Genomic DNA, 71,118 nt, shown 5'->3' with positions numbered 1-71,118 from the left:
CTCGGCGGAGGACGGTGGGGACTTGGCACCCAGACCTTCGGAGGATAATAGGTTTCTTCAAACTCGGTAGGGATGGACGACGGACGATTCGCTTAGAGCTGATGGTGGTGGTGGTCTTGCATGCCATCCCTGACCTGTTGCGCGTCTTCCCTGGCTGTCTGCCGACCTTGGAGCCACTGGAGCGTTGGCTGCTGCTGGCCACCCGGGTTCTCTTGGCATCTGTGCAACCTGTGACCAAGCAAGGGCTGGAAGACTGGGCGATCGCCTTCCTCTTCCTGGGGGCTGAGATGCGGACTCCCGAGGGCCTCTCTGTCAGCCTTGGGGCGGCTGGCAAGCAGCAGGCCGATCCCCTCTGCGCAGGGAAGTAGGACGCCTCCGTCACCATCTTGAGATACGCTGGGGGCACCGCCGGACCCCTGTTCTGGGGCTCCGCCTGGATGTCCACAAATGCGGAGGCCTGGTTGTGCATCTGGGGCACCCGGAGCCCGAAGCTCTGGGCAGGCTGATGAGAGGGCAGGGGGAATTCTGGAGCCTCGAGGGCCGCCTCCTCGGCCACCTTCTTAGCTTCTGGGTATCCAGGTGGGAACCAGCAGGGAGCTGTGGCTCGCAACATCTTGCTGCCTTCGGGAGCACCGACCTGACTCTGCTCCGCTCCCAACTGGCGGCTTCTTGCCTCCAGGGCCGCCTCCTCGGCCACCTTCTTAGCTTCTGGGTATCCAGGTGGGAACCAGCAGGGAGCTGTGGCTCGCAACATCTTGCTGCCTTCGGGAGCACCGGCCTGGCTCTGCTCCGCTCCCAACTGGCGGCTTCTTGCCTCCAGGGCCGCCTCCTCGGCCACCTTCTTAGCTTCTGGGTATCCAGGTGGGAACCAGCAGGGAGCTGTGGCTCGCAACATCTTGCTGCCTTCGGGAGCACCGGCCTGGCTCTGCTCCTCTCCCAACTGGCGGCTTCAATGAGTGCCGCCCCCGCCACCCGTCGCCTTTATAGACGCACAGGGCAGAGTGGGTGGGACTTCTCCTTGATAGGTTGCTGCTTCCATCCAATCACACTGAGCCTCATCTTCCACCAGACTCCAGCTTGGGAATGCCTCAAGGGGTGCACTAATGGAATCAACTGGAACTCCTGGTTGCTAACCTTGGAGCTAGGTTGCTTTTCCTGAGTTAATTAACTGTCCCTGCAGGGCAGTCCTATCATGGCTACTGGAATTGGGCCACCTAGGATTCATTTCAGCGTCAGGGAGTTTGGTCAACTTGCTTGGGCCCACACAGCACCCCATGGAGCCAGGACTGGGCCAGCAGTCTGCTGCATGCTGCAGGGCAGGATCTCTCTGGGGTTGCGTTTCCCTGCTCTGTGCACTCCTCCGCTGAGGGCAAATTGAGGACAGGAAGTGGACCGCACCCACTTCTCTCCCACGACTTGGGCAATTTTCAACACAGGGTTTCTTCAAAAGGTTCATAGAAAATGCACATGGTGAAGAAACTATGCATGGGTTTCCACTGGTTTGCACTCAAATGAACTTGTCCGAACTTCTTATAACCTTTCTGAACTAGATCTAGTTTGAGGCACTGAGAAGGATGAGACATCCACTGAAAAGGACTCCTATCAGAGCAACATGAATTCCACGAAAATTGCAGCAAGAGCAAACATCAAATTTCTGGTGAAGCTTGGGTGGAAGAATGAAGAAATCATTGATGTTTTAACAAAAGCTCCTAAGGACACTACCCCAAAGAAATGAACTCTTTACGAATGTATAGCTTGTTTCAAGAAGAGGTGAGAAGATGTGGGAGATGAATCCTGCAGTGGCTGTGAAAACCACTGTGCCCAGATCAGCTGCAGTTACGACGAGAGCTATCAGTGGAAATTTTAAACAGGAGGGATCACGATCCTGACGCATCCCTCTGACAAATTGTAACCGGAAGTTGGAACATGGCTTTACCAATATGACCTCGAATGCAAAGCATCATCAAAGCGACGGCTACCGAGAGGTGGCAGTGGTCCAGTCAAAGGAAAAGGAGGCCAGTCAGGAGCCAACATCATGGCATCAGTGTTTTGGGACACTCAAGGCATTTTGCTTGTTGACTTTCTGAAGGGCCAAACATCTGCTTATTAGGAGAGTGTTCCGAGAAGCTTAGAGAAAGCTTTGGTAGAAACATGCTGGGAAAGTCTCACTAGATCCCTGTTCACCACCTCAGTGCTCTGCTCATTCCTCTCATCAAACAAGGGCAATTTTGTCAGTTTCAATGGGCAGTCCTTAGGAATGCACCTTACGGGCTGCTTTCATGCCTTCTAAATTCTTTTTGTTTCCTAATTATAAAAAGTCATCTTGCTTGGAAAGATGAGAGAAAGTCTCCTTGCCATGCTTGGACAGATGAGAGATGAGATCCTCCTCTTCTCTCCCAGGACAGAATGGTCAGACTTGAGTTTCCTTTCTCCTCACTCTTCTCCTCCTTGAGGGAGGTGCTGTGCCAGACAGACCTGCTCCCGTGTCTAGACACGGGTAGACTCGTTGAAGATCCTCACAGGCAATCCTCCTTGGGGTCAAAGGGGAAGGATTTATTTCTTCAGGGCTCAGTAGTCCTCATCCTTACGCGCACCTTCACCAGCCCAGGGCGGGGTAGCGGAGGGTGAAAGGGCGTGGCTCACAGCCCGTTTCTTCCGCTCGGGCGTCTCCTGGGAGGAACCCTTGTCCAGTGAGCGGGTCTTCGTCTCCACCAAATTCCCTAGGGGGACACTTCTGGCAGCCCTTCTTGTTCAGCAGCTTACGGGGGTCAGGTGGACCTCTGCTAGTCACCAGCCTGAAGCCCTTACTCCATTTCAGCTATTTTTGCAGTTGCCTAGGTGACTTTTGAACCACATTACCCAGAACAGCCAACGGAGGAGGGGTGAGAAGAGTGGCCGTCTGGGTTTGCCGCATAGTGCTGCCTTAGAGGAGTGGTGCAGTCTTCGGTTGTGTGATACTTCACCTGGCTGATTTCTGGGAATGCCTCCACAAATTCGCTAAATTCAGTAGCTTTTGCCTTCCAAGATTCACCTGGTTGGTGTGTTGCACCCATTCACTAGTCATTTACATTAGGTATATCTCTTAATGCTATCCCTCCCCCTCCCCACGCCCATGACAGGCCCCGGTGTGTGATGTTCCCCTTTCTGTGTCCAAGCGTTCTCATACTTCAATTCCCACCTATGAATGAGAACATGCGGTGTTTGGTTTTTTTGTCCTTGCTATGGTATGCTAAGAATGATGGTTTCCAGCTTCATCCGTGTCCCTCCAAAGGGCATGAACTCATGATTTTTCATGGCTGCATAGTATTCCATGGTGTATTTGTGCCACATTTTCTTAATCCAGTCTATCATTGATGGACATCTGGGTTGGTTCCAAGTCTTTGCTACTGTGAATGGTGCCGCAATAAACATACGTCTGCGTGTGTCCTTTTAGCAGCATGATTTCTAATCCTATGGGTATATATACCCAGTAATGGGATGGCTGGGTCAAAAGGTATTTCTATTTCGAGATCCTTGAGGATTCACCACAGTATCTTCCACTACCGTTGAACTAGTTTACAGTCCCACCAACAGTGTAAAAGTGTTCCTATTTGTCCACTACCTCTCCAGCACCTGTTGTTTCCTGACGTTTTAATGATCGCTCTTCTACCTGGTGTGAGATGATATCTCATTGCGGATTTGATTTGCATTTCTCTGATGGCCAGTGTTGATGAGCATTTTTTCATGTGTCTGTTGGCTGCATAAATGTCTTCTTTTCAGAAGTGTCTCTTTATATCCTTCCCCCACTTGTTGATGGGCTTGTTTGGTTTCTCTTGTAACTCTGTTTGAGTTCTTAGTAGATTCTGGATATTAGCCCTTTGTCAGATGAGTAGATTGCAAAAATTTTCTCCCTTTCTGCAGGATGCCTGTTCACTCTCATGGGAGTTTCTTTAGCTATGCAGAACGTCTTTAGTGTAATTAGATGCTGTTTGTCAATGTTGGCTTTCGTTGCCATTGCTTTTGGCGTTTTAGACATGAGGTCCTTGCCCATGCCTGTGTCCTCAATGGCATTGGCTGGGTTTTCTCCTAGGGTTTGTATGGTTTAAGATCTAACATTTAAGCCTTTCATCTGTCTTGAATTAATTTTTGTACAAGGTGTAAGGAAGGGATCCGATTTCAGCTTTCGACATATGGCTAGCCTGTTTTCCCAGCACCATTTTTTAAATAGGGAATCCTTTCCCCATTTCTTGTTTTTCTCAGGTTGGTCAAAGATCAGATGGTTGTAGATGTGTCGTATTATTTCTGAGGGCTCTATTCTGTTCCATTGGTCTACGGTAACCAAAACGGCAACCGATAGCATGCTCTTTGGTTACTGTAGCCTTCTACTGTAGCTTGAAGTCGGACAGCTTTTTGCCTCCATCGTTGTTCTTTTGGCTTAGGAATATGTTGTCAGCGGGGGCCGTTTTGTGGTTCCATATGAGCTTTAAAGCAGTTTTTTCCAGTTCTGTGAAGAAAGTCATTGGTAGTTTGATGGGGATGGCATTGAATCTGTAATTTACCTTGGGCAGTATGGCCATTTTCACGATATTGATTCTTCCAATCCGTGATGGTGGAATATTCTTCCATTTGTTTGTCTCCTCTTTTAGTTCGTGGAGCAATGCTTGGTAGTTCTCCTTGAAGAGGTCCTTCACATCCCTTGTTAGTTGGATTCCTAGGCATTTTATTCTCTTTGAAGCAATTGTGAATGGGAGCTCACTCATGATTTGGCTCTCTGTTTGTCTCTTATTGGTGTATAAGAATGCTTGTGATTTTTGCACCTCGATTTTGTATCCTGAGACTTTGCTGAAGTTGCTTATCAGCTTAAGGAGATTTTGGGCTGAGACGATGGGGTTTTCTAAATATTCAATCATGTCATCTGCACACAGGGACAATTGGACTTCCTCTTTTCCTAATTGATTTCTCTTTATTTCTTTCTCCTGCCTGATTGCCCTGGGCAGAAGTTCCAACACTATGTTGAATAGGAGTGGTGAGAGAGGGCATCCCTGTCTTGTGGCAGTTTGCAAAGGGAATGCTTCCACTTTTTGCCCATTCAGTATGATATTGGCTGTGGGTTTGCCCTAAATAGCCCTTATTATTTTGGGAGATGTCCCATCAATACCTAATTTATTGAGAGTTGTTGGCATGAAGGGCTGTTGAATTTTGTCAAAGGCCTTTTCTGCATCTGTTGAGATAATCACGCAGTTTCTGTCTTTGGTTCTGATTATATGCTGGATTATGTTTATTGTTTTGCATATGATGGACAAGCCTTGCATGTCAGGGATGAAGCCCACTGCATCATGATGGATAAGCCCTTTGATGTGCTGCTGGATTCGTTTTTCCGGTATTTTATGGAGGATATTCCCATCGATGTTCCTCAGGGACATAGGCCTAAAATTCTCTTTTTGGGTTGTGTTTCTCTCAGGCTTTGGGATCAGGATGATGCCGGCCTCATGAAATGAGTGAGGGAGGATTCCCTCTTTTTCTGTTGATTGGAATAGTTTCAGAAGGCATGGTACCAGCTCCTCCTTGTCCTTCTGGTAGAATTCGGCTGTGAATCCGTCTGGTCCTGGAGTTTTATTGCTTGATAAGCTGTTAATTATTGCCTCAATTTCAGAGCCTGTTAGTGGTCTACTCAGGCATTCAACTTCTTCCTGGTTTACTCGGGGAGGTTGTATGCGTCCAGGAATTTATCCATTTCTTCTAGGTTTTCTAGTTCATTAGCTTAGAGGTGCTGATAGTATTGTCTGATGGTAGTTTGTATTTCTGTGGGATCGGTGGTGATATCCCCTTTATCATTTTTTACTGCATCTGTTTGATTCTTCTTTCTTTTCTTGTTTCTTAGTCTTGCTAGTGCTCTATCAATTTTGTTGATCACTGCAAAAAACCCGCTCCTGGATTCATTGATTTGTTGAAGGGTTTATTGTGTCTCTATCTCCACCAGTTCTGCTCGGATCTTAGTTATTTCTTGCCTTCTGCTAGTTTTTGAATGTGTTTGCTCTTGCTTCTCTCATTCTTTTAATGGTGATGTTAGGGTATGCATTTTTGATTTTTCCTGCTTTCTCTCGTGGGCAATTAGTGCTATAAATTTCCCTCTACACACTGCTTTAAATGTGACCCAGAGATTCTGGTATGTTGTGCCTTTGTTTTCATTGGTTTCAGAGAATATCTTTCTTTCTGCCTTCATTTCCTTAAGTACCCAGTACTCATTCAGGAGCAGGTTGTCCGGTTTCCATGCAGTTGAGCGGTTTTGAGTGAGTTTCTTTATCCTGAGGTCTACTTTGATTGCAATGTGGTCTGAAAGACCGTTTGTAGTAATTTCTGTTATTTTACATTTACTGAGGAGTGCTTTCCTTCCAACTATGTGGTCAATGTGGAAATAAGTGTGATGTGGTGCTGAGAAGCATGTATATTCTGTCGATTTCGGGTGGAGCGTTCTGTAGATGTCTCCTAGGTCCGCTTGGTGCAGAGCTGAGTTCAATTCCTGGATATCCTTTTTAGATTTCTCTCTCGTTGTTCTGTCTAATGTTTACAGAGGGCTGTTAAAGTTTCCCATTATTATGATGTGGGAGTCTAAGTCTCTTTTGATCACACTTTAAAGATCAAAAGGTAGAAGCGCAAAGACATTATCTGTGCAATATTAGAAACCTAGTAAGTGGTGGAATTTGGCCTTGAACCCAGATATCTAACTCCAGAGCCTAAGTGCTTCACCCACCTCACTGTGGTGCCTCTCGAGAAAAACAGGTAAGCACACATTCATAAAGCTGGTGGGCCGGGGGGCTGGCCTTGTACTCAGAGGCCATGGAAGTCCCACGTGGGGTGGCTAGTGGTGTAAGGACAGAGGTCTCGGATGGGCAGAGGGATGTGGACAGGCGCGAGGGGGCGCGGCAGGGACTCGGGGGACTGGGAGTGGCGGCTCGGTGCTGCGGGAGGCGATTAGTGGAAGGACAGAGGTCTGGGAAGGGCAGAGGGATGGGGACAGGCCCGAGGGTCCGCGGCAGGGATTCCGGGGGACTGGGAGTGGCCGGTTGGGGTTACTCTTGGCTTTTTGCCCTCTCCTGCCGTCGACTGCTCCGGTTTCTTTGGCCTTGCGGCGAGGTGGACAGGGTGAGCTCTCGGGACTGATGGCGGTTGTGGAAGGGGCCTGGGGCCAAGGACAGGCCAGGGCGGCGGGAGAGGCGGACCGGTGGCGTGGCTGGATCTGGGCACGCTGTCGGACCTTCCACATCACCAGCTGCAGGCAGGCGTTTGCGTCCTCGCTGGAGTTGTGGCCGTCCTGGCTGTCCTGGATGATCTGTCCCAGGTAGTCGACCGCGAGATTCCTGAGGGAACGCTTGTAGGGGAAACCCAGGTAGTGCGGGAAGAGCACGGCCGTGTCCAGCACGGTGCTGTGGATGAGCTTCAGGGCCAGCAGATCGCTCTCCAGGCTGTGCCCGATGAGGATGGTTTGGGCGCTGAAAAAGCTCAGCAGGATGGCTTGCACTTGGGGCAAGGTGATGCTCGTCTTGGCGACGTCGGCCTCGGTGACTCCGGAAAACCTGGTGTTGTAGTCCACGATCTCGTTGTCGGGCTTGACGAAGGTGTCGTACACCACTCGCATGTCGGCGTCCACCACGGTGACGCGGGTCAGCTCTAGGCCATGCGTGGTGTAGCACATCTCACAGTCCAAGGCGTAGATTCCTGGATAAGCGTCTCTGGACAACTCTTTCTTGAAGGTCTCCACGAAGCCATCGAGGCTGTCCTTGCGGCCGTCCCGCACGTGCTGCTTTGCCACCTGGCAGCCCACAGAGCCAGGAGCAGCTGCACAGCAGGTGTACTGGCTAACCCGGCCTCCAGCCACCTGGCTCCAGCGGACCCGCCCCCAGTGATAATAACACAACTGGTCGCGTACACAGCGGCCCGAGGAGGACACCAGGTACTCGGTGCCACAACGGCAGCAGACCCTGCAGGAGGAGTCGCCGGGCCCCTTCCCCTGGCCAGTGAAGAGGACGGCGCCTCCGGGCCGCTCGGGGTGCGGGAAGGGGTAGCCGTTCTCCTTGAGCTGGTCCTGGCTGAGCAGGAACTCCTGGAGGCGGCTGTACAGGGCGGCCCTGCTGAGGCCCGGCATGGAGCTGGGGGTCAGGCCCTTCAGTCTCTTGAGGGTGTTCAGGACCACGTTCAGGTACCTGTTCTTGTTGGGGCTGCAGTCGTAGGCCACCTTCTCCTCGTTCAGCGCCTTCTCCACGGCCTCCTGCTTGGAGGCGCAGAACTTGAGACACTCTTCGGTGAACAGTTGGAGATAGCCTCGGCGGAGGACGGTGGGGACTTGGCACCCAGACCTTCGGAGGATAAGAGGTTTCTTCAAACTCGGTAGGGATGGACGACGGACGATTCGCTTAGAGCTGATGGTGGTGGTGGTCTTGCATGCCATCCCTGACCTGTTGCGCGTCTTCCCTGGCTGTCTGCCGACCTTGGAGCCACTAGAGCCTTGGCTGCTGCTGGCCACCCAGGTTCTCTTGGGATCTGTGCAACCTGTGACCAAGCAAGGGCTGGAAGAGTGGGCGATCGTCTTCCTCTTCCTGGGGGCTGAGATGCGGACTCCCGAGGGCCTCTCTGTCAGCCTTGGGGCGGCTGGCAAGCAGCAGGCCGATCCCCTCTGCGCAGGGAAGTAGGACGCCTCCGTCACCATCTTGAGACACGCTGGGGGCACCGCCGGACCCATGTTCTGGGGCTCCGCCTGGATGTCCACAAATGCGGAGGCCTGGTTGTGCATCTGGGGCACCCGGAGCCCGAAGCTCTGGGCAGGCTGATGAGAGGGCAGGGGGAATTCTGGAGCCTCGAGGGCCGCCTCCTCGGCCACCTTCTTAGCTTCTGGGTATCCAGGTGGGAACCAGCAGGGAGCTGTGGCTCGCAACATCTTGCTGCCTTCGGGAGCACCGACCTGGCTCTGCTCCGCTCCCAACTGGCGGCTTCTTGCCTCCAGGGCCGCCTCCTCGGCCACCTTCTTAGCTTCTGGGTATCCAGGTGGGAACCAGCAGGGAGCTGTGGCTCGCAACATCTTGCTGCCTTCGGGAGCACCGGCCTGGCTCTGCTCCGCTCCCAACTGGCGGCTTCTTGCCTCCAGGGACGCCTCCTCGGCCACCTTCTTAGCTTCTGGGTATCCAGGTGGGAACCAGCAGGGAGCTGTGGCTCGCAACATCTTGCTGCCTTCGGGAGCACCGGCCTGGCTCTGCTCCTCTCCCAACTGGCGGCTTCAATGAGTGCCGCGGCCGCCACCCGTCGCCTTTATAGACGCACAGGGCAGAGTGGGTGGGACTTCTCCTTGATAGGTTGCTGCTTCCATCCAATCACACTGAGCCTCATCTTCCACCAGACTCCAGCTTGGGAATGCCTCAAGGTGTGCACTAATGGAATCAACTGGAACTCCTGGTTGCTAACCTTGGAGCTAGGTTGCTTTTCCTGAGTTAATTAACTGTCCCTGCAGGGCAGTCCTATCATGGCTACTGGAATTGGGCCACCTAGGATTCATTTCAGCGTCAGGGAGTTTGGTCAACTTGCTTGGGCCCACACAGCACCCCATGGAGCCAGGACTGGGCCAGCAGTCTGCTGCATGCTGCAGGGCAGGATCTCTCTGGGGTTGCGTTTCCCTTCTCTGTGCACTCCTCCGCTGAGGGCAAATTGAGGACAGGAAGTGGACAGCACCCACTTCTCTCCCACGACTTGGGCAATTTTCAACACAGGGTTTCTTCAAAAGGTTCATAGAAAATGCACATGGTGAAGAAACTATGCATGGGTTTCCACTGGTTTGCACTCAAATGAACTTGTCCGAACTTCTTATAACCTTTCTGAACTAGATCTAGTTTGAGGCACTGAGAAGGATGAGACATCCACTGAAAAGGACTCCTATCAGAGCAACATGAATTCCACGAAAATTGCAGCAAGAGCAAACATCAAATTTCTGGTGAAGCTTGGGTGGAAGAATGAAGAAATCATTGATGTTTTAACAAAAGCTCCTAAGGACACTACCCCAAAGAAATGAACTCTTTACGAATGTATAGCTTGTTTCAAGAAGAGGTGAGAAGATGTGGGAGATGAATCCTGCAGTGGCTGTGAAAACCACTGTGCCCAGATCAGCTGCAGTTACGACGAGAGCTATCAGTGGAAATTTTAAACAGGAGGGATCACGATCCTGACGCATCCCTCTGACAAATTGTAACCGGAAGTTGGAACATGGCTTTACCAATATGACCTCGAATGCAAAGCATCATCAAAGCGACGGCTACCGAGAGGTGGCAGTGGTCCAGTCAAAGGAAAAGGAGGCCAGTCAGGAGCCAACATCATGGCATCAGTGTTTTGGGACACTCAAGGCATTTTGCTTGTTGACTTTCTGAAGGGCCAAACATCTGCTTATTAGGAGAGTGTTCCGAGAAGCTTAGAGAAAGCTTTGGTAGAAACATGCTGGGAAAGTCTCACTAGATCCCTGTTCACCACCTCAGTGCTCTGCTCATTCCTCTCATCAAACAAGGGCAATTTTGTCAGTTTCAATGGGCAGTCCTTAGGAATGCACCTTACGGGCTGCTTTCATGCCTTCTAAATTCTTTTTGTTTCCTAATTATAAAAAGTCATCTTGCTTGGAAAGATGAGAGAAAGTCTCCTTGCCATGCTTGGACAGATGAGAGATGAGATCCTCCTCTTCTCTCCCAGGACAGAATGGTCAGACTTGAGTTTCCTTTCTCCTCACTCTTCTCCTCCTTGAGGGAGGTGCTGTGCCGGACAGACCTGCTCCCGTGTCTAGACACGGGTAGACTCGTTGAAGATCCTCACAGGCAATCCTCCTTGGGGTCAAAGGGGAAGGATTTATTTCTTCAGGGCTCAGTAGTCCTCATCCTTACGCGCACCTTCACCAGCCCAGGGCGGGGTAGCGGAGGGTGAAAGGGCGTGGCTCACAGCCCGTTTCTTCCGCTCGGGCGTCTCCTGGGAGGAACCCTTGTCCAGTGAGCGGGTCTTCGTCTCCACCAAATTCCCTAGGGGGACACTTCTGGCAGCCCTTCTTGTTCAGCAGCTTACGGGGGTCAGGTGGACCTCTGCTAGTCACCAGCCTGAAGCCCTTACTCCATTTCAGCTATTTTTGCAGTTGCCTAGGTGACTTTTGAACCACATTACCCAGAACAGCCAACGGAGGAGGGGTGAGAAGAGTGGCCGTCTGGGTTTGCCGCATAGTGCTGCCTTAGAGGAGTGGTGCAGTCTTCGGTTGTGTGATACTTCACCTGGCTGATTTCTGGGAATGCCTCCACAAATTCGCTAAATTCAGTAGCTTTTGCCTTCCAAGATTCACCTGGTTGGTGTGTTGCACCCATTCACTAGTCATTTACATTAGGTATATCTCTTAATGCTATCCCTCCCCCTCCCCACGCCCATGACAGGCCCCGGTGTGTGATGTTCCCCTTTCTGTGTCCAAGCGTTCTCATACTTCAATTCCCACCTATGAATGAGAACATGCGGTGTTTGGTTTTTTTGTCCTTGCTATAGTTTGCTAAGAATGATGGTTTCCAGCTTCATCCGTGTCCCTCCAGAGGGCATGAACTCATGCTTTTTCATGGCTGCATAGTATTCCATGGTGTATTTGTGCCACATTTTCTTAATCCAGTCTATCATTGATGGACATCTGGGTTGGTTCCAAGTCTTTGCTACTGTGAATGGTGCCGCAATAAACATACGTCTGCGTGTGTCCTTTTAGCAGCATGATTTCTAATCCTATGGGTATATATACCCAGTAATGGGATGGCTGGGTCAAAAGGTATTTCTATTTCGAGATCCTTGAGGATTCACCACACTATCTTCCACTACCGTTGAACTAGTTTACAGTCCCACCAACAGTGTAAAAGTGTTCCTATTTGTCCACTACCTCTCCAGCACCTGTTGTTTCCTGACGTTTTAATGATCGCTCTTCTACCTGGTGTGAGATGATATCTCATTGCGGATTTGATTTGCATTTCTCTGATGGCCAGTGTTGATGAGCATTTTTTCATGTGTCTGTTGGCTGCATAAATGTCTTCTTTTCAGAAGTGTCTCTTTATATCCTTCCCCCACTTGTTGATGGGCTTGTTTGGTTTCTCTTGTAACTCTGTTTGAGTTCTTAGTAGATTCTGGATATTAGCCCTTTGTCAGATGAGTAGATTGCAAAAATTTTCTCCCTTTCTGCAGGATGCCTGTTCACTCTCATGGGAGTTTCTTTAGCTGTGCAGAACGTCTTTAGTGTAATTAGATGCTGTTTGTCAATGTCGGCTTTCGTTGCCATTGCTTTTGGCGTTTTAGACATGAGGTCCTTGCCCATGCCTGTGTCCTCAATGGTATTGGCTGGGTTTTCTCCTAGGGTTTGTATGGTTTAAGATCTAACATTTAAGTCTTTCATCTGTCTTGAATTAATTTTTGTACAAGGTGTAAGGAAGGGATCCGATTTCAGCTTTCGACATATGGCTAGCCTGTTTTCCCAGCACCATTTTTTAAATAGGGAATCCTTTCCCCATTTCTTGTTTTTGTCAGGTTTGTCAAAGATCAGATGGTTGTAGATGTGTCGTATTATTTCTGAGGGCTCTATTCTGTTCCATTGGTCTACGGTAACCAAAACGGCAACCGATAGCATGCTCTTTGGTTACTGTAGCCTTCTACTGTAGCTTGAAGTCGGACAGCTTGATGCCTCCATCGTTGTTCTTTTGGCTTAGGAATATGTTGTCAGCGGGGGCCGTTTTGTGGTTCCATATGAGCTTTAAAGCAGTTTTTTCCAGTTCTGTGAAGAAAGTCATTGGTAGTTTGATGGGGATGGCATTGAATCTGTAATTTACCTTGGGCAGTATGGCCATTTTCACGATATTGATTCTTCCAATCCGTGATGGTGGAATATTCTTCCATTTGTTTGTCTCCTCTTTTAGTTCGTGGAGCAATGCTTGGTAGTTCTCCTTGAAGAGGTCCTTCACATCCCTTGTTAGTTGGATTCCTAGGCATTTTATTCTCTTTGAAGCAATTGTGAATGGGAGCTCACTCATGATTTGGCTCTCTGTTTGTCTCTTATTGGTGTATAAGAATGCTTGTGATTTTTGCACCTCGATTTTGTATCCTGAGACTTTGCTGAAGTTGCTTATCAGCTTAAGGAGATTTTGGGCTGAGACGATGGGGTTTTCTAAATATTCAATCATGTCATCTGCACACAGGGACAATTGGACTTCCTCTTTTCCTAATTGATTTCTCTTTATTTCTTTCTCCTGCCTGATTGCCCTGGGCAGAAGTTCCAACACTATGTTGAATAGGAGTGGTGAGAGAGGGCATCCCTGTCTTGTGGCAGTTTGCAAAGGGAATGCTTCCACTTTTTGCCCATTCAGTATGATATTGGCTGTGGGTTTGCCCTAAATAGCCCTTATTATTTTGGGAGATGTCCCATCAATACCTAATTTATTGAGAGTTGTTGGCATGAAGGGCTGTTGAATTTTGTCAAAGGCCTTTTCTGCATCTGTTGAGATAATCACGCAGTTTCTGTCTTTGGTTCTGATTATATGCTGGATTATGTTTATTGTTTTGCATATGATGGACAAGCCTTGCATGTCAGGGATGAAGCCCACTGCATCATGATGGATAAGCCCTTTGATGTGCTGCTGGATTCGTTTTTCCGGTATTTTATGGAGGATTTTCCCATCGATGTTCCTCAGGGACATAGGCCTAAAATTCTCTTTTTGGGTTGTGTTTCTCTCAGGCTTTGGGATCAGGATGATGCTGGCCTCATGAAATGAGTGAGGGAGGATTCCCTCTTTTTCTGTTGATTGGAATAGTTTCAGAAGGCATGGTACCAGCTCCTCCTTGTCCTTCTGGTAGAATTCGGCTGTGAATCCGTCTGGTCCTGGAGTTTTATTGCTTGATAAGCTGTTAATTATTGCCTCAATTTCAGAACCTGTTAGTGGTCTACTCAGGCATTCAACTTCTTCCTGGTTTACTCGGGGAGGTTGTATGCGTCCAGGAATTTATCCATTTCTTCTAGGTTTTCTAGTTCATTAGCTTAGAGGTGCTGATAGTATTGTCTGATGGTAGTTTGTATTTCTGTGGGATCGGTGGTGATATCCCCTTTATCATTTTTTACTGCATCTGTTTGATTCTTCTTTCTTTTCTTGTTTCTTAGTCTTGCTAGTGCTCTATCAATTTTGTTGATCACTGCAAAAAACCCGCTCCTGGATTCATTGATTTGTTGAAGGGTTTATTGTGTCTCTATCTCCACCAGTTCTGCTCGGATCTTAGTTATTTCTTGCCTTCTGCTAGTTTTTGAATGTGTTTGCTCTTGCTTCTCTCATTCTTTTAATGGTGATGTTAGGGTATGCATTTTTGATTTTTCCTGCTTTCTCTCGTGGGCAATTAGTGCTATAAATTTCCCTCTACACACTGCTTTAAATGTGACCCAGAGATTCTGGTATGTTGTGCCTTTGTTTTCATTGGTTTCAGAGAATATCTTTCTTTCTGCCTTCATTTCCTTAAGTACCCAGTACTCATTCAGGAGCAGGTTGTCCGGTTTCCATGCAGTTGAGCGGTTTTGAGTGAGTTTCTTTATCCTGAGGTCTACTTTGATTGCAATGTGGTCTGAAAGACCGTTTGTAGTAATTTCTGTTATTTTACATTTACTGAGGAGTGCTTTCCTTCCAACTATGTGGTCAATGTGGAAATAAGTGTGATGTGGTGCTGAGAAGCATGTATATTCTGTCGATTTCGGGTGGAGCGCTCTGTAGATGTCTCCTAGGTCCGCTTGGTGCAGAGCTGAGTTCAATTCCTGGATATCCTTTTTAGATTTCTCTCTCGTTGTTCTGTCTAATGTTTACAGAGGGCTGTTAAAGTTTCCCATTATTATGATGTGGGAGTCTAAGTCTCTTTTGATCACACTTTAAAGATCAAAAGGTAGAAGCGCAAAGACATTATCTGTGCAATATTAGAAACCTAGTAAGTGGTGGAATTTGGCCTTGAACCCAGATATCTAACTCCAGAGCCTAAGTGCTTCACCCACCTCACTGTGGTGCCTCTCGAGAAAAACAGGTAAGCACACATTCATAAAGCTGGTGGGCCGGGGGGCTGGCCTTGTACTCAGAGGCCATGGAAGTCCCACGTGGGGTGGCTAGTGGTGTAAGGACAGAGGTCTCGGATGGGCAGAGGGATGTGGACAGGCGCGAGGGGGCGCGGCAGGGACTCGGGGGACTGGGAGTGGCAGCTCGGTGCTGCGGGAGGCGATTAGTGGAAGGACAGAGGTCTGGGAAGGGCAGAGGGATGGGGACAGGCCCGAGGGTCCGCGGCAGGGATTCCGGGGGACTGGGAGTGGCCGGTTGGGGTTACTCTTGGCTTTTTGCCCTCTCCTGCCGTCGACTGCTCCGGTTTCTTTGGCCTTGCGGCGAGGTGGACAGGGTGAGCTCTCGGGACTGATGGCGGTTGTGGAAGAGGCCTGGGGCCAAGGACAGGCCAGGGCGGCGGGAGAGGCGGACCGGTGGCGTGGCTGGATCTGGGCACGCTGTCGGACCTTCCACATCACCAGCTGCAGGCAGGCGTTTGCGTCCTCGCTGGAGTTGTGGCCGTCCTGGCTGTCCTGGATGATCTGTCCCAGGTAGTCGGCCGCGAGATTCCTGAGGGAACGCTTGTAGGGGAAACCCAGGTAGTGCGGGAAGAGCACGGCCGTGTCCAGCACGGTGCTGTGGATGAGCTTCAGGGCCAGCAGATCGCTCTCCAGGCTGTGCCCGATGAGGATGGTTTGGGCGCTGAAAAAGCTCAGCAGGATGGCTTGCACTTGGGGCAAGGTGATGCTCGTCTTGGCGACGTCGGCCTCGGTGACTCCGGAAAACCTGGTGTTGTAGTCCACGATCTCGTTGTCGGGCTTGACGAAGGTGTCGTACACCACTCGCATGTCGGCGTCCACCACGGTGACGCGGGTCAGCTCTAGGCCATGCGTGGTGTAGCACATCTCACAGTCCAAGGCGTAGATTCCTGGATAAGCGTCTCTGGACAACTCTTTCTTGAAGGTCTCCACGAAGCCATCGAGGCTGTCCTTGCGGCCGTCCCGCACGTGCTGCTTTGCCACCTGGCAGCCCACAGAGCCAGGAGCAGCTGCACAGCAGGTGTACTGGCTAACCCGGCCTCCAGCCACCTGGCTCCAGCGGACCCGCCCCCAGTGATAATAACACAACTGGTCGCGTACACAGCGGCCCGAGGAGGACACCAGGTACTCGGTGCCACAACGGCAGCAGACCCTGCAGGAGGAGTCGCCGGGCCCCTTCCCCTGGCCAGTGAAGAGGACGGCGCCTCCGGGCCGCTCGGGGTGCGGGAAGGGGTAGCCGTTCTCCTTGAGCTGGTCCTGGCTGAGCAGGAACTCCTGGAGGCGGCTGTACAGGGCGGCCCTGCTGAGGCCCGGCATGGAGCTGGGGGTCAGGCCCTTCAGTCTCTTGAGGGTGTTCAGGACCACGTTCAGGTACCTGTTCTTGTTGGGGCTGCAGTCGTAGGCCACCTTCTCCTCGTTCAGCGCCTTCTCCACGGCCTCCTGCTTGGAGGCGCAGAACTTGAGACACTCTTCGGTGAACAGTTGGAGATAGCCTCGGCGGAGGACGGTGGGGACTTGGCACCCAGACCTTCGGAGGATAATAGGTTTCTTCAAACTCGGTAGGGATGGACGACGGACGATTCGCTTAGAGCTGATGGTGGTGGTGGTCTTGCATGCCATCCCTGACCTGTTGCGCGTCTTCCCTGGCTGTCTGCCGACCTTGGAGCCACTGGAGCGTTGGCTGCTGCTGGCCACCCAGGTTCTCTTGGGATCTGTGCAACCTGTGACCAAGCAAGGGCTGGAAGAGTGGGCGATCGTCTTCCTCTTCCTGGGGGCTGAGATGCGGACTCCCGAGGGCCTCTCTGTCAGCCTTGGGGCGGCTGGCAAGCAGCAGGCCGATCCCCTCTGCGCAGGGAAGTAGGACGCCTCCGTCACCATCTTGAGACACGCTGGGGGCACCGCCGGACCCATGTTCTGGGGCTCCGCCTGGATGTCCACAAATGCGGAGGCCTGGTTGTGCATCTGGGGCACCCGGAGCCCGAAGCTCTGGGCAGGCTGATGAGAGGGCAGGGGGAATTCTGGAGCCTCGAGGGCCGCCTCCTCGGCCACCTTCTTAGCTTCTGGGTATCCAGGTGGGAACCAGCAGGGAGCTGTGGCTCGCAACATCTTGCTGCCTTCGGGAGCACCGACCTGGCTCTGCTCCGCTCCCAACTGGCGGCTTCTTGCCTCCAGGGCCGCCTCCTCGGCCACCTTCTTAGCTTCTGGGTATCCAGGTGGGAACCAGCAGGGAGCTGTGGCTCGCAACATCTTGCTGCCTTCGGGAGCACCGGCCTGGCTCTGCTCCGCTCCCAACTGGCGGCTTCTTGCCTCCAGGGACGCCTCCTCGGCCACCTTCTTAGCTTCTGGGTATCCAGGTGGGAACCAGCAGGGAGCTGTGGCTCGCAACATCTTGCTGCCTTCGGGAGCACCGGCCTGGCTCTGCTCCTCTCCCAACTGGCGGCTTCAATGAGTGCCGCGGCCGCCACCCGTCGCCTTTATAGACGCACAGGGCAGAGTGGGTGGGACTTCTCCTTGATAGGTTGCTGCTTCCATCCAATCACACTGAGCCTCATCTTCCACCAGACTCCAGCTTGGGAATGCCTCAAGGTGTGCACTAATGGAATCAACTGGAACTCCTGGTTGCTAACCTTGGAGCTAGGTTGCTTTTCCTGAGTTAATTAACTGTCCCTGCAGGGCAGTCCTATCATGGCTACTGGAATTGGGCCACCTAGGATTCATTTCAGCGTCAGGGAGTTTGGTCAACTTGCTTGGGCCCACACAGCACCCCATGGAGCCAGGACTGGGCCAGCAGTCTGCTGCATGCTGCAGGGCAGGATCTCTCTGGGGTTGCGTTTCCCTTCTCTGTGCACTCCTCCGCTGAGGGCAAATTGAGGACAGGAAGTGGACCGCACCCACTTCTCTCCCACGACTTGGGCAATTTTCAACACAGGGTTTCTTCAAAAGGTTCATAGAAAATGCACATGGTGAAGAAACTATGCATGGGTTTCCACTGGTTTGCACTCAAATGAACTTGTCCGAACTTCTTATAACCTTTCTGAACTAGATCTAGTTTGAGGCACTGAGAAGGATGAGACATCCACTGAAAAGGACTCCTATCAGAGCAACATGAATTCCACGAAAATTGCAGCAAGAGCAAACATCAAATTTCTGGTGAAGCTTGGGTGGAAGAATGAAGAAATCATTGATGTTTTAACAAAAGCTCCTAAGGACACTACCCCAAAGAAATGAACTCTTTACGAATGTATAGCTTGTTTCAAGAAGAGGTGAGAAGATGTGGGAGATGAATCCTGCAGTGGCTGTGAAAACCACTGTGCCCAGATCAGCTGCAGTTACGACGAGAGCTATCAGTGGAAATTTTAAACAGGAGGGATCACGATCCTGACGCATCCCTCTGACAAATTGTAACCGGAAGTTGGAACATGGCTTTACCAATATGACCTCGAATGCAAAGCATCATCAAAGCGACGGCTACCGAGAGGTGGCAGTGGTCCAGTCAAAGGAAAAGGAGGCCAGTCAGGAGCCAACATCATGGCATCAGTGTTTTGGGACACTCAAGGCATTTTGCTTGTTGACTTTCTGAAGGGCCAAACATCTGCTTATTAGGAGAGTGTTCCGAGAAGCTTAGAGAAAGCTTTGGTAGAAACATGCTGGGAAAGTCTCACTAGATCCCTGTTCACCACCTCAGTGCTCTGCTCATTCCTCTCATCAAACAAGGGCAATTTTGTCAGTTTCAATGGGCAGTCCTTAGGAATGCACCTTACGGGCTGCTTTCATGCCTTCTAAATTCTTTTTGTTTCCTAATTATAAAAAGTCATCTTGCTTGGAAAGATGAGAGAAAGTCTCCTTGCCATGCTTGGACAGATGAGAGATGAGATCCTCCTCTTCTCTCCCAGGACAGAATGGTCAGACTTGAGTTTCCTTTCTCCTCACTCTTCTCCTCCTTGAGGGAGGTGCTGTGCCGGACAGACCTGCTCCCGTGTCTAGACACGGGTAGACTCGTTGAAGATCCTCACAGGCAATCCTCCTTGGGGTCAAAGGGGAAGGATTTATTTCTTCAGGGCTCAGTAGTCCTCATCCTTACGCGCACCTTCACCAGCCCAGGGCGGGGTAGCGGAGGGTGAAAGGGCGTGGCTCACAGCCCGTTTCTTCCGCTCGGGCGTCTCCTGGGAGGAACCCTTGTCCAGTGAGCGGGTCTTCGTCTCCACCAAATTCCCTAGGGGGACACTTCTGGCAGCCCTTCTTGTTCAGCAGCTTACGGGGGTCAGGTGGACCTCTGCTAGTCACCAGCCTGAAGCCCTTACTCCATTTCAGCTATTTTTGCAGTTGCCTAGGTGACTTTTGAACCACATTACCCAGAACAGCCAACGGAGGAGGGGTGAGAAGAGTGGCCGTCTGGGTTTGCCGCATAGTGCTGCCTTAGAGGAGTGGTGCAGTCTTCGGTTGTGTGATACTTCACCTGGCTGATTTCTGGGAATGCCTCCACAAATTCGCTAAATTCAGTAGCTTTTGCCTTCCAAGATTCACCTGGTTGGTGTGTTGCACCCATTCACTAGTCATTTACATTAGGTATATCTCTTAATGCTATCCCTCCCCCTCCCCACGCCCATGACAGGCCCCGGTGTGTGATGTTCCCCTTTCTGTGTCCAAGCGTTCTCATACTTCAATTCCCACCTATGAATGAGAACATGCGGTGTTTGGTTTTTTTGTCCTTGCTATAGTTTGCTAAGAATGATGGTTTCCAGCTTCATCCGTGTCCCTCCAAAGGGCATGAACTCATGCTTTTTCATGGCTGCATAGTATTCCATGGTGTATTTGTGCCACATTTTCTTAATCCAGTCTATCATTGATGGACATCTGGGTTGGTTCCAAGTCTTTGCTACTGTGAATGGTGCCGCAATAAACATACGTCTGCGTGTGTGCTTTTAGCAGCATGATTTCTAATCCTATGGGTATATATACCCAGTAATGGGATGGCTGGGTCAAAAGGTATTTCTATTTCGAGATCCTTGAGGATTCACCACACTATCTTCCACTACCGTTGAACTAGTTTACAGTCCCACCAACAGTGTAAAAGTGTTCCTATTTGTCCACTACCTCTCCAGCACCTGTTGTTTCCTGACGTTTTAATGATCGCTCTTCTACCTGGTGTGAGATGATATCTCATTGCGGATTTGATTTGCATTTCTCTGATGGCCAGTGTTGATGAGCATTTTTTCATGTGTCTGTTGGCTGCATAAATGTCTTCTTTTGAGAAGTGTCTCTTTATATCCTTCCCCCACTTGTTGATGGGCTTGTTTGGTTTCTCTTGTAACTCTGTTTGAGTTCTTAGTAGATTCTGGATATTAGCCCTTTGTCAGATGAGTAGATTGCAAAAATTTTCTCCCTTTCTGCAGGATGCCTGTTCACTCTCATGGGAGTTTCTTTAGCTATGCAGAACGTCTTTAGTGTAATTAGATGCTGTTTGTCAATGTCGGCTTTCGTTGCCATTGCTTTTGGCGTTTTAGACATGAGGTCCTTGCCCATGCCTGTGTCCTCAATGGTATTGGCTGGGTTTTCTCCTAGGGTTTGTATGGTTTAAGATCTAACATTTAAGTCTTTCATCTGTCTTGAATTAATTTTTGTACAAGGTGTAAGGAAGGGATCCGATTTCAGCTTTCGACATATGGCTAGCCTGTTTTCCCAGCACCATTTTTTAAATAGGGAATCCTTTCCCCATTTCTTGTTTTTCTCAGGTTGGTCAAAGATCAGATGGTTGTAGATGTGTCGTATTATTTCTGAGGGCTCTATTCTGTTCCATTGGTCTACGGTAACCAAAACGGCAACCGATAGCATGCTCTTTGGTTACTGTAGCCTTCTACTGTAGCTTGAAGTCGGACAGCTTGATGCCTCCATCGTTGTTCTTTTGGCTTAGGAATATGTTGGCAGTGGGGGCCGTTTTGTGGTTCCATATGAGCTTTAAAGCAGTTTTTTTGCAGTTCTGTGAAGAAAGTCATTGGTAGTTTGATGGGGATGGCATTGAATCTGTAATTTACCTTGGGCAGTATGGCCATTTTCACGATATTGATTCTTCCAATCCGTGATGGTGGAATATTCTTCCATTTGTTTGTCTCCTCTTTTAGTTCGTGGAGCAATGCTTGGTAGTTCTCCTTGAAGAGGTCCTTCACATCCCTTGTTAGTTGGATTCCTAGGCATTTTATTCTCTTTGAAGCAATTGTGAATGGGAGCTCACTCATGATTTGGCTCTCTGTTTGCCTGTTATTGGTGTATAAGAATGCTTGTGATTTTTGCACCTCGATTTTGTATCCTGAGACTTTGCTGAAGTTGCTTATCAGCTTAAGGAGATTTTGGGCTGAGACGATGGGGTTTTCTAAATATTCAATCATGTCATCTGCACACAGGGACAATTGGACTTCCTCTTTTCCTAATTGATTTCTCTTTATTTCTTTCTCCTGCCTGATTGCCCTGGGCAGAAGTTCCAACACTATGTTGAATAGGAGTGGTGAGAGAGGGCATCCCTGTCTTGTGGCAGTTTGCAAAGGGAATGCTTCCACTTTTTGCCCATTCAGTATGATATTGGCTGTGGGTTTGCCCTAAATAGCCCTTATTATTTTGGGAGATGTCCCATCAATACCTAATTTATTGAGAGTTGTTGGCATGAAGGGCTGTTGAATTTTGTCAAAGGCCTTTTCTGCATCTGTTGAGATAATCACGCAGTTTCTGTCTTTGGTTCTGATTATATGCTGGATTATGTTTATTGTTTTGCATATGATGGACAAGCCTTACATGTCAGGGATGAAGCCCACTTCATCATGATGGATAAGCCCTTTGATGTGCTGCTGGATTCGTTTTTCCGGTATTTTATGGAGGATTTTCCCATCGATGTTCCTCAGGGACATAGGCCTAAAATTCTCTTTTTGGGTTGTGTTTCTCTCAGGCTTTGGGATCAGGATGATGCCGGCCTCATGAAATGAGTGAGGGAGGATTCCCTCTTTTTCTGTTGATTGGAATAGTTTCAGAAGGCATGGTACCAGCTCCTCCTTGTCCTTCTGGTAGAATTCGGCTGTGAATCCGTCTGGTCCTGGAGTTTTATTGCTTGATAGGCTGTTAATTATTGCCTCAATTTCAGAGCCTGTTAGTGGTCTACTCAGGCATTCAACTTCTTCCTGGTTTACTCTGGGGAGGTTGTATGCGTCCAGGAATTTATCCATTTCTTCTAGGTTTTCTAGTTCATTAGCTTAGAGGTGCTGATAGTATTGTCTGATGGTAGTTTGTATTTCTGTGGGATCGGTGGTGATATCCCCTTTATCATTTTTTACTGCATCTGTTTGATTCTTCTTTCTTCTCTTGTTTCTTAGTCTTGCTAGTGCTCTATCAATTTTGTTGATCACTGCAAAAAACCCGCTCCTGGATTCATTGATTTGTTGAAGGGTTTATTGTGTCTCTATCTCCACCAGTTCTGCTCAGATCTTAGTTATTTCTTGCCTTCTGCTAGTTTTTGAATGTGTTTGCTCTTGCTTCTCTCATTCTTTTAATGGTGATGTTAGGGTATGCATTTTTGATTTTTCCTGCTTTCTCTCGTGGGCAATTAGTGCTATAAATTTCCCTCTACACACTGCTTTAAATGTGACCCAGAGATTCTGGTATGTTGTGCATTTGTTTTCATTGGTTTCAGAGAATATCTTTCTTTCTGCCTTCATTTCCTTATGTACCCAGTACTCATTCAGGAGCAGGTTGTCCGGTTTCCATGCAGTTGAGCGGTTTTGAGTGAGTTTCTTTATCCTGAGGTCTACTTTGATTGCAATGTGGTCTGAAAGACCGTTTGTAGTAATTTCTGTTATTTTACATTTACTGAGGAGTGCCTTACTTCCAACTATGTGGTCAATGTGGAAATAAGTGTGATGTGGTGCTGAGAAGCATGTATATTCTGTCGATTTGGGGTGGAGCGTTCTGTAGATGTCTCCTAGGTCCGCTTGGTGCAGAGCTGAGTTCAATTCCTGGATATCCTTTTTAGATTTCTGTCTCGTTGGTCTGTCTGATGTTTATAGAGGGCTGTTAAAATTTCCCATTATTATGATGTGGGAGTCTAAGTCTCTTTTGATCACACTTTAAAGATCAAAAGGTAGAAGCGCAAAGACATTATCTGTGCAATATTAGAAACCTAGTAAGTGGTGGAATTTGGCCTTGAACCCAGATATCTAACTCCAGAGCCTAAGTGCTTCACCCACCTCACTGTGGTACCTCTCGAGAAAAACAGGTAAGCACACATTCATAAAGCTGGTGGGCCGGAGGGCTGGACTTGTACTCAGAGGCCATGGAAGTCCCACGTGGGGTGGCTAGTGGTGTAAGGACAGAGGTCTCGGATAGGCAGAGGGATGTGGACAGGCGCGAGGGGGCGCGGCAGGGACTCGGGGGACTGGGAGTGGCGGCTCGGTGCTGCGGGAGCCGATTAGTGGAAGGATAGAGGTCTGGGAAGGGCAGAGGGATGGGGACAGGCCCGAGGGTCCGCGGCAGGGATTCCGGGGGACTGGGAGTGGCCGGTTGGGGATACTCTTGGCTTTATGCCCTCTCCTGCCGTCGACTGCTCCGGTTTCTTTGGCCTTGCGGCGAGGTGGACAGGGTGAGCTCTCGGGACTGATGGCGGTTGTGGAAGGGGCCTGGGGCCAAGGACAGGCCAGGGCGGCGGGAGAGGCGGACCGGTGGCGTGGCTGGATCTGGGCACGCTGTCGGACCTTCCACATCACCAGCTGCAGGCAGGCGTTTGCGTCCTCGCTGGAGTTGTGGCCGTCCTGGCTGTCCTGGATGATCTGTCCCAGGTAGTCGGCCGCGAGATTCCTGAGGGAACGCTTGTAGGGGAAACCCAGGTAGTGCGGGAAGAGCACGGCCGTGTCCAGCACGGTGCTGTGGATGAGCTTCAGGGCCAGCAGATCGCTCTCCAGGCTGTGCCCGATGAGGATGGTTTGGGCGCTGAAAAAGCTCAGCAGGATGGCTTGCACTTGGGGCAAGGTGATGCTCGTCTTGGCGACGTCGGCCTCGGTGACTCCGGAAAACCTGGTGTTGTAGTCCACGATCTCGTTGTCGGGCTTGACGAAGGTGTCGTACACCACTCGCATGTCGGCGTCCACCACGGTGACGCGGGTCAGCTCTAGGCCATGCGTGGTGTAGCACATCTCACAGTCCAAGGCGTAGATTCCTGGATAAGCGTCTCTGGACAACTCTTTCTTGAAGGTCTCCACGAAGCCATCGAGGCTGTCCTTGCGGCCGTCCCGCACGTGCTGCTTTGCCACCTGGCAGCCCACAGAGCCAGGAGCAGCTGCACAGCAGGTGTACTGGCTAACCCGGCCTCCAGCCACCTGGCTCCAGCGGACCCGCCCCCAGTGATAATAACACAACTGGTCGCGTACACAGCGGCCCGAGGAGGACACCAGGTACTCGGTGCCACAACGGCAGCAGACCCTGCAGGAGGAGTCGCCGGGCCCCTTCCCCTGGCCAGTGAAGAGGACGGCGCCTCCGGGCCGCTCGGGGTGCGGGAAGGGGTAGCCGTTCTCCTTGAGCTGGTCCTGGCTGAGCAGGAACTCCTGGAGGCGGCTGTACAGGGCGGCCCTGCTGAGGCCCGGCATGGAGCTGGGGGTCAGGCCCTTCAGTCTCTTGAGGGTGTTCAGGACCACGTTCAGGTACCTGTTCTTGTTGGGGCTGCAGTCGTAGGCCACCTTCTCCTCGTTCAGCGCCTTCTCCACGGCCTCCTGCTTGGAGGCGCAGAACTTGAGACACTCTTCGGTGAACAGTTGGAGATAGCCTCGGCGGAGGACGGTGGGGACTTGGCACCCAGACCTTCGGAGGATAATAGGTTTCTTCAAACTCGGTAGGGATGGACGACGGACGATTCGCTTAGAGCTGATGGTGGTGGTGGTCTTGCATGCCATCCCTGACCTGTTGCGCGTCTTCCCTGGCTGTCTGCGGACCTTGGAGCCACTGGAGCGTTGGCTGCTGCTGGCCACCCGGGTTCTCTTGGCATCTGTGCAACCTGTGACCAAGCAAGGGCTGGAAGACTGGGCGATCGCCTTCCTCTTCCTGGGGCCTGAGATGCGGACTCCCGAGGGCCTCTCTGTCAGCCTTGGGGCGGCTGGCAAGCAGCAGGCCGATCCCCTCTGCGCAGGGAAGTAGGACGCCTCCGTCACCATCTTGAGATACGCTGGGGGCACCGCCGGACCCCTGTTCTGGGGCTCCGCCTGGATGTCCACAAATGCGGAGGCCTGGTTGTGCATCTGGGGCACCCGGAGCCCGAAGCTCTGGGCAGGCTGATGAGAGGGCAGGGGGAATTCTGGAGCCTCGAGGGCCGCCTCTTCGGCCACCTTCTTAGCTTCTGGGTATCCAGGTGGGAACCAGCAGGGAGCTGTGGCTCGCAACATCTTGCTGCCTTCGGGAGCACCGACCTGGCACTGCTCCGCTCCCAACTGGCGGCTTCTTGCCTCCAGGGCCGCCTCCTCGGCCACCTTCTTAGCTTCTGGGTATCCAGGTGGGAACCAGCAGGGAGCTGTGGCTCGCAACATCTTGCTGCCTTCGGGAGCACCTGCCTGGCTCTGCTCCGCTCCCAACTGGCGGCTTCTTGCCTCCAGGGACGCCTCCTCGGCCACCTTCTTAGCTTCTGGGTATCCAGGTGGGAACCAGCAGGGAGCTGTGGCTCGCAACATCTTGCTGCCTTCGGGAGCACCGGCCTGGCTCTGCTCCTCTCCCAACTGGCGGCTTCAATGAGTGCCGCCCCCACCACCCGTCGCCTTTATAGACGCACAGGGCAGAGTGGGTGGGACTTCTCCTTGATAGGTTGCTGCTTCCATCCAATCACACTGAGCCTCATCTTCCACCAGACTCCAGCTTGGGAATGCCTCAAGGGGTGCACTAATGGAATCAACTGGAACTCCTGGTTGCTAACCTTGGAGCTAGGTTGCTTTTCCTGAGTTAATTAACTGTCCCTGCAGGGCAGTCCTATCATGGCTACTGGAATTGGGCCACCTAGGATTCATTTCAGCGTCAGGGAGTTTGGTCAACTTGCTTGGGCCCACACAGCACCCCATGGAGCCAGGACTGGGCCAGCAGTCTGCTGCATGCTGCAGGGCAGGATCTCTCTGGGGTTGCGTTTCCCTTCTCTGTGCACTCCTCCGCTGAGGGCAAATTGAGGACAGGAAGTGGACCGCACCCACTTCTCTCCCACGACTTGGGCAATTTTCAACACAGGGGTTCTTCAAAAGGTTCATAGAAAATGCACATGGTGAAGAAACTATGCATGGGTTTCCACTGGTTTGCACTCAAATGAACTTGTCCGAACTTCTTATAACCTTTCTGAACTAGATCTAGTTTGAGGCACTGAGAAGGATGAGACATCCACTGAAAAGGACTCCTATCAGAGCAACATGAATTCCACGAAAATTGCAGCAAGAGCAAACATCAAATTTCTGGTGAAGCTTGGGTGGAAGTATGAAGAAATCATTGATGTTTTAACAAAAGCTCCTAAGGACACTACCCCAAAGAAATGAACTCTTTACGAATGTATAGCTTGTTTCAAGAAGAGGTGAGAAGATGTGGGAGATGAATCCTGCAGTGGCTGTGAAAACCACTGTGCCCAAATCAGCTGCAGTTACGACGAGAGCTATCAGTGGAAATTTTAAACAGGAGGGATCACGATCCTGACGCATCCCTCTGACAAATTGTAACCGGAAGTTGGAACATGGCTTTACCAATATGACCTCGAATGCAAAGCATCATCAAAGCGACGGCTACCGAGAGGTGGCAGTGGTCCAGTCAAAGGAAAAGGAGGCCAGTCAGGAGCCAACATCATGGCATCAGTGTTTTGGGACACTCAAGGCATTTTGCTTGTTGACTTTCTGAAGGGCCAAACATCTGCTTATTAGGAGAGTGTTCCGAGAAGCTTAGAGAAAGCTTTGGTAGAAACATGCTGGGAAAGTCTCACTAGATCCCTGTTCACCACCTCAGTGCTCTGCTCATTCCTCTCATCAAACAAGGGCAATTTTGTCAGTTTCAATGGGCAGTCCTTAGGAATGCACCTTACGGGCTGCTTTCATGCCTTCTAAATTCTTTTTGTTTCCTAATTATAAAAAGTCATCTTGCTTGGAAAGATGAGAGAAAGTCTCCTTGCCATGCTTGGACAGATGAGAGATGAGATCCTCCTCTTCTCTCCCAGGACAGAATGGTCAGACTTGAGTTTCCTTTCTCCTCACTCTTCTCCTCCTTGAGGGAGGTGCTGTGCCGGACAGACCTGCTCCCGTGTCTAGACACGGGTAGACTCGTTGAAGATCCTCACAGGCAATCCTCCTTGGGGTCAAAGGGGAAGGATTTATTTCTTCAGGGCTCAGTAGTCCTCATCCTTACGCGCACCTTCACCAGCCCAGGGCGGGGTAGCGGAGGGTGAAAGGGCGTGGCTCACAGCCCGTTTCTTCCGCTCGGGCGTCTCCTGGGAGGAACCCTTGTCCAGTGAGCGGGTCTTCGTCTCCACCAAATTCCCTAGGGGGACACTTCTGGCAGCCCTTCTTGTTCAGCAGCTTACGGGGGTCAGGTGGACCTCTGCTAGTCACCAGCCTGAAGCCCTTACTCCATTTCAGCTATTTTTGCAGTTGCCTAGGTGACTTTTGAACCACATTACCCAGAACAGCCAACGGAGGAGGGGTGAGAAGAGTGGCCGTCTGGGTTTGCCGCATAGTGCTGCCTTAGAGGAGTGGTGCAGTCTTCGGTTGTGTGATACTTCACCTGGCTGATTTCTGGGAATGCCTCCACAAATTCGCTAAATTCAGTAGCTTTTGCCTTCCAAGATTCACCTGGTTGGTGTGTTGCACCCATTCACTAGTCATTTACATTAGGTATATCTCTTAATGCTATCCCTCCCCCTCCCCACGCCCATGACAGGCCCCGGTGTGTGATGTTCCCCTTTCTGTGTCCAAGCGTTCTCATACTTCAATTCCCACCTATGAATGAGAACATGCGGTGTTTGGTTTTTTTGTCCTTGCTATAGTTTGCTAAGAATGATGGTTTCCAGCTTCATCCGTGTCCCTCCAAAGGGCATGAACTCATGCTTTTTCATGGCTGCATAGTATTCCATGGTGTATTTGTGCCACATTTTCTTAATCCAGTCTATCATTGATGGACATCTGGGTTGGTTCCAAGTCTTTGCTACTGTGAATGGTGCCGCAATAAACATACGTCTGCGTGTGTGCTTTTAGCAGCATGATTTCTAATCCTATGGGTATATATACCCAGTAATGGGATGGCTGGGTCAAAAGGTATTTCTATTTCGAGATCCTTGAGGATTCACCACACTATCTTCCACTACCGTTGAACTAGTTTACAGTCCCACCAACAGTGTAAAAGTGTTCCTATTTGTCCACTACCTCTCCAGCACCTGTTGTTTCCTGACGTTTTAATGATCGCTCTTCTACCTGGTGTGAGATGATATCTCATTGCGGATTTGATTTGCATTTCTCTGATGGCCAGTGTTGATGAGCATTTTTTCATGTGTCTGTTGGCTGCATAAATGTCTTCTTTTGAGAAGTGTCTCTTTATATCCTTCCCCCACTTGTTGATGGGCTTGTTTGGTTTCTCTTGTAACTCTGTTTGAGTTCTTAGTAGATTCTGGATATTAGCCCTTTGTCAGATGAGTAGATTGCAAAAATTTTCTCCCTTTCTGCAGGATGCCTGTTCACTCTCATGGGAGTTTCTTTAGCTGTGCAGAACGTCTTTAGTGTAATTAGATGCTGTTTGCCAATGTTGGCTTTCGTTGCCATTGCTTTTGGCGTTTTAGACATGAGGTCCTTGCCCATGCCTGTGTCCTCAATGGTATTGGCTGGGTTTTCTCCTAGGGTTTGTATGGTTTAAGATCTAACATTTAAGTCTTTCTTCTGTCTTGAATTAATTTTTGTACAAGGTGTAAGGAAGGGATCCGATTTCAGCTTTCGACATATGGCTAGCCTGTTTTCCCAGCACCATTTTTTAAATAGGGAATCCTTTCCCCATTTCTTGTTTTTGTCAGGTTTGTCAAAGATCAGATGGTTGTAGATGTATCGTATTATTTCTGAGGGCTCTATTCTGTTCCATTGGTCTACGGTAACCAAAACGGCAACCGATAGCATGCTCTTTGGTTACTGTAGCCTTCTACTGTAGCTTGAAGTCGGACAGCTTGATGCCTCCATCGTTGTTCTTTTGGCTTAGGAATATGTTGGCAGTGGGGGCCGTTTTGTGGTTCCATATGAGCTTTAAAGCAGTTTTTTCCAGTTCTGTGAAGAAAGTCATTGGTAGTTTGATGGGGATGGCATTGAATCTGTAATTTACCTTGGGCAGTATGGCCATTTTCACGATATTGATTCTTCCAATCCGTGATGGTGGAATATTCTTCCATTTGTTTGTCTCCTCTTTTAGTTCGTGGAGCAATGCTTGGTAGTTCTCCTTGAAGAGGTCCTTCACATCCCTTGTTAGTTGGATTCCTAGGCATTTTATTCTCTTTGAAGCAATTGTGAATGGGAGCTCACTCATGATTTGGCTCTCTGTTTGCCTGTTATTGGTGTATAAGAATGCTTGTGATTTTTGCACCTCGATTTTGTGTCCTGAGACTTTGCTGAAGTTGCTTATCAGATTAAGGAGATTTTGGGCTGAGACGATGGGGTTTTCTAAATATTCAATCATGTCATCTGCACACAGGGACAATTGGACTTCCTCTTTTCCTAATTGATTTCTCTTTATTTCTTTCTCCTGCCTGATTGCCCTGGGCAGAAGTTCCAACACTATGTTGAATAGGAGTGGTGAGAGAGGGCATCCCTGTCTTGTGGCAGTTTGCAAAGGGAATGCTTCCACTTTTTGCCCATTCAGTATGATATTGGCTGTGGGTTTGCCCTAAATAGCCCTTATTATTTTGGGAGATGTCCCATCAATACCTAATTTATTGAGAGTTGTTGGCATGAAGGGCTGTTGAATTTTGTCAAAGGCCTTTTCTGCATCTGTTGAGATAATCACGCAGTTTCTGTCTTTGGTTCTGATTATATGCTGGATTATGTTTATTGTTTTGCATATGATGGACAAGCCTTGCATGTCAGGGATGAAGCCCACTTCATCATGATGGATAAGCCCTTTGATGTGCTGCTGGATTCGTTTTTCCGGTATTTTATGGAGGATTTTCCCATCGATGTTCCTCAGGGACATAGGCCTAAAATTCTCTTTTTGGGTTGTGTTTCTCTCAGGCTTTGGGATCAGGATGATGCCGGCCTCATGAAATGAGTGAGGGAGGATTCCCTCTTTTTCTGTTGATTGGAATAGTTTCAGAAGGCATGGTACCAGCTCCTCCTTGTCCTTCTGGTAGAATTCGGCTGTGAATCCGTCTGGTCCTGGAGTTTTATTGCTTGATAGGCTGTTAATTATTGCCTCAATTTCAGAGCCTGTTAGTGGTCTACTCAGGCATTCAACTTCTTCCTGGTTTACTCTGGGGAGGTTGTATGCGTCCAGGAATTTATCCATTTCTTCTAGGTTTTCTAGTTCATTAGCTTAGAGGTGCTGATAGTATTGTCTGATGGTAGTTTGTATTTCTGTGGGATCGGTGGTGATATCCCCTTTATCATTTTTTACTGCATCTGTTTGATTCTTCTTTCTTCTCTTGTTTCTTAGTCTTGCTAGTGCTCTATCAATTTTGTTGATCACTGCAAAAAACCCGCTCCTGGATTCATTGATTTGTTGAAGGGTTTATTGTGTCTCTATCTCCACCAGTTCTGCTCAGATCTTAGTTATTTCTTGCCTTCTGCTAGTTTTTGAATGTGTTTGCTCTTGCTTCTCTCATTCTTTTAATGGTGATGTTAGGGTATGCATTTTTGATTTTTCCTGCTTTCTCTCGTGGGCAATTAGTGCTATAAATTTCCCTCTACACACTGCTTTAAATGTGACCCAGAGATTCTGGTATGTTGTGCATTTGTTTTCATTGGTTTCAGAGAATATCTTTCTTTCTGCCTTCATTTCCTTATGTACCCAGTACTCATTCAGGAGCAGGTTGTCCGGTTTCCATGCAGTTGAGCGGTTTTGAGTGAGTTTCTTTATCCTGAGGTCTACTTTGATTGCAATGTGGTCTGAAAGACCGTTTGTAGTAATTTCTGTTATTTTACATTTACTGAGGAGTGCCTTACTTCCAACTATGTGGTCAATGTGGAAATAAGTGTGATGTGGTGCTGAGAAGCATGTATATTCTGTCGATTTGGGGTGGAGCGTTCTGTAGATGTCTCCTAGGTCCGCTTGGTGCAGAGCTGAGTTCAATTCCTGGATATCCTTTTTAGATTTCTGTCTCGTTGGTCTGTCTGATGTTTATAGAGGGCTGTTAAAATTTCCCATTATTATGATGTGGGAGTCTAAGTCTCTTTTGATCACACTTTAAAGATCAAAAGGTAGAAGCGCAAAGACATTATCTGTGCAATATTAGAAACCTAGTAAGTGGTGGAATTTGGCCTTGAACCCAGATATCTAACTCCAGAGCCTAAGTGCTTCACCCACCTCACTGTGGTACCTCTCGAGAAAAACAGGTAAGCACACATTCATAAAGCTGGTGGGCCGGAGGGCTGGACTTGTACTCAGAGGCCATGGAAGTCCCACGTGGGGTGGCTAGTGGTGTAAGGACAGAGGTCTCGGATGGGCAGAGGGATGTGGACAGGCGCGAGGGGGCGCGGCAGGGACTCGGGGGACTGGGAGTGGCGGCTCGGTGCTGCGGGAGCCGATTAGTGGAAGGATAGAGGTCTGGGAAGGGCAGAGGGATGGGGACAGGCCCGAGGGTCCGCGGCAGGGATTCCGGGGGACTGGGAGTGGCCGGTTGGGGATACTCTTGGCTTTATGCCCTCTCCTGCCGTCGACTGCTCCGGTTTCTTTGGCCTTGCGGCGAGGTGGACAGGGTGAGCTCTCGGGACTGATGGCGGTTGTGGAAGGGGCCTGGGGCCAAGGACAGGCCAGGGCGGCGGGAGAGGCGGACCGGTGGCGTGGCTGGATCTGGGCACGCTGTCGGACCTTCCACATCACCAGCTGCAGGCAGGCGTTTGCGTCCTCGCTGGAGTTGTGGCCGTCCTGGCTGTCCTGGATGATCTGTCCCAGGTAGTCGGCCGCGAGATTCCTGAGGGAACGCTTGTAGGGGAAACCCAGGTAGTGCGGGAAGAGCACGGCCGTGTCCAGCACGGTGCTGTGGATGAGCTTCAGGGCCAGCAGATCGCTCTCCAGGCTGTGCCCGATGAGGATGGTTTGGGCGCTGAAAAAGCTCAGCAGGATGGCTTGCACTTGGGGCAAGGTGATGCTCGTCTTGGCGGCGTCGGCCTCGGTGACTCCGGAAAACCTGGTGTTGTAGTCCACGATCTCGTTGTCGGGCTTGACGAAGGTGTCGTACACCACTCGCATGTCGGCGTCCACCACGGTGACGCGGGTCAGCTCTAGGCCATGCGTGGTGTAGCACATCTCACAGTCCAAGGCGTAGATTCCTGGATAAGCGTCTCTGGACAACTCTTTCTTGAAGGTCTCCACGAAGCCATCGAGGCTGTCCTTGCGGCCGTCCCGCACGTGCTGCTTTGCCACCTGGCAGCCCACAGAGCCAGGAGCAGCTGCACAGCAGGTGTACTGGCTAACCCGGCCTCCAGCCACCTGGCTCCAGCGGACCCGCCCCCAGTGATAATAACACAACTGGTCGCGTACACAGCGGCCCGAGGAGGACACCAGGTACTCGGTGCCACAACGGCAGCAGACCCTGCAGGAGGAGTCGCCGGGCCCCTTCCCCTGGCCAGTGAAGAGGACGGCGCCTCCGGGCCGCTCGGGGTGCGGGAAGGGGTAGCCGTTCTCCTTGAGCTGGTCCTGGCTGAGCAGGAACTCCTGGAGGCGGCTGTACAGGGCGGCCCTGCTGAGGCCCGGCATGGAGCTGGGGGTCAGGCCCTTCAGTCTCTTGAGGGTGTTCAGGACCACGTTCAGGTACCTGTTCTTGTTGGGGCTGCAGTCGTAGGCCACCTTCTCCTCGTTCAGCGCCTTCTCCACGGCCTCCTGCTTGGAGGCGCAGAACTTGAGACACTCTTCGGTGAACAGTTGGAGATAGCCTCGGCGGAGGACGGTGGGGACTTGGCACCCAGACCTTCGGAGGATAATAGGTTTCTTCAAACTCGGTAGGGATGGACGACGGACGATTCGCTTAGAGCTGATGGTGGTGGTGGTCTTGCATGCCATCCCTGACCTGTTGCGCGTCTTCCCTGGCTGTCTGCGGACCTTGGAGCCACTGGAGCGTTGGCTGCTGCTGGCCACCCGGGTTCTCTTGGCATCTGTGCAACCTGTGACCAAGCAAGGGCTGGAAGACTGGGCGATCGCCTTCCTCTTCCTGGGGCCTGAGATGCGGACTCCCGAGGGCCTCTCTGTCAGCCTTGGGGCGGCTGGCAAGCAGCAGGCCGATCCCCTCTGCGCAGGGAAGTAGGACGCCTCCGTCACCATCTTGAGATACGCTGGGGGCACCGCCGGACCCCTGTTCTGGGGCTCCGCCTGGATGTCCACAAATGCGGAGGCCTGGTTGTGCATCTGGGGCACCCGGAGCCCGAAGCTCTGGGCAGGCTGATGAGAGGGCAGGGGGAATTCTGGAGCCTCGAGGGCCGCCTCTTCGGCCACCTTCTTAGCTTCTGGGTATCCAGGTGGGAACCAGCAGGGAGCTGTGGCTCGCAACATCTTGCTGCCTTCGGGAGCACCGACCTGGCACTGCTCCGCTCCCAACTGGCGGCTTCTTGCCTCCAGGGCCGCCTCCTCGGCCACCTTCTTAGCTTCTGGGTATCCAGGTGGGAACCAGCAGGGAGCTGTGGCTCGCAACATCTTGCTGCCTTCGGGAGCACCTGCCTGGCTCTGCTCCGCTCCCAACTGGCGGCTTCTTGCCTCCAGGGACGCCTCCTCGGCCACCTTCTTAGCTTCTGGGTATCCAGGTGGGAACCAGCAGGGAGCTGTGGCTCGCAACATCTTGCTGCCTTCGGGAGCACCGGCCTGGCTCTGCTCCTCTCCCAACTGGCGGCTTCAATGAGTGCCGCCCCCACCACCCGTCGCCTTTATAGACGCACAGGGCAGAGTGGGTGGGACTTCTCCTTGATAGGTTGCTGCTTCCATCCAATCACACTGAGCCTCATCTTCCACCAGACTCCAGCTTGGGAATGCCTCAAGGGGTGCACTAATGGAATCAACTGGAACTCCTGGTTGCTAACCTTGGAGCTAGGTTGCTTTTCCTGAGTTAATTAACTGTCCCTGCAGGGCAGTCCTATCATGGCTACTGGAATTGGGCCACCTAGGATTCATTTCAGCGTCAGGGAGTTTGGTCAACTTGCTTGGGCCCACACAGCACCCCATGGAGCCAGGACTGGGCCAGCAGTCTGCTGCATGCTGCAGGGCAGGATCTCTCTGGGGTTGCGTTTCCCTTCTCTGTGCACTCCTCCGCTGAGGGCAAATTGAGGACAGGAAGTGGACCGCACCCACTTCTCTCCCACGACTTGGGCAATTTTCAACACAGGGGTTCTTCAAAAGGTTCATAGAAAATGCACATGGTGAAGAAACTATGCATGGGTTTCCACTGGTTTGCACTCAAATGAACTTGTCCGAACTTCTTATAACCTTTCTGAACTAGATCTAGTTTGAGGCACTGAGAAGGATGAGACATCCACTGAAAAGGACTCCTATCAGAGCAACATGAATTCCACGAAAATTGCAGCAAGAGCAAACATCAAATTTCTGGTGAAGCTTGGGTGGAAGTATGAAGAAATCATTGATGTTTTAACAAAAGCTCCTAAGGACACTACCCCAAAGAAATGAACTCTTTACGAATGTATAGCTTGTTTCAAGAAGAGGTGAGAAGATGTGGGAGATGAATCCTGCAGTGGCTGTGAAAACCACTGTGCCCAAATCAGCTGCAGTTACGACGAGAGCTATCAGTGGAAATTTTAAACAGGAGGGATCACGATCCTGACGCATCCCTCTGACAAATTGTAACCGGAAGTTGGAACATGGCTTTACCAATATGACCTCGAATGCAAAGCATCATCAAAGCGACGGCTACCGAGAGGTGGCAGTGGTCCAGTCAAAGGAAAAGGAGGCCAGTCAGGAGCCAACATCATGGCATCAGTGTTTTGGGACACTCAAGGCATTTTGCTTGTTGACTTTCTGAAGGGCCAAACATCTGCTTATTAGGAGAGTGTTCCGAGAAGCTTAGAGAAAGCTTTGGTAGAAACATGCTGGGAAAGTCTCACTAGATCCCTGTTCACCACCTCAGTGCTCTGCTCATTCCTCTCATCAAACAAGGGCAATTTTGTCAGTTTCAATGGGCAGTCCTTAGGAATGCACCTTACGGGCTGCTTTCATGCCTTCTAAATTCTTTTTGTTTCCTAATTATAAAAAGTCATCTTGCTTGGAAAGATGAGAGAAAGTCTCCTTGCCATGCTTGGACAGATGAGAGATGAGATCCTCCTCTTCTCTCCCAGGACAGAATGGTCAGACTTGAGTTTCCTTTCTCCTCACTCTTCTCCTCCTTGAGGGAGGTGCTGTGCCGGACAGACCTGCTCCCGTGTCTAGACACGGGTAGACTCGTTGAAGATCCTCACAGGCAATCCTCCTTGGGGTCAAAGGGGAAGGATTTATTTCTTCAGGGCTCAGTAGTCCTCATCCTTACGCGCACCTTCACCAGCCCAGGGCGGGGTAGCGGAGGGTGAAAGGGCGTGCCTCACAGCCCGTTTCTTCTGCTCGGGCGTCTCCTGGGAGGAACCCTTGTCCAGTGAGCGGGTCTTCGTCTCCACCAAATTCCCTAGGGGGACACTTCTGGCAGCCCTTCTTGTTCAGCAGCTTACGGGGGTCAGGTGGACCTCTGCTAGTCACCAGCCTGAAGCCCTTACTCCATTTCAGCTATTTTTGCAGTTGCCTAGGTGACTTTTGAACCACATTACCCAGAACAGCCAACGGAGGAGGGGTGAGAAGAGTGGCCGTCTGGGTTTGCCGCATAGTGCTGCCTTAGAGGAGTGGTGCAGTCTTCGGTTGTGTGATACTTCACCTGGCTGATTTCTGGGAATGCCTCCACAAATTCGCTAAATTCAGTAGCTTTTGCCTTCCAAGATTCACCTGGTTGGTGTGTTGCACCCATTCACTAGTCATTTACATTAGGTATATCTCTTAATGCTATCCCTCCCCCTCCCCACGCCCATGACAGGCCCCGGTGTGTGATGTTCCCCTTTCTGTGTCCAAGCGTTCTCATACTTCAATTCCCACCTATGAATGAGAACATGCGGTGTTTGGTTTTTTTGTCCTTGCTATAGTTTGCTAAGAATGATGGTTTCCAGCTTCATCCGTGTCCCTCCAAAGGGCATGAACTCATGCTTTTTCATGGCTGCATAGTATTCCATGGTGTATTTGTGCCACATTTTCTTAATCCAGTCTATCATTGATGGACATCTGGGTTGGTTCCAAGTCTTTGCTACTGTGAATGGTGCCGCAATAAACATACGTCTGCGTGTGTGCTTTTAGCAGCATGATTTCTAATCCTATGGGTATATATACCCAGTAATGGGATGGCTGGGTCAAAAGGTATTTCTATTTCGAGATCCTTGAGGATTCACCACACTATCTTCCACTACCGTTGAACTAGTTTACAGTCCCACCAACAGTGTAAAAGTGTTCCTATTTGTCCACTACCTCTCCAGCACCTGTTGTTTCCTGACGTTTTAATGATCGCTCTTCTACCTGGTGTGAGATGATATCTCATTGCGGATTTGATTTGCATTTCTCTGATGGCCAGTGTTGATGAGCATTTTTTCATGTGTCTGTTGGCTGCATAAATGTCTTCTTTTGAGAAGTGTCTCTTTATATCCTTCCCCCACTTGTTGATGGGCTTGTTTGGTTTCTCTTGTAACTCTGTTTGAGTTCTTAGTAGATTCTGGATATTAGCCCTTTGTCAGATGAGTAGATTGCAAAAATTTTCTCCCTTTCTGCAGGATGCCTGTTCACTCTCATGGGAGTTTCTTTAGCTGTGCAGAACGTCTTTAGTGTAATTAGATGCTGTTTGTCAATGTTGGCTTTCGTTGCCATTGCTTTTGGCGTTTTAGACATGAGGTCCTTGCCCATGCCTGTGTCCTCAATGGTATTGGCTGGGTTTTCTCCTAGGGTTTGTATGGTTTAAGATCTAACATTTAAGTCTTTCTTCTGTCTTGAATTAATTTTTGTACAAGGTGTAAGGAAGGGATCCGATTTCAGCTTTCGACATATGGCTAGCCTGTTTTCCCAGCACCATTTTTTAAATAGGGAATCCTTTCCCCATTTCTTGTTTTTGTCAGGTTTGTCAAAGATCAGATGGTTGTAGATGTATCGTATTATTTCTGAGGGCTCTATTCTGTTCCATTGGTCTACGGTAACCAAAACGGCAACCGATAGCATGCTCTTTGGTTACTGTAGCCTTCTACTGTAGCTTGAAGTCGGACAGCTTGATGCCTCCATCGTTGTTCTTTTGGCTTAGGAATATGTTGGCAGTGGGGGCCGTTTTGTGGTTCCATATGAGCTTTAAAGCAGTTTTTTCCAGTTCTGTGAAGAAAGTCATTGGTAGTTTGATGGGGATGGCATTGAATCTGTAATTTACCTTGGGCAGTATGGCCATTTTCACGATATTGATTCTTCCAATCCGTGATGGTGGAATATTCTTCCATTTGTTTGTCTCCTCTTTTAGTTCGTGGAGCAATGCTTGGTAGTTCTCCTTGAAGAGGTCCTTCACATCCCTTGTTAGTTGGATTCCTAGGCATTTTATTCTCTTTGAAGCAATTGTGAATGGGAGCTCACTCATGATTTGGCTCTCTGTTTGCCTGTTATTGGTGTATAAGAATGCTTGTGATTTTTGCACCTCGATTTTGTGTCCTGAGACTTTGCTGAAGTTGCTTATCAGCTTAAGGAGATTTTGGGCTGAGACGATGGGGTTTTCTAAATATTCAATCATGTCATCTGCACACAGGGACAATTGGACTTCCTCTTTTCCTAATTGATTTCTCTTTATTTCTTTCTCCTGCCTGATTGCCCTGGGCAGAAGTTCCAACACTATGTTGAATAGGAGTGGTGAGAGAGGGCATCCCTGTCTTGTGGCAGTTTGCAAAGGGAATGCTTCCACTTTTTGCCCATTCAGTATGATATTGGCTGTGGGTTTGCCCTAAATAGCCCTTATTATTTTGGGAGATGTCCCATCAATACCTAATTTATTGAGAGTTGTTGGCATGAAGGGCTGTTGAATTTTGTCAAAGGCCTTTTCTGCATCTGTTGAGATAATCACGCAGTTTCTGTCTTTGGTTCTGATTATATGCTGGATTATGTTTATTGTTTTGCATATGATGGACAAGCCTTGCATGTCAGGGATGAAGCCCACTTCATCATGATGGATAAGCCCTTTGATGTGCTGCTGGATTCGTTTTTCCGGTATTTTATGGAGGATTTTCCCATCGATGTTCCTCAGGGACATAGGCCTAAAATTCTCTTTTTGGGTTGTGTTTCTCTCAGGCTTTGGGATCAGGATGATGCCGGCCTCATGAAATGAGTGAGGGAGGATTCCCTCTTTTTCTGTTGATTGGAATAGTTTCAGAAGGCATGGTACCAGCTCCTCCTTGTCCTTCTGGTAGAATTCGGCTGTGAATCCGTCTGGTCCTGGAGTTTTATTGCTTGATAGGCTGTTAATTATTGCCTCAATTTCAGAGCCTGTTAGTGGTCTACTCAGGCATTCAACTTCTTCCTGGTTTACTCTGGGGAGGTTGTATGCGTCCAGGAATTTATCCATTTCTTCTAGGTTTTCTAGTTCATTAGCTTAGAGGTGCTGATAGTATTGTCTGATGGTAGTTTGTATTTCTGTGGGATCGGTGGTGATATCCCCTTTATCATTTTTTACTGCATCTGTTTGATTCTTCTTTCTTCTCTTGTTTCTTAGTCTTGCTAGTGCTCTATCAATTTTGTTGATCACTGCAAAAAACCCGCTCCTGGATTCATTGATTTGTTGAAGGGTTTATTGTGTCTCTATCTCCACCAGTTCTGCTCAGATCTTAGTTATTTCTTGCCTTCTGCTAGTTTTTGAATGTGTTTGCTCTTGCTTCTCTCATTCTTTTAATGGTGATGTTAGGGTATGCATTTTTGATTTTTCCTGCTTTCTCTCGTGGGCAATTAGTGCTATAAATTTCCCTCTACACACTGCTTTAAATGTGACCCAGAGATTCTGGTATGTTGTGCATTTGTTTTCATTGGTTTCAGAGAATATCTTTCTTTCTGCCTTCATTTCCTTATGTACCCAGTACTCATTCAGGAGCAGGTTGTCCGGTTTCCATGCAGTTGAGCGGTTTTGAGTGAGTTTCTTTATCCTGAGGTCTACTTTGATTGCAATGTGGTCTGAAAGACCGTTTGTAGTAATTTCTGTTATTTTACATTTACTGAGGAGTGCCTTACTTCCAACTATGTGGTCAATGTGGAAATAAGTGTGATGTGGTGCTGAGAAGCATGTATATTCTGTCGATTTGGGGTGGAGCGTTCTGTAGATGTCTCCTAGGTCCGCTTGGTGCAGAGCTGAGTTCAATTCCTGGATATCCTTTTTAGATTTCTGTCTCGTTGGTCTGTCTGATGTTTATAGAGGGCTGTTAAAATTTCCCATTATTATGATGTGGGAGTCTAAGTCTCTTTTGATCACACTTTAAAGATCAAAAGGTAGAAGCGCAAAGACATTATCTGTGCAATATTAGAAACCTAGTAAGTGGTGGAATTTGGCCTTGAACCCAGATATCTAACTCCAGAGCCTAAGTGCTTCACCCACCTCACTGTGGTACCTCTCGAGAAAAACAGGTAAGCACACATTCATAAAGCTGGTGGGCCGGAGGGCTGGACTTGTACTCAGAGGCCATGGAAGTCCCACGTGGGGTGGCTAGTGGTGTAAGGACAGAGGTCTCGGATGGGCAGAGGGATGTGGACAGGCGCGAGGGGGCGCGGCAGGGACTCGGGGGACTGGGAGTGGCGGCTCGGTGCTGCGGGAGCCGATTAGTGGAAGGATAGAGGTCTGGGAAGGGCAGAGGGATGGGGACAGGCCCGAGGGTCCGCGGCAGGGATTCCGGGGGACTGGGAGTGGCCGGTTGGGGATACTCTTGGCTTTATGCCCTCTCCTGCCGTCGACTGCTCCGGTTTCTTTGGCCTTGCGGCGAGGTGGACAGGGTGAGCTCTCGGGACTGATGGCGGTTGTGGAAGGGGCCTGGGGCCAAGGACAGGCCAGGGCGGCGGGAGAGGCGGACCGGTGGCGTGGCTGGATCTGGGCACGCTGTCGGACCTTCCACATCACCAGCTGCAGGCAGGCGTTTGCGTCCTCGCTGGAGTTGTGGCCGTCCTGGCTGTCCTGGATGATCTGTCCCAGGTAGTCGGCCGCGAGATTCCTGAGGGAACGCTTGTAGGGGAAACCCAGGTAGTGCGGGAAGAGCACGGCCGTGTCCAGCACGGTGCTGTGGATGAGCTTCAGGGCCAGCAGATCGCTCTCCAGGCTGTGCCCGATGAGGATGGTTTGGGCGCTGAAAAAGCTCAGCAGGATGGCTTGCACTTGGGGCAAGGTGATGCTCGTCTTGGCGACGTCGGCCTCGGTGACTCCGGAAAACCTGGTGTTGTAGTCCACGATCTCGTTGTCGGGCTTGACGAAGGTGTCGTACACCACTCGCATGTCGGCGTCCACCACGGTGACGCGGGTCAGCTCTAGGCCATGCGTGGTGTAGCACATCTCACAGTCCAAGGCGTAGATTCCTGGATAAGCGTCTCTGGACAACTCTTTCTTGAAGGTCTCCACGAAGCCATCGAGGCTGTCCTTGCGGCCGTCCCGCACGTGCTGCTTTGCCACCTGGCAGCCCACAGAGCCAGGAGCAGCTGCACAGCAGGTGTACTGGCTAACCCGGCCTCCAGCCACCTGGCTCCAGCGGACCCGCCCCCAGTGATAATAACACAACTGGTCGCGTACACAGCGGCCCGAGGAGGACACCAGGTACTCGGTGCCACAACGGCAGCAGACCCTGCAGGAGGAGTCGCCGGGCCCCTTCCCCTGGCCAGTGAAGAGGACGGCGCCTCCGGGCCGCTCGGGGTGCGGGAAGGGGTAGCCGTTCTCCTTGAGCTGGTCCTGGCTGAGCAGGAACTCCTGGAGGCGGCTGTACAGGGCGGCCCTGCTGAGGCCCGGCATGGAGCTGGGGGTCAGGCCCTTCAGTCTCTTGAGGGTGTTCAGGACCACGTTCAGGTACCTGTTCTTGTTGGGGCTGCAGTCGTAGGCCACCTTCTCCTCGTTCAGCGCCTTCTCCACGGCCTCCTGCTTGGAGGCGCAGAACTTGAGACACTCTTCGGTGAACAGTTGGAGATAGCCTCGGCGGAGGACGGTGGGGACTTGGCACCCAGACCTTCGGAGGATAATAGGTTTCTTCAAACTCGGTAGGGATGGACGACGGACGATTCGCTTAGAGCTGATGGTGGTGGTGGTCTTGCATGCCATCCCTGACCTGTTGCGCGTCTTCCCTGGCTGTCTGCGGACCTTGGAGCCACTGGAGCGTTGGCTGCTGCTGGCCACCCGGGTTCTCTTGGCATCTGTGCAACCTGTGACCAAGCAAGGGCTGGAAGACTGGGCGATCGCCTTCCTCTTCCTGGGGCCTGAGATGCGGACTCCCGAGGGCCTCTCTGTCAGCCTTGGGGCGGCTGGCAAGCAGCAGGCCGATCCCCTCTGCGCAGGGAAGTAGGACGCCTCCGTCACCATCTTGAGATACGCTGGGGGCACCGCCGGACCCCTGTTCTGGGGCTCCGCCTGGATGTCCACAAATGCGGAGGCCTGGTTGTGCATCTGGGGCACCCGGAGCCCGAAGCTCTGGGCAGGCTGATGAGAGGGCAGGGGGAATTCTGGAGCCTCGAGGGCCGCCTCTTCGGCCACCTTCTTAGCTTCTGGGTATCCAGGTGGGAACCAGCAGGGAGCTGTGGCTCGCAACATCTTGCTGCCTTCGGGAGCACCGACCTGGCACTGCTCCGCTCCCAACTGGCGGCTTCTTGCCTCCAGGGCCGCCTCCTCGGCCACCTTCTTAGCTTCTGGGTATCCAGGTGGGAACCAGCAGGGAGCTGTGGCTCGCAACATCTTGCTGCCTTCGGGAGCACCTGCCTGGCTCTGCTCCGCTCCCAACTGGCGGCTTCTTGCCTCCAGGGACGCCTCCTCGGCCACCTTCTTAGCTTCTGGGTATCCAGGTGGGAACCAGCAGGGAGCTGTGGCTCGCAACATCTTGCTGCCTTCGGGAGCACCGGCCTGGCTCTGCTCCTCTCCCAACTGGCGGCTTCAATGAGTGCCGCCCCCACCACCCGTCGCCTTTATAGACGCACAGGGCAGAGTGGGTGGGACTTCTCCTTGATAGGTTGCTGCTTCCATCCAATCACACTGAGCCTCATCTTCCACCAGACTCCAGCTTGGGAATGCCTCAAGGGGTGCACTAATGGAATCAACTGGAACTCCTGGTTGCTAACCTTGGAGCTAGGTTGCTTTTCCTGAGTTAATTAACTGTCCCTGCAGGGCAGTCCTATCATGGCTACTGGAATTGGGCCACCTAGGATTCATTTCAGCGTCAGGGAGTTTGGTCAACTTGCTTGGGCCCACACAGCACCCCATGGAGCCAGGACTGGGCCAGCAGTCTGCTGCATGCTGCAGGGCAGGATCTCTCTGGGGTTGCGTTTCCCTTCTCTGTGCACTCCTCCGCTGAGGGCAAATTGAGGACAGGAAGTGGACCGCACCCACTTCTCTCCCACGACTTGGGCAATTTTCAACACAGGGGTTCTTCAAAAGGTTCATAGAAAATGCACATGGTGAAGAAACTATGCATGGGTTTCCACTGGTTTGCACTCAAATGAACTTGTCCGAACTTCTTATAACCTTTCTGAACTAGATCTAGTTTGAGGCACTGAGAAGGATGAGACATCCACTGAAAAGGACTCCTATCAGAGCAACATGAATTCCACGAAAATTGCAGCAAGAGCAAACATCAAATTTCTGGTGAAGCTTGGGTGGAAGAATGAAGAAATCATTGATGTTTTAACAAAAGCTCCTAAGGACACTACCCCAAAGAAATGAACTCTTTACGAATGTATAGCTTGTTTCAAGAAGAGGTGAGAAGATGTGGGAGATGAATCCTGCAGTGGCTGTGAAAACCACTGTGCCCAAATCAGCTGCAGTTACGACGAGAGCTATCAGTGGAAATTTTAAACAGGAGGGATCACGATCCTGACGCATCCCTCTGACAAATTGTAACCGGAAGTTGGAACATGGCTTTACCAATATGACCTCGAATGCAAAGCATCATCAAAGCGACGGCTACCGAGAGGTGGCAGTGGTCCAGTCAAAGGAAAAGGAGGCCAGTCAGGAGCCAACATCATGGCATCAGTGTTTTGGGACACTCAAGGCATTTTGCTTGTTGACTTTCTGAAGGGCCAAACATCTGCTTATTAGGAGAGTGTTCCGAGAAGCTTAGAGAAAGCTTTGGTAGAAACATGCTGGGAAAGTCTCACTAGATCCCTGTTCACCACCTCAGTGCTCTGCTCATTCCTCTCATCAAACAAGGGCAATTTTGTCAGTTTCAATGGGCAGTCCTTAGGAATGCACCTTACGGGCTGCTTTCATGCCTTCTAAATTCTTTTTGTTTCCTAATTATAAAAAGTCATCTTGCTTGGAAAGATGAGAGAAAGTCTCCTTGCCATGCTTGGACAGATGAGAGATGAGATCCTCCTCTTCTCTCCCAGGACAGAATGGTCAGACTTGAGTTTCCTTTCTCCTCACTCTTCTCCTCCTTGAGGGAGGTGCTGTGCCGGACAGACCTGCTCCCGTGTCTAGACACGGGTAGACTCGTTGAAGATCCTCACAGGCAATCCTCCTTGGGGTCAAAGGGGAAGGATTTATTTCTTCAGGGCTCAGTAGTCCTCATCCTTACGCGCACCTTCACCAGCCCAGGGCGGGGTAGCGGAGGGTGAAAGGGCGTGGCTCACAGCCCGTTTCTTCCGCTCGGGCGTCTCCTGGGAGGAACCCTTGTCCAGTGAGCGGGTCTTCGTCTCCACCAAATTCCCTAGGGGGACACTTCTGGCAGCCCTTCTTGTTCAGCAGCTTACGGGGGTCAGGTGGACCTCTGCTAGTCACCAGCCTGAAGCCCTTACTCCATTTCAGCTATTTTTGCAGTTGCCTACGTGACTTTTGAACCACATTACCCAGAACAGCCAACGGAGGAGGGGTGAGAAGAGTGGCCGTCTGGGTTTGCCGCATAGTGCTGCCTTAGAGGAGTGGTGCAGTCTTCGGTTGTGTGATACTTCACCTGGCTGATTTCTGGGAATGCCTCCACAAATTCGCTAAATTCAGTAGCTTTTGCCTTCCAAGATTCACCTGGTTGGTGTGTTGCACCCATTCACTAGTCATTTACATTAGGTATATCTCTTAATGCTATCCCTCCCCCTCCCCACGCCCATGACAGGCCCCGGTGTGTGATGTTCCCCTTTCTGTGTCCAAGCGTTCTCATACTTCAATTCCCACCTATGAATGAGAACATGCGGTGTTTGCTTTTTTTGTCCTTGCTATAGTTTGCTAAGAATGATGGTTTCCAGCTTCATCCGTGTCCCTCCAAAGGGCATGAACTCATGCTTTTTCATGGCTGCATAGTATTCCATGGTGTATTTGTGCCACATTTTCTTAATCCAGTCTATCATTGATGGACATCTGGGTTGGTTCCAAGTCTTTGCTACTGTGAATGGTGCCGCAATAAACATACGTCTGCGTGTGTGCTTTTAGCAGCATGATTTCTAATCCTATGGGTATATATACCCAGTAATGGGATGGCTGGGTCAAAAGGTATTTCTATTTCGAGATCCTTGAGGATTCACCACACTATCTTCCACTACCGTTGAACTAGTTTACAGTCCCACCAACAGTGTAAAAGTGTTCCTATTTGTCCACTACCTCTCCAGCACCTGTTGTTTCCTGACGTTTTAATGATCGCTCTTCTACCTGGTGTGAGATGATATCTCATTGCGGATTTGATTTGCATTTCTCTGATGGCCAGTGTTGATGAGCATTTTTTCATGTGTCTGTTGGCTGCATAAATGTCTTCTTTTGAGAAGTGTCTCTTTATATCCTTCCCCCACTTGTTGATGGGCTTGTTTGGTTTCTCTTGTAACTCTGTTTGAGTTCTTAGTAGATTCTGGATATTAGCCCTTTGTCAGATGAGTAGATTGCAAAAATTTTCTCCCTTTCTGCAGGATGCCTGTTCACTCTCATGGGAGTTTCTTTAGCTGTGCAGAACGTCTTTAGTGTAATTAGATGCTGTTTGCCAATGTTGGCTTTCGTTGCCATTGCTTTTGGCGTTTTAGACATGAGGTCCTTGCCCATGCCTGTGTCCTCAATGGTATTGGCTGGGTTTTCTCCTAGGGTTTGTATGGTTTAAGATCTAACATTTAAGTCTTTCTTCTGTCTTGAATTAATTTTTGTACAAGGTGTAAGGAAGGGATCCGATTTCAGCTTTCGACATATGGCTAGCCTGTTTTCCCAGCACCATTTTTTAAATAGGGAATCCTTTCCCCATTTCTTGTTTTTGTCAGGTTTGTCAAAGATCAGATGGTTGTAGATGTATCGTATTATTTCTGAGGGCTCTATTCTGTTCCATTGGTCTACGGTAACCAAAACGGCAACCGATAGCATGCTCTTTGGTTACTGTAGCCTTCTACTGTAGCTTGAAGTCGGACAGCTTGATGCCTCCATCGTTGTTCTTTTGGCTTAGGAATATGTTGGCAGTGGGGGCCGTTTTGTGGTTCCATATGAGCTTTAAAGCAGTTTTTTCCAGTTCTGTGAAGAAAGTCATTGGTAGTTTGATGGGGATGGCATTGAATCTGTAATTTACCTTGGGCAGTATGGCCATTTTCACGATATTGATTCTTCCAATCCGTGATGGTGGAATATTCTTCCATTTGTTTGTCTCCTCTTTTAGTTCGTGGAGCAATGCTTGGTAGTTCTCCTTGAAGAGGTCCTTCACATCCCTTGTTAGTTGGATTCCTAGGCATTTTATTCTCTTTGAAGCAATTGTGAATGGGAGCTCACTCATGATTTGGCTCTCTGTTTGCCTGTTATTGGTGTATAAGAATGCTTGTGATTTTTGCACCTCGATTTTGTGTCCTGAGACTTTGCTGAAGTTGCTTATCAGATTAAGGAGATTTTGGGCTGAGACGATGGGGTTTTCTAAATATTCAATCATGTCATCTGCACACAGGGACAATTGGACTTCCTCTTTTCCTAATTGATTTCTCTTTATTTCTTTCTCCTGCCTGATTGCCCTGGGCAGAAGTTCCAACACTATGTTGAATAGGAGTGGTGAGAGAGGGCATCCCTGTCTTGTGGCAGTTTGCAAAGGGAATGCTTCCACTTTTTGCCCATTCAGTATGATATTGGCTGTGGGTTTGCCCTAAATAGCCCTTATTATTTTGGGAGATGTCCCATCAATACCTAATTTATTGAGAGTTGTTGGCATGAAGGGCTGTTGAATTTTGTCAAAGGCCTTTTCTGCATCTGTTGAGATAATCACGCAGTTTCTGTCTTTGGTTCTGATTATATGCTGGATTATGTTTATTGTTTTGCATATGATGGACAAGCCTTGCATGTCAGGGATGAAGCCCACTTCATCATGATGGATAAGCCCTTTGATGTGCTGCTGGATTCGTTTTTCCGGTATTTTATGGAGGATTTTCCCATCGATGTTCCTCAGGGACATAGGCCTAAAATTCTCTTTTTGGGTTGTGTTTCTCTCAGGCTTTGGGATCAGGATGATGCCGGCCTCATGAAATGAGTGAGGGAGGATTCCCTCTTTTTCTGTTGATTGGAATAGTTTCAGAAGGCATGGTACCAGCTCCTCCTTGTCCTTCTGGTAGAATTCGGCTGTGAATCCGTCTGGTCCTGGAGTTTTATTGCTTGATAGGCTGTTAATTATTGCCTCAATTTCAGAGCCTGTTAGTGGTCTACTCAGGCATTCAACTTCTTCCTGGTTTACTCTGGGGAGGTTGTATGCGTCCAGGAATTTATCCATTTCTTCTAGGTTTTCTAGTTCATTAGCTTAGAGGTGCTGATAGTATTGTCTGATGGTAGTTTGTATTTCTGTGGGATCGGTGGTGATATCCCCTTTATCATTTTTTACTGCATCTGTTTGATTCTTCTTTCTTCTCTTGTTTCTTAGTCTTGCTAGTGCTCTATCAATTTTGTTGATCACTGCAAAAAACCCGCTCCTGGATTCATTGATTTGTTGAAGGGTTTATTGTGTCTCTATCTCCACCAGTTCTGCTCAGATCTTAGTTATTTCTTGCCTTCTGCTAGTTTTTGAATGTGTTTGCTCTTGCTTCTCTCATTCTTTTAATGGTGATGTTAGGGTATGCATTTTTGATTTTTCCTGCTTTCTCTCGTGGGCAATTAGTGCTATAAATTTCCCTCTACACACTGCTTTAAATGTGACCCAGAGATTCTGGTATGTTGTGCATTTGTTTTCATTGGTTTCAGAGAATATCTTTCTTTCTGCCTTCATTTCCTTATGTACCCAGTACTCATTCAGGAGCAGGTTGTCCGGTTTCCATGCAGTTGAGCGGTTTTGAGTGAGTTTCTTTATCCTGAGGTCTACTTTGATTGCAATGTGGTCTGAAAGACCGTTTGTAGTAATTTCTGTTATTTTACATTTACTGAGGAGTGCCTTACTTCCAACTATGTGGTCAATGTGGAAATAAGTGTGATGTGGTGCTGAGAAGCATGTATATTCTGTCGATTTGGGGTGGAGCGTTCTGTAGATGTCTCCTAGGTCCGCTTGGTGCAGAGCTGAGTTCAATTCCTGGATATCCTTTTTAGATTTCTGTCTCGTTGGTCTGTCTGATGTTTATAGAGGGCTGTTAAAATTTCCCATTATTATGATGTGGGAGTCTAAGTCTCTTTTGATCACACTTTAAAGATCAAAAGGTAGAAGCGCAAAGACATTATCTGTGCAATATTAGAAACCTAGTAAGTGGTGGAATTTGGCCTTGAACCCAGATATCTAACTCCAGAGCCTAAGTGCTTCACCCACCTCACTGTGGTACCTCTCGAGAAAAACAGGTAAGCACACATTCATAAAGCTGGTGGGCCGGAGGGCTGGACTTGTACTCAGAGGCCATGGAAGTCCCACGTGGGGTGGCTAGTGGTGTAAGGACAGAGGTCTCGGATGGGCAGAGGGATGTGGACAGGCGCGAGGGGGCGCGGCAGGGACTCGGGGGACTGGGAGTGGCGGCTCGGTGCTGCGGGAGCCGATTAGTGGAAGGATAGAGGTCTGGGAAGGGCAGAGGGATGGGGACAGGCCCGAGGGTCCGCGGCAGGGATTCCGGGGGACTGGGAGTGGCCGGTTGGGGATACTCTTGGCTTTATGCCCTCTCCTGCCGTCGACTGCTCCGGTTTCTTTGGCCTTGCGGCGAGGTGGACAGGGTGAGCTCTCGGGACTGATGGCGGTTGTGGAAGGGGCCTGGGGCCAAGGACAGGCCAGGGCGGCGGGAGAGGCGGACCGGTGGCGTGGCTGGATCTGGGCACGCTGTCGGACCTTCCACATCACCAGCTGCAGGCAGGCGTTTGCGTCCTCGCTGGAGTTGTGGCCGTCCTGGCTGTCCTGGATGATCTGTCCCAGGTAGTCGGCCGCGAGATTCCTGAGGGAACGCTTGTAGGGGAAACCCAGGTAGTGCGGGAAGAGCACGGCCGTGTCCAGCACGGTGCTGTGGATGAGCTTCAGGGCCAGCAGATCGCTCTCCAGGCTGTGCCCGATGAGGATGGTTTGGGCGCTGAAAAAGCTCAGCAGGATGGCTTGCACTTGGGGCAAGGTGATGCTCGTCTTGGCGGCGTCGGCCTCGGTGACTCCGGAAAACCTGGTGTTGTAGTCCACGATCTCGTTGTCGGGCTTGACGAAGGTGTCGTACACCACTCGCATGTCGGCGTCCACCACGGTGACGCGGGTCAGCTCTAGGCCATGCGTGGTGTAGCACATCTCACAGTCCAAGGCGTAGATTCCTGGATAAGCGTCTCTGGACAACTCTTTCTTGAAGGTCTCCACGAAGCCATCGAGGCTGTCCTTGCGGCCGTCCCGCACGTGCTGCTTTGCCACCTGGCAGCCCACAGAGCCAGGAGCAGCTGCACAGCAGGTGTACTGGCTAACCCGGCCTCCAGCCACCTGGCTCCAGCGGACCCGCCCCCAGTGATAATAACACAACTGGTCGCGTACACAGCGGCCCGAGGAGGACACCAGGTACTCGGTGCCACAACGGCAGCAGACCCTGCAGGAGGAGTCGCCGGGCCCCTTCCCCTGGCCAGTGAAGAGGACGGCGCCTCCGGGCCGCTCGGGGTGCGGGAAGGGGTAGCCGTTCTCCTTGAGCTGGTCCTGGCTGAGCAGGAACTCCTGGAGGCGGCTGTACAGGGCGGCCCTGCTGAGGCCCGGCATGGAGCTGGGGGTCAGGCCCTTCAGTCTCTTGAGGGTGTTCAGGACCACGTTCAGGTACCTGTTCTTGTTGGGGCTGCAGTCGTAGGCCACCTTCTCCTCGTTCAGCGCCTTCTCCACGGCCTCCTGCTTGGAGGCGCAGAACTTGAGACACTCTTCGGTGAACAGTTGGAGATAGCCTCGGCGGAGGACGGTGGGGACTTGGCACCCAGACCTTCGGAGGATAATAGGTTTCTTCAAACTCGGTAGGGATGGACGACGGACGATTCGCTTAGAGCTGATGGTGGTGGTGGTCTTGCATGCCATCCCTGACCTGTTGCGCGTCTTCCCTGGCTGTCTGCGGACCTTGGAGCCACTGGAGCGTTGGCTGCTGCTGGCCACCCGGGTTCTCTTGGCATCTGTGCAACCTGTGACCAAGCAAGGGCTGGAAGACTGGGCGATCGCCTTCCTCTTCCTGGGGCCTGAGATGCGGACTCCCGAGGGCCTCTCTGTCAGCCTTGGGGCGGCTGGCAAGCAGCAGGCCGATCCCCTCTGCGCAGGGAAGTAGGACGCCTCCGTCACCATCTTGAGATACGCTGGGGGCACCGCCGGACCCCTGTTCTGGGGCTCCGCCTGGATGTCCACAAATGCGGAGGCCTGGTTGTGCATCTGGGGCACCCGGAGCCCGAAGCTCTGGGCAGGCTGATGAGAGGGCAGGGGGAATTCTGGAGCCTCGAGGGCCGCCTCTTCGGCCACCTTCTTAGCTTCTGGGTATCCAGGTGGGAACCAGCAGGGAGCTGTGGCTCGCAACATCTTGCTGCCTTCGGGAGCACCGACCTGGCACTGCTCCGCTCCCAACTGGCGGCTTCTTGCCTCCAGGGCCGCCTCCTCGGCCACCTTCTTAGCTTCTGGGTATCCAGGTGGGAACCAGCAGGGAGCTGTGGCTCGCAACATCTTGCTGCCTTCGGGAGCACCTGCCTGGCTCTGCTCCGCTCCCAACTGGCGGCTTCTTGCCTCCAGGGACGCCTCCTCGGCCACCTTCTTAGCTTCTGGGTATCCAGGTGGGAACCAGCAGGGAGCTGTGGCTCGCAACATCTTGCTGCCTTCGGGAGCACCGGCCTGGCTCTGCTCCTCTCCCAACTGGCGGCTTCAATGAGTGCCGCCCCCACCACCCGTCGCCTTTATAGACGCACAGGGCAGAGTGGGTGGGACTTCTCCTTGATAGGTTGCTGCTTCCATCCAATCACACTGAGCCTCATCTTCCACCAGACTCCAGCTTGGGAATGCCTCAAGGGGTGCACTAATGGAATCAACTGGAACTCCTGGTTGCTAACCTTGGAGCTAGGTTGCTTTTCCTGAGTTAATTAACTGTCCCTGCAGGGCAGTCCTATCATGGCTACTGGAATTGGGCCACCTAGGATTCATTTCAGCGTCAGGGAGTTTGGTCAACTTGCTTGGGCCCACACAGCACCCCATGGAGCCAGGACTGGGCCAGCAGTCTGCTGCATGCTGCAGGGCAGGATCTCTCTGGGGTTGCGTTTCCCTTCTCTGTGCACTCCTCCGCTGAGGGCAAATTGAGGACAGGAAGTGGACCGCACCCACTTCTCTCCCACGACTTGGGCAATTTTCAACACAGGGGTTCTTCAAAAGGTTCATAGAAAATGCACATGGTGAAGAAACTATGCATGGGTTTCCACTGGTTTGCACTCAAATGAACTTGTCCGAACTTCTTATAACCTTTCTGAACTAGATCTAGTTTGAGGCACTGAGAAGGATGAGACATCCACTGAAAAGGACTCCTATCAGAGCAACATGAATTCCACGAAAATTGCAGCAAGAGCAAACATCAAATTTCTGGTGAAGCTTGGGTGGAAGTATGAAGAAATCATTGATGTTTTAACAAAAGCTCCTAAGGACACTACCCCAAAGAAATGAACTCTTTACGAATGTATAGCTTGTTTCAAGAAGAGGTGAGAAGATGTGGGAGATGAATCCTGCAGTGGCTGTGAAAACCACTGTGCCCAAATCAGCTGCAGTTACGACGAGAGCTATCAGTGGAAATTTTAAACAGGAGGGATCACGATCCTGACGCATCCCTCTGACAAATTGTAACCGGAAGTTGGAACATGGCTTTACCAATATGACCTCGAATGCAAAGCATCATCAAAGCGACGGCTACCGAGAGGTGGCAGTGGTCCAGTCAAAGGAAAAGGAGGCCAGTCAGGAGCCAACATCATGGCATCAGTGTTTTGGGACACTCAAGGCATTTTGCTTGTTGACTTTCTGAAGGGCCAAACATCTGCTTATTAGGAGAGTGTTCCGAGAAGCTTAGAGAAAGCTTTGGTAGAAACATGCTGGGAAAGTCTCACTAGATCCCTGTTCACCACCTCAGTGCTCTGCTCATTCCTCTCATCAAACAAGGGCAATTTTGTCAGTTTCAATGGGCAGTCCTTAGGAATGCACCTTACGGGCTGCTTTCATGCCTTCTAAATTCTTTTTGTTTCCTAATTATAAAAAGTCATCTTGCTTGGAAAGATGAGAGAAAGTCTCCTTGCCATGCTTGGACAGATGAGAGATGAGATCCTCCTCTTCTCTCCCAGGACAGAATGGTCAGACTTGAGTTTCCTTTCTCCTCACTCTTCTCCTCCTTGAGGGAGGTGCTGTGCCGGACAGACCTGCTCCCGTGTCTAGACACGGGTAGACTCGTTGAAGATCCTCACAGGCAATCCTCCTTGGGGTCAAAGGGGAAGGATTTATTTCTTCAGGGCTCAGTAGTCCTCATCCTTACGCGCACCTTCACCAGCCCAGGGCGGGGTAGCGGAGGGTGAAAGGGCGTGCCTCACAGCCCGTTTCTTCTGCTCGGGCGTCTCCTGGGAGGAACCCTTGTCCAGTGAGCGGGTCTTCGTCTCCACCAAATTCCCTAGGGGGACACTTCTGGCAGCCCTTCTTGTTCAGCAGCTTACGGGGGTCAGGTGGACCTCTGCTAGTCACCAGCCTGAAGCCCTTACTCCATTTCAGCTATTTTTGCAGTTGCCTAGGTGACTTTTGAACCACATTACCCAGAACAGCCAACGGAGGAGGGGTGAGAAGAGTGGCCGTCTGGGTTTGCCGCATAGTGCTGCCTTAGAGGAGTGGTGCAGTCTTCGGTTGTGTGATACTTCACCTGGCTGATTTCTGGGAATGCCTCCACAAATTCGCTAAATTCAGTAGCTTTTGCCTTCCAAGATTCACCTGGTTGGTGTGTTGCACCCATTCACTAGTCATTTACATTAGGTATATCTCTTAATGCTATCCCTCCCCCTCCCCACGCCCATGACAGGCCCCGGTGTGTGATGTTCCCCTTTCTGTGTCCAAGCGTTCTCATACTTCAATTCCCACCTATGAATGAGAACATGCGGTGTTTGGTTTTTTTGTCCTTGCTATAGTTTGCTAAGAATGATGGTTTCCAGCTTCATCCGTGTCCCTCCAAAGGGCATGAACTCATGCTTTTTCATGGCTGCATAGTATTCCATGGTGTATTTGTGCCACATTTTCTTAATCCAGTCTATCATTGATGGACATCTGGGTTGGTTCCAAGTCTTTGCTACTGTGAATGGTGCCGCAATAAACATACGTCTGCGTGTGTGCTTTTAGCAGCATGATTTCTAATCCTATGGGTATATATACCCAGTAATGGGATGGCTGGGTCAAAAGGTATTTCTATTTCGAGATCCTTGAGGATTCACCACACTATCTTCCACTACCGTTGAACTAGTTTACAGTCCCACCAACAGTGTAAAAGTGTTCCTATTTGTCCACTACCTCTCCAGCACCTGTTGTTTCCTGACGTTTTAATGATCGCTCTTCTACCTGGTGTGAGATGATATCTCATTGCGGATTTGATTTGCATTTCTCTGATGGCCAGTGTTGATGAGCATTTTTTCATGTGTCTGTTGGCTGCATAAATGTCTTCTTTTGAGAAGTGTCTCTTTATATCCTTCCCCCACTTGTTGATGGGCTTGTTTGGTTTCTCTTGTAACTCTGTTTGAGTTCTTAGTAGATTCTGGATATTAGCCCTTTGTCAGATGAGTAGATTGCAAAAATTTTCTCCCTTTCTGCAGGATGCCTGTTCACTCTCATGGGAGTTTCTTTAGCTGTGCAGAACGTCTTTAGTGTAATTAGATGCTGTTTGTCAATGTTGGCTTTCGTTGCCATTGCTTTTGGCGTTTTAGACATGAGGTCCTTGCCCATGCCTGTGTCCTCAATGGTATTGGCTGGGTTTTCTCCTAGGGTTTGTATGGTTTAAGATCTAACATTTAAGTCTTTCTTCTGTCTTGAATTAATTTTTGTACAAGGTGTAAGGAAGGGATCCGATTTCAGCTTTCGACATATGGCTAGCCTGTTTTCCCAGCACCATTTTTTAAATAGGGAATCCTTTCCCCATTTCTTGTTTTTGTCAGGTTTGTCAAAGATCAGATGGTTGTAGATGTATCGTATTATTTCTGAGGGCTCTATTCTGTTCCATTGGTCTACGGTAACCAAAACGGCAACCGATAGCATGCTCTTTGGTTACTGTAGCCTTCTACTGTAGCTTGAAGTCGGACAGCTTGATGCCTCCATCGTTGTTCTTTTGGCTTAGGAATATGTTGGCAGTGGGGGCCGTTTTGTGGTTCCATATGAGCTTTAAAGCAGTTTTTTCCAGTTCTGTGAAGAAAGTCATTGGTAGTTTGATGGGGATGGCATTGAATCTGTAATTTACCTTGGGCAGTATGGCCATTTTCACGATATTGATTCTTCCAATCCGTGATGGTGGAATATTCTTCCATTTGTTTGTCTCCTCTTTTAGTTCGTGGAGCAATGCTTGGTAGTTCTCCTTGAAGAGGTCCTTCACATCCCTTGTTAGTTGGATTCCTAGGCATTTTATTCTCTTTGAAGCAATTGTGAATGGGAGCTCACTCATGATTTGGCTCTCTGTTTGCCTGTTATTGGTGTATAAGAATGCTTGTGATTTTTGCACCTCGATTTTGTGTCCTGAGACTTTGCTGAAGTTGCTTATCAGCTTAAGGAGATTTTGGGCTGAGACGATGGGGTTTTCTAAATATTCAATCATGTCATCTGCACACAGGGACAATTGGACTTCCTCTTTTCCTAATTGATTTCTCTTTATTTCTTTCTCCTGCCTGATTGCCCTGGGCAGAAGTTCCAACACTATGTTGAATAGGAGTGGTGAGAGAGGGCATCCCTGTCTTGTGGCAGTTTGCAAAGGGAATGCTTCCACTTTTTGCCCATTCAGTATGATATTGGCTGTGGGTTTGCCCTAAATAGCCCTTATTATTTTGGGAGATGTCCCATCAATACCTAATTTATTGAGAGTTGTTGGCATGAAGGGCTGTTGAATTTTGTCAAAGGCCTTTTCTGCATCTGTTGAGATAATCACGCAGTTTCTGTCTTTGGTTCTGATTATATGCTGGATTATGTTTATTGTTTTGCATATGATGGACAAGCCTTGCATGTCAGGGATGAAGCCCACTTCATCATGATGGATAAGCCCTTTGATGTGCTGCTGGATTCGTTTTTCCGGTATTTTATGGAGGATTTTCCCATCGATGTTCCTCAGGGACATAGGCCTAAAATTCTCTTTTTGGGTTGTGTTTCTCTCAGGCTTTGGGATCAGGATGATGCCGGCCTCATGAAATGAGTGAGGGAGGATTCCCTCTTTTTCTGTTGATTGGAATAGTTTCAGAAGGCATGGTACCAGCTCCTCCTTGTCCTTCTGGTAGAATTCGGCTGTGAATCCGTCTGGTCCTGGAGTTTTATTGCTTGATAGGCTGTTAATTATTGCCTCAATTTCAGAGCCTGTTAGTGGTCTACTCAGGCATTCAACTTCTTCCTGGTTTACTCTGGGGAGGTTGTATGCGTCCAGGAATTTATCCATTTCTTCTAGGTTTTCTAGTTCATTAGCTTAGAGGTGCTGATAGTATTGTCTGATGGTAGTTTGTATTTCTGTGGGATCGGTGGTGATATCCCCTTTATCATTTTTTACTGCATCTGTTTGATTCTTCTTTCTTCTCTTGTTTCTTAGTCTTGCTAGTGCTCTATCAATTTTGTTGATCACTGCAAAAAACCCGCTCCTGGATTCATTGATTTGTTGAAGGGTTTATTGTGTCTCTATCTCCACCAGTTCTGCTCAGATCTTAGTTATTTCTTGCCTTCTGCTAGTTTTTGAATGTGTTTGCTCTTGCTTCTCTCATTCTTTTAATGGTGATGTTAGGGTATGCATTTTTGATTTTTCCTGCTTTCTCTCGTGGGCAATTAGTGCTATAAATTTCCCTCTACACACTGCTTTAAATGTGACCCAGAGATTCTGGTATGTTGTGCATTTGTTTTCATTGGTTTCAGAGAATATCTTTCTTTCTGCCTTCATTTCCTTATGTACCCAGTACTCATTCAGGAGCAGGTTGTCCGGTTTCCATGCAGTTGAGCGGTTTTGAGTGAGTTTCTTTATCCTGAGGTCTACTTTGATTGCAATGTGGTCTGAAAGACCGTTTGTAGTAATTTCTGTTATTTTACATTTACTGAGGAGTGCCTTACTTCCAACTATGTGGTCAATGTGGAAATAAGTGTGATGTGGTGCTGAGAAGCATGTATATTCTGTCGATTTGGGGTGGAGCGTTCTGTAGATGTCTCCTAGGTCCGCTTGGTGCAGAGCTGAGTTCAATTCCTGGATATCCTTTTTAGATTTCTGTCTCGTTGGTCTGTCTGATGTTTATAGAGGGCTGTTAAAATTTCCCATTATTATGATGTGGGAGTCTAAGTCTCTTTTGATCACACTTTAAAGATCAAAAGGTAGAAGCGCAAAGACATTATCTGTGCAATATTAGAAACCTAGTAAGTGGTGGAATTTGGCCTTGAACCCAGATATCTAACTCCAGAGCCTAAGTGCTTCACCCACCTCACTGTGGTACCTCTCGAGAAAAACAGGTAAGCACACATTCATAAAGCTGGTGGGCCGGAGGGCTGGACTTGTACTCAGAGGCCATGGAAGTCCCACGTGGGGTGGCTAGTGGTGTAAGGACAGAGGTCTCGGATGGGCAGAGGGATGTGGACAGGCGCGAGGGGGCGCGGCAGGGACTCGGGGGACTGGGAGTGGCGGCTCGGTGCTGCGGGAGCCGATTAGTGGAAGGATAGAGGTCTGGGAAGGGCAGAGGGATGGGGACAGGCCCGAGGGTCCGCGGCAGGGATTCCGGGGGACTGGGAGTGGCCGGTTGGGGATACTCTTGGCTTTATGCCCTCTCCTGCCGTCGACTGCTCCGGTTTCTTTGGCCTTGCGGCGAGGTGGACAGGGTGAGCTCTCGGGACTGATGGCGGTTGTGGAAGGGGCCTGGGGCCAAGGACAGGCCAGGGCGGCGGGAGAGGCGGACCGGTGGCGTGGCTGGATCTGGGCACGCTGTCGGACCTTCCACATCACCAGCTGCAGGCAGGCGTTTGCGTCCTCGCTGGAGTTGTGGCCGTCCTGGCTGTCCTGGATGATCTGTCCCAGGTAGTCGGCCGCGAGATTCCTGAGGGAACGCTTGTAGGGGAAACCCAGGTAGTGCGGGAAGAGCACGGCCGTGTCCAGCACGGTGCTGTGGATGAGCTTCAGGGCCAGCAGATCGCTCTCCAGGCTGTGCCCGATGAGGATGGTTTGGGCGCTGAAAAAGCTCAGCAGGATGGCTTGCACTTGGGGCAAGGTGATGCTCGTCTTGGCGACGTCGGCCTCGGTGACTCCGGAAAACCTGGTGTTGTAGTCCACGATCTCGTTGTCGGGCTTGACGAAGGTGTCGTACACCACTCGCATGTCGGCGTCCACCACGGTGACGCGGGTCAGCTCTAGGCCATGCGTGGTGTAGCACATCTCACAGTCCAAGGCGTAGATTCCTGGATAAGCGTCTCTGGACAACTCTTTCTTGAAGGTCTCCACGAAGCCATCGAGGCTGTCCTTGCGGCCGTCCCGCACGTGCTGCTTTGCCACCTGGCAGCCCACAGAGCCAGGAGCAGCTGCACAGCAGGTGTACTGGCTAACCCGGCCTCCAGCCACCTGGCTCCAGCGGACCCGCCCCCAGTGATAATAACACAACTGGTCGCGTACACAGCGGCCCGAGGAGGACACCAGGTACTCGGTGCCACAACGGCAGCAGACCCTGCAGGAGGAGTCGCCGGGCCCCTTCCCCTGGCCAGTGAAGAGGACGGCGCCTCCGGGCCGCTCGGGGTGCGGGAAGGGGTAGCCGTTCTCCTTGAGCTGGTCCTGGCTGAGCAGGAACTCCTGGAGGCGGCTGTACAGGGCGGCCCTGCTGAGGCCCGGCATGGAGCTGGGGGTCAGGCCCTTCAGTCTCTTGAGGGTGTTCAGGACCACGTTCAGGTACCTGTTCTTGTTGGGGCTGCAGTCGTAGGCCACCTTCTCCTCGTTCAGCGCCTTCTCCACGGCCTCCTGCTTGGAGGCGCAGAACTTGAGACACTCTTCGGTGAACAGTTGGAGATAGCCTCGGCGGAGGACGGTGGGGACTTGGCACCCAGACCTTCGGAGGATAATAGGTTTCTTCAAACTCGGTAGGGATGGACGACGGACGATTCGCTTAGAGCTGATGGTGGTGGTGGTCTTGCATGCCATCCCTGACCTGTTGCGCGTCTTCCCTGGCTGTCTGCGGACCTTGGAGCCACTGGAGCGTTGGCTGCTGCTGGCCACCCGGGTTCTCTTGGCATCTGTGCAACCTGTGACCAAGCAAGGGCTGGAAGACTGGGCGATCGCCTTCCTCTTCCTGGGGCCTGAGATGCGGACTCCCGAGGGCCTCTCTGTCAGCCTTGGGGCGGCTGGCAAGCAGCAGGCCGATCCCCTCTGCGCAGGGAAGTAGGACGCCTCCGTCACCATCTTGAGATACGCTGGGGGCACCGCCGGACCCCTGTTCTGGGGCTCCGCCTGGATGTCCACAAATGCGGAGGCCTGGTTGTGCATCTGGGGCACCCGGAGCCCGAAGCTCTGGGCAGGCTGATGAGAGGGCAGGGGGAATTCTGGAGCCTCGAGGGCCGCCTCTTCGGCCACCTTCTTAGCTTCTGGGTATCCAGGTGGGAACCAGCAGGGAGCTGTGGCTCGCAACATCTTGCTGCCTTCGGGAGCACCGACCTGGCACTGCTCCGCTCCCAACTGGCGGCTTCTTGCCTCCAGGGCCGCCTCCTCGGCCACCTTCTTAGCTTCTGGGTATCCAGGTGGGAACCAGCAGGGAGCTGTGGCTCGCAACATCTTGCTGCCTTCGGGAGCACCTGCCTGGCTCTGCTCCGCTCCCAACTGGCGGCTTCTTGCCTCCAGGGACGCCTCCTCGGCCACCTTCTTAGCTTCTGGGTATCCAGGTGGGAACCAGCAGGGAGCTGTGGCTCGCAACATCTTGCTGCCTTCGGGAGCACCGGCCTGGCTCTGCTCCTCTCCCAACTGGCGGCTTCAATGAGTGCCGCCCCCACCACCCGTCGCCTTTATAGACGCACAGGGCAGAGTGGGTGGGACTTCTCCTTGATAGGTTGCTGCTTCCATCCAATCACACTGAGCCTCATCTTCCACCAGACTCCAGCTTGGGAATGCCTCAAGGGGTGCACTAATGGAATCAACTGGAACTCCTGGTTGCTAACCTTGGAGCTAGGTTGCTTTTCCTGAGTTAATTAACTGTCCCTGCAGGGCAGTCCTATCATGGCTACTGGAATTGGGCCACCTAGGATTCATTTCAGCGTCAGGGAGTTTGGTCAACTTGCTTGGGCCCACACAGCACCCCATGGAGCCAGGACTGGGCCAGCAGTCTGCTGCATGCTGCAGGGCAGGATCTCTCTGGGGTTGCGTTTCCCTTCTCTGTGCACTCCTCCGCTGAGGGCAAATTGAGGACAGGAAGTGGACCGCACCCACTTCTCTCCCACGACTTGGGCAATTTTCAACACAGGGGTTCTTCAAAAGGTTCATAGAAAATGCACATGGTGAAGAAACTATGCATGGGTTTCCACTGGTTTGCACTCAAATGAACTTGTCCGAACTTCTTATAACCTTTCTGAACTAGATCTAGTTTGAGGCACTGAGAAGGATGAGACATCCACTGAAAAGGACTCCTATCAGAGCAACATGAATTCCACGAAAATTGCAGCAAGAGCAAACATCAAATTTCTGGTGAAGCTTGGGTGGAAGAATGAAGAAATCATTGATGTTTTAACAAAAGCTCCTAAGGACACTACCCCAAAGAAATGAACTCTTTACGAATGTATAGCTTGTTTCAAGAAGAGGTGAGAAGATGTGGGAGATGAATCCTGCAGTGGCTGTGAAAACCACTGTGCCCAAATCAGCTGCAGTTACGACGAGAGCTATCAGTGGAAATTTTAAACAGGAGGGATCACGATCCTGACGCATCCCTCTGACAAATTGTAACCGGAAGTTGGAACATGGCTTTACCAATATGACCTCGAATGCAAAGCATCATCAAAGCGACGGCTACCGAGAGGTGGCAGTGGTCCAGTCAAAGGAAAAGGAGGCCAGTCAGGAGCCAACATCATGGCATCAGTGTTTTGGGACACTCAAGGCATTTTGCTTGTTGACTTTCTGAAGGGCCAAACATCTGCTTATTAGGAGAGTGTTCCGAGAAGCTTAGAGAAAGCTTTGGTAGAAACATGCTGGGAAAGTCTCACTAGATCCCTGTTCACCACCTCAGTGCTCTGCTCATTCCTCTCATCAAACAAGGGCAATTTTGTCAGTTTCAATGGGCAGTCCTTAGGAATGCACCTTACGGGCTGCTTTCATGCCTTCTAAATTCTTTTTGTTTCCTAATTATAAAAAGTCATCTTGCTTGGAAAGATGAGAGAAAGTCTCCTTGCCATGCTTGGACAGATGAGAGATGAGATCCTCCTCTTCTCTCCCAGGACAGAATGGTCAGACTTGAGTTTCCTTTCTCCTCACTCTTCTCCTCCTTGAGGGAGGTGCTGTGCCGGACAGACCTGCTCCCGTGTCTAGACACGGGTAGACTCGTTGAAGATCCTCACAGGCAATCCTCCTTGGGGTCAAAGGGGAAGGATTTATTTCTTCAGGGCTCAGTAGTCCTCATCCTTACGCGCACCTTCACCAGCCCAGGGCGGGGTAGCGGAGGGTGAAAGGGCGTGGCTCACAGCCCGTTTCTTCCGCTCGGGCGTCTCCTGGGAGGAACCCTTGTCCAGTGAGCGGGTCTTCGTCTCCACCAAATTCCCTAGGGGGACACTTCTGGCAGCCCTTCTTGTTCAGCAGCTTACGGGGGTCAGGTGGACCTCTGCTAGTCACCAGCCTGAAGCCCTTACTCCATTTCAGCTATTTTTGCAGTTGCCTACGTGACTTTTGAACCACATTACCCAGAACAGCCAACGGAGGAGGGGTGAGAAGAGTGGCCGTCTGGGTTTGCCGCATAGTGCTGCCTTAGAGGAGTGGTGCAGTCTTCGGTTGTGTGATACTTCACCTGGCTGATTTCTGGGAATGCCTCCACAAATTCGCTAAATTCAGTAGCTTTTGCCTTCCAAGATTCACCTGGTTGGTGTGTTGCACCCATTCACTAGTCATTTACATTAGGTATATCTCTTAATGCTATCCCTCCCCCTCCCCACGCCCATGACAGGCCCCGGTGTGTGATGTTCCCCTTTCTGTGTCCAAGCGTTCTCATACTTCAATTCCCACCTATGAATGAGAACATGCGGTGTTTGCTTTTTTTGTCCTTGCTATAGTTTGCTAAGAATGATGGTTTCCAGCTTCATCCGTGTCCCTCCAAAGGGCATGAACTCATGCTTTTTCATGGCTGCATAGTATTCCATGGTGTATTTGTGCCACATTTTCTTAATCCAGTCTATCATTGATGGACATCTGGGTTGGTTCCAAGTCTTTGCTACTGTGAATGGTGCCGCAATAAACATACGTCTGCGTGTGTGCTTTTAGCAGCATGATTTCTAATCCTATGGGTATATATACCCAGTAATGGGATGGCTGGGTCAAAAGGTATTTCTATTTCGAGATCCTTGAGGATTCACCACACTATCTTCCACTACCGTTGAACTAGTTTACAGTCCCACCAACAGTGTAAAAGTGTTCCTATTTGTCCACTACCTCTCCAGCACCTGTTGTTTCCTGACGTTTTAATGATCGCTCTTCTACCTGGTGTGAGATGATATCTCATTGCGGATTTGATTTGCATTTCTCTGATGGCCAGTGTTGATGAGCATTTTTTCATGTGTCTGTTGGCTGCATAAATGTCTTCTTTTGAGAAGTGTCTCTTTATATCCTTCCCCCACTTGTTGATGGGCTTGTTTGGTTTCTCTTGTAACTCTGTTTGAGTTCTTAGTAGATTCTGGATATTAGCCCTTTGTCAGATGAGTAGATTGCAAAAATTTTCTCCCTTTCTGCAGGATGCCTGTTCACTCTCATGGGAGTTTCTTTAGCTGTGCAGAACGTCTTTAGTGTAATTAGATGCTGTTTGTCAATGTTGGCTTTCGTTGCCATTGCTTTTGGCGTTTTAGACATGAGGTCCTTGCCCATGCCTGTGTCCTCAATGGTATTGGCTGGGTTTTCTCCTAGGGTTTGTATGGTTTAAGATCTAACATTTAAGTCTTTCTTCTGTCTTGAATTAATTTTTGTACAAGGTGTAAGGAAGGGATCCGATTTCAGCTTTCGACATATGGCTAGCCTGTTTTCCCAGCACCATTTTTTAAATAGGGAATCCTTTCCCCATTTCTTGTTTTTGTCAGGTTTGTCAAAGATCAGATGGTTGTAGATGTATCGTATTATTTCTGAGGGCTCTATTCTGTTCCATTGGTCTACGGTAACCAAAACGGCAACCGATAGCATGCTCTTTGGTTACTGTAGCCTTCTACTGTAGCTTGAAGTCGGACAGCTTGATGCCTCCATCGTTGTTCTTTTGGCTTAGGAATATGTTGGCAGTGGGGGCCGTTTTGTGGTTCCATATGAGCTTTAAAGCAGTTTTTTCCAGTTCTGTGAAGAAAGTCATTGGTAGTTTGATGGGGATGGCATTGAATCTGTAATTTACCTTGGGCAGTATGGCCATTTTCACGATATTGATTCTTCCAATCCGTGATGGTGGAATATTCTTCCATTTGTTTGTCTCCTCTTTTAGTTCGTGGAGCAATGCTTGGTAGTTCTCCTTGAAGAGGTCCTTCACATCCCTTGTTAGTTGGATTCCTAGGCATTTTATTCTCTTTGAAGCAATTGTGAATGGGAGCTCACTCATGATTTGGCTCTCTGTTTGCCTGTTATTGGTGTATAAGAATGCTTGTGATTTTTGCACCTCGATTTTGTGTCCTGAGACTTTGCTGAAGTTGCTTATCAGATTAAGGAGATTTTGGGCTGAGACGATGGGGTTTTCTAAATATTCAATCATGTCATCTGCACACAGGGACAATTGGACTTCCTCTTTTCCTAATTGATTTCTCTTTATTTCTTTCTCCTGCCTGATTGCCCTGGGCAGAAGTTCCAACACTATGTTGAATAGGAGTGGTGAGAGAGGGCATCCCTGTCTTGTGGCAGTTTGCAAAGGGAATGCTTCCACTTTTTGCCCATTCAGTATGATATTGGCTGTGGGTTTGCCCTAAATAGCCCTTATTATTTTGGGAGATGTCCCATCAATACCTAATTTATTGAGAGTTGTTGGCATGAAGGGCTGTTGAATTTTGTCAAAGGCCTTTTCTGCATCTGTTGAGATAATCACGCAGTTTCTGTCTTTGGTTCTGATTATATGCTGGATTATGTTTATTGTTTTGCATATGATGGACAAGCCTTGCATGTCAGGGATGAAGCCCACTTCATCATGATGGATAAGCCCTTTGATGTGCTGCTGGATTCGTTTTTCCGGTATTTTATGGAGGATTTTCCCATCGATGTTCCTCAGGGACATAGGCCTAAAATTCTCTTTTTGGGTTGTGTTTCTCTCAGGCTTTGGGATCAGGATGATGCCGGCCTCATGAAATGAGTGAGGGAGGATTCCCTCTTTTTCTGTTGATTGGAATAGTTTCAGAAGGCATGGTACCAGCTCCTCCTTGTCCTTCTGGTAGAATTCGGCTGTGAATCCGTCTGGTCCTGGAGTTTTATTGCTTGATAGGCTGTTAATTATTGCCTCAATTTCAGAGCCTGTTAGTGGTCTACTCAGGCATTCAACTTCTTCCTGGTTTACTCTGGGGAGGTTGTATGCGTCCAGGAATTTATCCATTTCTTCTAGGTTTTCTAGTTCATTAGCTTAGAGGTGCTGATAGTATTGTCTGATGGTAGTTTGTATTTCTGTGGGATCGGTGGTGATATCCCCTTTATCATTTTTTACTGCATCTGTTTGATTCTTCTTTCTTCTCTTGTTTCTTAGTCTTGCTAGTGCTCTATCAATTTTGTTGATCACTGCAAAAAACCCGCTCCTGGATTCATTGATTTGTTGAAGGGTTTATTGTGTCTCTATCTCCACCAGTTCTGCTCAGATCTTAGTTATTTCTTGCCTTCTGCTAGTTTTTGAATGTGTTTGCTCTTGCTTCTCTCATTCTTTTAATGGTGATGTTAGGGTATGCATTTTTGATTTTTCCTGCTTTCTCTCGTGGGCAATTAGTGCTATAAATTTCCCTCTACACACTGCTTTAAATGTGACCCAGAGATTCTGGTATGTTGTGCATTTGTTTTCATTGGTTTCAGAGAATATCTTTCTTTCTGCCTTCATTTCCTTATGTACCCAGTACTCATTCAGGAGCAGGTTGTCCGGTTTCCATGCAGTTGAGCGGTTTTGAGTGAGTTTCTTTATCCTGAGGTCTACTTTGATTGCAATGTGGTCTGAAAGACCGTTTGTAGTAATTTCTGTTATTTTACATTTACTGAGGAGTGCCTTACTTCCAACTATGTGGTCAATGTGGAAATAAGTGTGATGTGGTGCTGAGAAGCATGTATATTCTGTCGATTTGGGGTGGAGCGTTCTGTAGATGTCTCCTAGGTCCGCTTGGTGCAGAGCTGAGTTCAATTCCTGGATATCCTTTTTAGATTTCTGTCTCGTTGGTCTGTCTGATGTTTATAGAGGGCTGTTAAAATTTCCCATTATTATGATGTGGGAGTCTAAGTCTCTTTTGATCACACTTTAAAGATCAAAAGGTAGAAGCGCAAAGACATTATCTGTGCAATATTAGAAACCTAGTAAGTGGTGGAATTTGGCCTTGAACCCAGATATCTAACTCCAGAGCCTAAGTGCTTCACCCACCTCACTGTGGTACCTCTCGAGAAAAACAGGTAAGCACACATTCATAAAGCTGGTGGGCCGGAGGGCTGGACTTGTACTCAGAGGCCATGGAAGTCCCACGTGGGGTGGCTAGTGGTGTAAGGACAGAGGTCTCGGATGGGCAGAGGGATGTGGACAGGCGCGAGGGGGCGCGGCAGGGACTCGGGGGACTGGGAGTGGCGGCTCGGTGCTGCGGGAGCCGATTAGTGGAAGGATAGAGGTCTGGGAAGGGCAGAGGGATGGGGACAGGCCCGAGGGTCCGCGGCAGGGATTCCGGGGGACTGGGAGTGGCCGGTTGGGGATACTCTTGGCTTTATGCCCTCTCCTGCCGTCGACTGCTCCGGTTTCTTTGGCCTTGCGGCGAGGTGGACAGGGTGAGCTCTCGGGACTGATGGCGGTTGTGGAAGGGGCCTGGGGCCAAGGACAGGCCAGGGCGGCGGGAGAGGCGGACCGGTGGCGTGGCTGGATCTGGGCACGCTGTCGGACCTTCCACATCACCAGCTGCAGGCAGGCGTTTGCGTCCTCGCTGGAGTTGTGGCCGTCCTGGCTGTCCTGGATGATCTGTCCCAGGTAGTCGGCCGCGAGATTCCTGAGGGAACGCTTGTAGGGGAAACCCAGGTAGTGCGGGAAGAGCACGGCCGTGTCCAGCACGGTGCTGTGGATGAGCTTCAGGGCCAGCAGATCGCTCTCCAGGCTGTGCCCGATGAGGATGGTTTGGGCGCTGAAAAAGCTCAGCAGGATGGCTTGCACTTGGGGCAAGGTGATGCTCGTCTTGGCGGCGTCGGCCTCGGTGACTCCGGAAAACCTGGTGTTGTAGTCCACGATCTCGTTGTCGGGCTTGACGAAGGTGTCGTACACCACTCGCATGTCGGCGTCCACCACGGTGACGCGGGTCAGCTCTAGGCCATGCGTGGTGTAGCACATCTCACAGTCCAAGGCGTAGATTCCTGGATAAGCGTCTCTGGACAACTCTTTCTTGAAGGTCTCCACGAAGCCATCGAGGCTGTCCTTGCGGCCGTCCCGCACGTGCTGCTTTGCCACCTGGCAGCCCACAGAGCCAGGAGCAGCTGCACAGCAGGTGTACTGGCTAACCCGGCCTCCAGCCACCTGGCTCCAGCGGACCCGCCCCCAGTGATAATAACACAACTGGTCGCGTACACAGCGGCCCGAGGAGGACACCAGGTACTCGGTGCCACAACGGCAGCAGACCCTGCAGGAGGAGTCGCCGGGCCCCTTCCCCTGGCCAGTGAAGAGGACGGCGCCTCCGGGCCGCTCGGGGTGCGGGAAGGGGTAGCCGTTCTCCTTGAGCTGGTCCTGGCTGAGCAGGAACTCCTGGAGGCGGCTGTACAGGGCGGCCCTGCTGAGGCCCGGCATGGAGCTGGGGGTCAGGCCCTTCAGTCTCTTGAGGGTGTTCAGGACCACGTTCAGGTACCTGTTCTTGTTGGGGCTGCAGTCGTAGGCCACCTTCTCCTCGTTCAGCGCCTTCTCCACGGCCTCCTGCTTGGAGGCGCAGAACTTGAGACACTCTTCGGTGAACAGTTGGAGATAGCCTCGGCGGAGGACGGTGGGGACTTGGCACCCAGACCTTCGGAGGATAATAGGTTTCTTCAAACTCGGTAGGGATGGACGACGGACGATTCGCTTAGAGCTGATGGTGGTGGTGGTCTTGCATGCCATCCCTGACCTGTTGCGCGTCTTCCCTGGCTGTCTGCGGACCTTGGAGCCACTGGAGCGTTGGCTGCTGCTGGCCACCCGGGTTCTCTTGGCATCTGTGCAACCTGTGACCAAGCAAGGGCTGGAAGACTGGGCGATCGCCTTCCTCTTCCTGGGGCCTGAGATGCGGACTCCCGAGGGCCTCTCTGTCAGCCTTGGGGCGGCTGGCAAGCAGCAGGCCGATCCCCTCTGCGCAGGGAAGTAGGACGCCTCCGTCACCATCTTGAGATACGCTGGGGGCACCGCCGGACCCCTGTTCTGGGGCTCCGCCTGGATGTCCACAAATGCGGAGGCCTGGTTGTGCATCTGGGGCACCCGGAGCCCGAAGCTCTGGGCAGGCTGATGAGAGGGCAGGGGGAATTCTGGAGCCTCGAGGGCCGCCTCTTCGGCCACCTTCTTAGCTTCTGGGTATCCAGGTGGGAACCAGCAGGGAGCTGTGGCTCGCAACATCTTGCTGCCTTCGGGAGCACCGACCTGGCACTGCTCCGCTCCCAACTGGCGGCTTCTTGCCTCCAGGGCCGCCTCCTCGGCCACCTTCTTAGCTTCTGGGTATCCAGGTGGGAACCAGCAGGGAGCTGTGGCTCGCAACATCTTGCTGCCTTCGGGAGCACCTGCCTGGCTCTGCTCCGCTCCCAACTGGCGGCTTCTTGCCTCCAGGGACGCCTCCTCGGCCACCTTCTTAGCTTCTGGGTATCCAGGTGGGAACCAGCAGGGAGCTGTGGCTCGCAACATCTTGCTGCCTTCGGGAGCACCGGCCTGGCTCTGCTCCTCTCCCAACTGGCGGCTTCAATGAGTGCCGCCCCCACCACCCGTCGCCTTTATAGACGCACAGGGCAGAGTGGGTGGGACTTCTCCTTGATAGGTTGCTGCTTCCATCCAATCACACTGAGCCTCATCTTCCACCAGACTCCAGCTTGGGAATGCCTCAAGGGGTGCACTAATGGAATCAACTGGAACTCCTGGTTGCTAACCTTGGAGCTAGGTTGCTTTTCCTGAGTTAATTAACTGTCCCTGCAGGGCAGTCCTATCATGGCTACTGGAATTGGGCCACCTAGGATTCATTTCAGCGTCAGGGAGTTTGGTCAACTTGCTTGGGCCCACACAGCACCCCATGGAGCCAGGACTGGGCCAGCAGTCTGCTGCATGCTGCAGGGCAGGATCTCTCTGGGGTTGCGTTTCCCTTCTCTGTGCACTCCTCCGCTGAGGGCAAATTGAGGACAGGAAGTGGACCGCACCCACTTCTCTCCCACGACTTGGGCAATTTTCAACACAGGGGTTCTTCAAAAGGTTCATAGAAAATGCACATGGTGAAGAAACTATGCATGGGTTTCCACTGGTTTGCACTCAAATGAACTTGTCCGAACTTCTTATAACCTTTCTGAACTAGATCTAGTTTGAGGCACTGAGAAGGATGAGACATCCACTGAAAAGGACTCCTATCAGAGCAACATGAATTCCACGAAAATTGCAGCAAGAGCAAACATCAAATTTCTGGTGAAGCTTGGGTGGAAGAATGAAGAAATCATTGATGTTTTAACAAAAGCTCCTAAGGACACTACCCCAAAGAAATGAACTCTTTACGAATGTATAGCTTGTTTCAAGAAGAGGTGAGAAGATGTGGGAGATGAATCCTGCAGTGGCTGTGAAAACCACTGTGCCCAAATCAGCTGCAGTTACGACGAGAGCTATCAGTGGAAATTTTAAACAGGAGGGATCACGATCCTGACGCATCCCTCTGACAAATTGTAACCGGAAGTTGGAACATGGCTTTACCAATATGACCTCGAATGCAAAGCATCATCAAAGCGACGGCTACCGAGAGGTGGCAGTGGTCCAGTCAAAGGAAAAGGAGGCCAGTCAGGAGCCAACATCATGGCATCAGTGTTTTGGGACACTCAAGGCATTTTGCTTGTTGACTTTCTGAAGGGCCAAACATCTGCTTATTAGGAGAGTGTTCCGAGAAGCTTAGAGAAAGCTTTGGTAGAAACATGCTGGGAAAGTCTCACTAGATCCCTGTTCACCACCTCAGTGCTCTGCTCATTCCTCTCATCAAACAAGGGCAATTTTGTCAGTTTCAATGGGCAGTCCTTAGGAATGCACCTTACGGGCTGCTTTCATGCCTTCTAAATTCTTTTTGTTTCCTAATTATAAAAAGTCATCTTGCTTGGAAAGATGAGAGAAAGTCTCCTTGCCATGCTTGGACAGATGAGAGATGAGATCCTCCTCTTCTCTCCCAGGACAGAATGGTCAGACTTGAGTTTCCTTTCTCCTCACTCTTCTCCTCCTTGAGGGAGGTGCTGTGCCGGACAGACCTGCTCCCGTGTCTAGACACGGGTAGACTCGTTGAAGATCCTCACAGGCAATCCTCCTTGGGGTCAAAGGGGAAGGATTTATTTCTTCAGGGCTCAGTAGTCCTCATCCTTACGCGCACCTTCACCAGCCCAGGGCGGGGTAGCGGAGGGTGAAAGGGCGTGGCTCACAGCCCGTTTCTTCCGCTCGGGCGTCTCCTGGGAGGAACCCTTGTCCAGTGAGCGGGTCTTCGTCTCCACCAAATTCCCTAGGGGGACACTTCTGGCAGCCCTTCTTGTTCAGCAGCTTACGGGGGTCAGGTGGACCTCTGCTAGTCACCAGCCTGAAGCCCTTACTCCATTTCAGCTATTTTTGCAGTTGCCTACGTGACTTTTGAACCACATTACCCAGAACAGCCAACGGAGGAGGGGTGAGAAGAGTGGCCGTCTGGGTTTGCCGCATAGTGCTGCCTTAGAGGAGTGGTGCAGTCTTCGGTTGTGTGATACTTCACCTGGCTGATTTCTGGGAATGCCTCCACAAATTCGCTAAATTCAGTAGCTTTTGCCTTCCAAGATTCACCTGGTTGGTGTGTTGCACCCATTCACTAGTCATTTACATTAGGTATATCTCTTAATGCTATCCCTCCCCCTCCCCACGCCCATGACAGGCCCCGGTGTGTGATGTTCCCCTTTCTGTGTCCAAGCGTTCTCATACTTCAATTCCCACCTATGAATGAGAACATGCGGTGTTTGGTTTTTTTGTCCTTGCTATGGTATGCTAAGAATGATGGTTTCCAGCTTCATCCGTGTCCCTCCAAAGGGCATGAACTCATGCTTTTTCATGGCTGCATAGTATTCCATGGTGTATTTGTGCCACATTTTCTTAATCCAGTCTATCATTGATGGACATCTGGGTTGGTTCCAAGTCTTTGCTACTGTGAATGGTGCCGCAATAAACATACGTCTGCGTGTGTGCTTTTAGCAGCATGATTTCTAATCCTATGGGTATATATACCCAGTAATGGGATGGCTGGGTCAAAAGGTATTTCTATTTCGAGATCCTTGAGGATTCACCACACTATCTTCCACTACCGTTGAACTAGTTTACAGTCCCACCAACAGTGTAAAAGTGTTCCTATTTGTCCACTACCTCTCCAGCACCTGTTGTTTCCTGACGTTTTAATGATCGCTCTTCTACCTGGTGTGAGATGATATCTCATTGCGGATTTGATTTGCATTTCTCTGATGGCCAGTGTTGATGAGCATTTTTTCATGTGTCTGTTGGCTGCATAAATGTCTTCTTTTGAGAAGTGTCTCTTTATATCCTTCCCCCACTTGTTGATGGGCTTGTTTGGTTTCTCTTGTAACTCTGTTTGAGTTCTTAGTAGATTCTGGATATTAGCCCTTTGTCAGATGAGTAGATTGCAAAAATTTTCTCCCTTTCTGCAGGATGCCTGTTCACTCTCATGGGAGTTTCTTTAGCTGTGCAGAACGTCTTTAGTGTAATTAGATGCTGTTTGTCAATGTTGGCTTTCGTTGCCATTGCTTTTGGCGTTTTAGACATGAGGTCCTTGCCCATGCCTGTGTCCTCAATGGTATTGGCTGGGTTTTCTCCTAGGGTTTGTATGGTTTAAGATCTAACATTTAAGTCTTTCATCTGTCTTGAATTAATTTTTGTACAAGGTGTAAGGAAGGGATCCGATTTCAGCTTTCGACATATGGCTAGCCTGTTTTCCCAGCACCATTTTTTAAATAGGGAATCCTTTCCCCATTTCTTGTTTTTCTCAGGTTTGTCAAAGATCAGATGGTTGTAGATGTGTCGTATTATTTCTGAGGGCTCTATTCTGTTCCATTGGTCTACGGTAACCAAAACGGCAACCGATAGCATGCTCTTTGGTTACTGTAGCCTTCTACTGTAGCTTGAAGTCGGACAGCTTGATGCCTCCATCGTTGTTCTTTTGGCTTAGGAATATGTTGGCAGTGGGGGCCGTTTTGTGGTTCCATATGAGCTTTAAAGCAGTTTTTTCCAGTTCTGTGAAGAAAGTCATTGGTAGTTTGATGGGGATGGCATTGAATCTATAATTTACCTTGGGCAGTATGGCCATTTTCACGATATTGATTCTTCCAATCCGTGATGGTGGAATATTCTTCCATTTGTTTGTCTCCTCTTTTAGTTCGTGGAGCAATGCTTGGTAGTTCTCCTTGAAGAGGTCCTTCACATCCCTTGTTAGTTGGATTCCTAGGCATTTTATTCTCTTTGAAGCAATTGTGAATGG

This window comes from Pan troglodytes, chromosome 7, assembly GCF_028858775.2.
Source record: "Pan troglodytes isolate AG18354 chromosome 7, NHGRI_mPanTro3-v2.0_pri, whole genome shotgun sequence".
NCBI lineage: Eukaryota > Metazoa > Chordata > Mammalia > Primates > Hominidae > Pan > Pan troglodytes.
The sequence above is the reverse complement of the archived record's forward strand: the minus strand, read 5'-3'. Positions refer to the sequence as shown.